The sequence below is a fragment of the Andrographis paniculata genome, unplaced genomic scaffold, assembly GCF_009805555.1.
Source record: "Andrographis paniculata isolate CXL003 unplaced genomic scaffold, ASM980555v1 Contig11END, whole genome shotgun sequence".
In the NCBI taxonomy this organism is placed as follows: domain Eukaryota; kingdom Viridiplantae; phylum Streptophyta; class Magnoliopsida; order Lamiales; family Acanthaceae; genus Andrographis; species Andrographis paniculata.
This window is the reverse complement of record NW_026137391.1, coordinates 3304708-3376796: the sequence shown is the minus strand read 5'-3', so window position 1 is coordinate 3376796 and position 72089 is coordinate 3304708. Positions and strand designations below refer to the sequence as shown.

Sequence of the window (72089 nt, the reverse complement as noted above, 5' to 3'; positions counted from 1 at the left end):
TATCTTTATATGTATATTAATTAATGAAATAATGATAAAAATCAAGATGTAGCTTGATGGTACTTGTCTTGTTTATATATGGTTCCATTTAATAAAAATTTTGTTAAATTAATTTAAAACAAAAAAAATAATTCAAAGTAAACCAAAAAATCCTGGCATAGCTCGGTTTCAAACCAAGTTGTGCTCAGGCCGGGCGTGCCGGTTCGGACTATTTTAAAATCAATTGACTCAAGAAAATAATATATTTCACGGCTAACTTTATTTTAAATAAAAATAAATACAATAATATAAAATAATTTAATTCAACATAAATTAGACAACAATAAATTTAAAAAAATAATTTACACAAAATAAATTAAGTAACATAATAAATAAATAAATAAGAATAAATTAGGCCAAAATAATTTAATCTCATATAAATTAATTAGCACACATTATTTATATGGCTTAATGAATAATAAATTAACTATGCCAAATTGAAATTGAACACTTCCCCACTGCATATTTGAGATTAAATCACCGTGAGGCTAGCCTTCGGGTTCGCTTGCGGACCCGCTCACTCCTTCCGTTTGTTTTCGCCACTTGGCTGATGAAGTAATTGGGAGAATCGTGCAAGTGGAGCCTCCATGGCTTCAGCGGTGGCTTCCAACGGCTTAGGAGAAGACAACGGCCCTGTCATCTTTAGCAGCGGTGTAAAGAGGACTTCGAATCACCGCCCTGTCATCTTTAGCAGCGGTGTAAAGAGGACTTCGAATCACCGCTTGCGAGCGGAGTTTACAAGAACAGACTCGTTTCAATTTTATTATTCTAAAGGGACGAGCGGATCATCGCGTAAGTCCTGAATGTACAGAAAATTATGATTAATATTATTTATTATTACAGTTATTATTATTATTAGTAATATTATTTATTTATTTATTTATTTATTATTACTATTATTATTATTATTTATATAAAAGAAAGAGGCAGCGCCTGCGCATCAATTTATTTAATTATTTATTATTATATATATGTTTAGAAGTTGTTGTTATATTATTTATATTTATTGTTATTATTATTATTATTATTATTATGCTATGAATTTATATATAGAAGAAGAAAAACAGAGAAATGGAAGACAACATAGGCAGAACTGAGGCAATGCTGCAAGCGGTTGAAATTTTTTTGAAAAGGATAGATACTATCCAGCTTTGATCATTGAAGGATATCATATTCTCGAAATCTACAAAACATGCTGCTAATGGATTAGATGTTCAAAATAAAAATAAATTTCAGAATTAAAAATAAATTAACATTAAACTCAATATTTTCCAATTATAACAAAGATACTTACACTTATTCCCCGGCAACGGCGCCAAAATTTGATCGAAGAGTTTTGGGAGATTCTAAAAAAAAAAAAAAAAAAAAAAAAAAAAAAATATCTTTCAAGATACGAAAAATGATATATGTATAAAATGAAAATAGTATCGTGCGTGTTCGTGTAGTAACTCCAAAAATTTCGTCAAAAAATAAAAAATTCTCTTTAATCGGTGAGTGTCCGGGTCGAGCTCAGGGAATATGGGAATATCCTATATTTAATTAGAAAAAGTGCAATGAGTTAATGCAATCGAAAAAACTGAAAAGATAAATTGCAGAAATTAAATTTAACTAAAAATGATAAAATATACTTATCTCGAAAAGGATGGAACGAGGTGCTTGTGTCTGACTTTTGCGTTTCTCAATGGCTAGAATTCCATGGATGAAATGAGCGAGATGACAATGGTGTGATAGCGAAAAATATATGTAAAATTGCGGGGCGGCTCGGAGGAAGGAGTGTGATCGCATGTGCTCGCTTAAGCCCAATTCTCGACTCGGTTGGTACTTGACCTTAGGGGATTTACAACAAGGCTTCAGCGACACCCGACGAAGAACATTATAAGCAAGAAAGTCTACTGTCACTAGAAATTCTTTGGCCCAATAGATCCACGCCTATGCGTAATTAATTATTCTTCCAACCTTCCGATAGTGGCTTTACCACTGTGTTACTTCTTTTAATCAGAATCGAATTCAAAACAACAACTAAGCAAGTCGACAAGGCTCCCGCATACTTAGCTAAGTTGAACTACCTAGAATATGTTAATGAATACAACGCGAAACTAGGCTAAAATAGTCAATTCTTCTATATTCTTCCACAGCCTTGTCGAAATCTAGCTTGAACAATTCAAATCAAACATGGAATTTTTTGGGTGAAGGTGAGGTAGAGAAATATGACAGGAATTTTATTAGCTAAAATAGTATGTTGGAATTAAAAGAAAATGAAGGAATCAACTTGCTCACGACACAAAGCCGAAAAAACTCATATTATTAAACTAGATAAAAGTATGGAGGAAAAAAAATGGAGAAAATAGAGTGTACGGAATGATGGGTAGTGTGTATGGTTATTTATATAATATACAAAGAGAAGAGATATAGGAGAAGGAAGCTTCTAGAAGCTTGGCGGTTACATCCGCTCATAAATAACTACCTCGAAAAATAGCTATTAATACTTATTAACTTACTAATAACTAGCTATTTTGTAGAAGATTTTAGAATAAAAAAATACACAAAACAACCCAAAAATTGGCTAAGTAATGATGCATGAATTAAATTAAGAGTGCGGGGAGAATGTTGTGCAGTAAATGCAGCAGCTGGGGGTGCATGAGACATAAATGCAGTGAAATTCTATGCAAAATTAATGTTGGTTGGCGCAATAAATGCGTCTGCTTCACTGGTTTCTGGCCTCGCCAGCTTTCCGTGATAATAAATGTGGCGGTTGGCTGTTAATGCTCGCTGGTGTCCGTGAAACCGCATCTAGAATTCTGCGCTTGCTCAAATTTCTGCACAGCCGTGGCTTGTTTTCCGCGCAACCGCCGTTGCTTCCCGTGTAGCCGTCGCTTTGCTCACCTCCATTCATGGCCTTCCACGTTGAGTAAATGCAGCTGCCGCTTGGTTTCCGCACCCGCTGACTTCTATGCAGCCGTCATTGGAATTCTGCACCAGCGTTAACCTTTGATCATTGACTTTGCCTTTCGTGCATTGACTTTTGTTGACTTTTGCGTTGCGACTGTTTTTCGCTTCTGAAACCATTATTCATTTTTTATAGCCAATTTTGGGCTTCCAAATTAGTTTTCAAGAATTATTTTACCTGCATTAATAATAAACATCTTATAAATATTTATTTAAATAAATAATCCTTTTATTTGCCTAACCATATTCTTTAAATCATTTCCAAATTGACTTACGGCTTCTTTCAACGATTGTAGTTGCTCATATCCGAGTCCCTCTAGACTTGGGCTTCCAAAGGGTATCAAATTCTCCCTCCTCAACTTACTAGATCTTTGCCCCGTGCTTTCTCAGCAGCTATACTCTCCTCAACTCGAGCCAGATCATCTAGCTCACTTTGTTGCATCTGGGCCACGTCTCGACCCTCCATCAACTGATTGCCTACATTGATGTTCTCCGGGGTGAGGAACTTGGCAGCGATTGAGTTGATATTGGGATGCCGAAATGAATGAGCTTTGTCTCATAGGGAGAACACTACGACGCCGGCCTTTGCACCTGTTAGAGTGCAAAGCTCGCTTGCTTTTTTAAAAAGCCCGGGTCGGCGCTTTTAGAAAGTTGCTTGAAGGTCACTCTTCTTCTCTATCTTTTCTATTGGGGTTCTTGCGACGGCTGGCCTTTTGTGTTGAAGATTCGGATTGATGAAGTACTAATGATGTCAATAATGGATAAGAAGTTAGGCTTGCAAGATTTTAATGATATTGTTGTGTTTTTTCATGCATGAATGTGCTAATATTTATACTAGTCTAGACATTGTTGATTTTTTATTTTTTTTTTAGGAAAATGAAATTGATGGCCTAATTCCACTTTTAGTTTATGTAAATTTTATCATATAAATAAAATTTCTATTATTATTATCAATGGTAAATTAATTTTGGATATCAAAAAATTCTCCAAGTTTTTGACTCAAAATCTTAAAATAGAGTAGTAAGTGACATTGTGATATTGCTATTTTTTCTTGAAAATCAAACCACATCATACTTATTTTCCATTCAAAATATACATAATACTATTTAATTCTATTTTAAAAATCTTAACACATAAGACCTTCAATGAAAATATTAAGGTAGTCACTAGTTCGAATCCCGCTTACACCTTCTTGGTTGGCCTGATTTCCAGGATAAAAATTTAATGCATAAACAGAAATAGGACACAACTGAACGTACTTTATCTTTCTCTCACTACCTCTTTTTTTCAAGGAAAAAATTCTAGAGTAGGCTTAATTGCGCTTGGGCTTTGAACTTATTTTGAATTTAATTTTTGGCAAAATTGTCCATAACTCCCTTGTGGTTTCGAAACTCAGCGTAAATTTCCCTTCTATTTTAAAAATTACATGACATCCCCTTATACTTTAAAAAATGTTGCATGAAACCACTTTGTGGTTCCCAAACTCAGCATAAATCCCCATTTTACTTTAAAAAATTGCATGACGCTCACTTATACTTTAAAAAATATTGCATAAAACCCCATGCCATGCAAAACATATAGATAGGAAATCATCATCTTAGCACACAAGGAAAGTTTCATGGTGGTGGGGTTTCATGCAACGTTTTTTAAAGTATAAGGGAGTACCATGTAATTTTTAAAGTACAGGGAGATTTTACGCTGAATTTTGAAACCACATGGGAGTTATAAGCAATTTTACCTTAATTTTTTAATGAAAAATAGCTTTGCATTCTTTTTTATGGATAATTGAAATGTCAGAACATATTGAATAGCGCAAAATAAAAAACAAAGATACCAACAACTTTTGAATCATAAATTGAAATTAGTGATTTCAGATAGACAAGTACAAACTATAAACTATTTGTAGTGGAAAAAAGTTTATAACTATTTGTTATTAAGCTCGGATTCTCCCCTTATTATTTTCCTATTTATAACAATAAACGTTATTACATATACGAGAATATCGACATAGATATTGAAAATAAAAAACTGCAAACAAACATATGAAAATGGACAATATCAATTAATTTATGTACACATACATTTATTCAAAATCTAAAGGGTGTTTAATGAACGTGACAAGGAATATCAATCGTAGGTGTAAAATTTAAATATTTTCTTAATTTAATTAAGTAAAACAAAACTCCAACAATAACCAAGTAATATTTTTTAAAACAACATGATCATGTTTTCTCTTTTATTATAAAAATTATTTTATAAAAGTATTTTTTTCCCAAATATATGATACCCATAACTCATTTTTCAACCAAAGTATCACATCACACATCTATATTTATTTATCTATAAAACCAGCCATCTCTCACCCTCTCTACGGAGTTGGACTTTTTTATGTTGTTGAGAATTTAAGCCGTTCGATGTCTAACTAATTAGACACTCGATAAATATAATTAGTTCGCCACTCCTTAGCCCAACTCACAGGACTCGGTCTAAGCCCTTTAACCCAAACCAAATCATTTATGCTAAATCCAAACCCAACCCAATTCCTCAGCCCATTAATTGGTTTGTTAGGTTCTTAATTAGGAATTATAACCGCGTGTGTTGTTTGGGGTAAAATAGAAAGTGGGGGTTTTGGGTGTATGAGATATAGAGTTAGAGGGGTTTGGTGCAGTGGCGGAAGTAGTAGGGTGCTCGGGGAGGCTGAAGCCCCCTCGAGCCAACAAGAAAATTCCAATGAGTAGTAAAGCATACCCTAGATTCTAATCATTCAGCTCCCTCGATTTCGTCGGATCGCCGCTGTGGGCAATGTTTTCCAAGATATAAGAGTTGCAATCGCGCTGATTGAATAGAAAAATTGAGAAAGATGATAAAATTGGGCTCTTACAGAAGATATGGATACTAAAGTGGGCTTTGGATTGATATTTTTTCTATTGTATTAAGATAGCCCACTTATATATTTAGTAAATTTATAAATTAAATTTTATTATATAAATTTTAGGGTTAGGTTTAAAAGGATAAAATTAAATTAAATTCCATCAAATTTGTCTCTGCTCTTACTCGTCTTCTCGCTTGAATCGCCCAGTCCACTGTTGTCTGCCGCTGCCCTATCCCGAGCTCGCCGGCCGGCCGCCGCCGGTCCACCGATCATTGGAGTCCTCCTCTCTCTTTATCTGAGTGTTTTACTGTCTCTATTTTTGTTATGAAAATTCCAGGAAATTAAGATGAAACAACAAAGACAAAAGAACACAAGAATTTGGTAACCCAGTTCGATCACGATGATCTACGTCTGGGGGCGCTACCAAGCCAGGAATTTTACTACGCAGGCACTTGTTAAAGTGAGAATACATGGATATTTATAGCCTAAGCCTTTGACAATAATATTCAAATCATATCTCTAAAATCTAAAATATAATATCCAAATTATATCCCTAGATTTTAGGATATAATCAGGCTTCATATACCAACAATCTCCCACTTGAAGACTGATTTCATCTTCCACTTCAACATACCTCATCCAATCACCACTCCCCACCATTCGGTGTTCTGAATCGAACCATTCTTTTACCTACAATTTTCAGTGTCTCATCATTTGCAAGATAGACAACACCAAAATTACCTGTGATATAGGATTCCATGATTCCCGAATCACTGCATTAGTGGAATGACGCTCCTGAGACCAAAATCCATGACTCCATTGTACTGCTGACGCTCAGAATTAGCGCATCAGATATCTCTTCCGTTGCGTTTGCTGAACCCTGATCCTTCTCCGGCGCCCTACACTGTCGTTTGAAGTGCTCATTTCAGTTCCAATATACCACCTACCACCTGACTTGCATCTTCCTTGTCCGTGCTCCGGCTTCAACTTTGACCATTTTTTATCTTCACCATTTCCCTTTGCCTCAAATCTAAATTCAGTTGAGACATTCTCCCAAAGGGTTAGTCGAACTGCACTCATCGTCTTCCTGTCGATCTTCTTGTATTCGACTTCATCCATATCTTCGGATTTCTCCTTCAATACCGCATCTAGATCTTTACCATACATGTAATCTTCGCTCTGCATATTTCAGAAACCGATGTTCATACCATCGAATACCTTGACAACATGACGATCACCCATCTTGACTCCCACAAACAAACCCCAAGGCTCACTTGATATGAGAGCACATCTCTGTTATCTTCTGCCCGGCGTTTTCCGAAACCCTTATCCTTCCCTGCCTACCTTGCACCGCTTATCACAAAGGGACCCGCTACCTGACCTACCAGTCGGGACCGACCCAACACCGCCAGGAGACTTTCGACACAAGGTACTTCCGCAAGTCACAAGGGATTCCCACAGCCACAATCAATATCCGATGCCTCCCAATCCAACTTACCAACGAACCAGACTCTGATACCACTTGTTAAGGAAGTTTCCAGGAAATCAAGATGAGACGATCAAGAATTTGGTAACCCAGTTCGATCACGATGATTTACGTCTGGGAGCGCTGCCAAGCCAGGAATTTTACTACGCAGACACTTGTTAAAGTGAGAATACATGGATATTTATAGCCTAAGCCTTTGACAATAATACTCAAATCATATCTCTAAAATCTAAAATATAATATCCAAATCAAATCCCTAAATTTTAGGATATAATCATGCTTCATATCCCAACAATTTTATATAAACTGTTATGTTATATGATTCAGTATATATAAATATTATTAATTTAATTTTTTGCTAATGATTTATGTTCATTTTCTACTTTATTTATCTGTTTGGCTAATTTAGGATTTGTAAATAGATTTTAATTTAATTTAAGTACGATTTGAGATTTATATATTTAGTTCATCTCTAATTTATTTTTGCTATATATATTTGTTTAGAATTGTGCTTGATTGAGTTATAGTATTTAATTTGGTATATACAACATAAGGTTATAACTATGTTACGTGTATGTATGTGACTATTCAATTTTGTGTTCTATGAATCGGTTGACTTCTTTGTTTTTTTTTTTTTTTTTAGTCAAAGTAGTTTGTTTTTTATTTTTATAGTAAAATTTCCTCTTGTTTTTTATTTGTAGAAAAATATTTTAGTTTTTTATTTTCATTGTAAAATTATACATTTTTTTAAATATATATTCAAGTTTTAGAAAAAATCTTATAGGCAATTGAAGATAAATCTCTCTGCCTCATTTCTTATTGAGATTTAATCCCTAATAGAAATTTGTTGATCTACAACTCCCTTATTTTCAAATATTTTTGCATCTAACTCCCTAACCCTCTATAATCCCTTATCTAGCCTCAACCTCCACCCTCTATAATCCCTTATCTAGCCTCAATCTCTATTGATTATTTTTTTGGCGATTTTTCGTATCTCTTGTGGCCATCTTCATCGTCTTCTTCACACAAACGGACACAAGTTTTGTAAATATCCTCCCAAATTTTTTTCTTTCAACGGCATTTCGTTTTGCATCTTTTGCTGAAAAATTGGTGTGTTTTCTTTCTCTCAATCTTTAACCTCTTGATGAGAATACGATGCCACCACGATGCTTATAGTTTCTGGAATAAAGAACTATGGATTTGAAAAGCAAAAATTGTCTATTATTTTATATTCGGATAGAATTTTTTGTTGTGAATTCACAATTCTTTTTTTTTTTTTGTTCTATCCCCCTTTTGGAAGTCATTATGTGAATATTATTAAGGTGAATCGGTGAATAATGCACTTCATATGTTCGATAAAATGTCTCAAAGAAATCACTAAATAATTTAATATATTTTCATCCAAAATATTATGTTTTTATTCTCTTTCAAATATGTGCACTATTTGGATATCTCAATCAACGATTATATCCTCAATATTTCTCTCAATACTTAATTGTAAATTTTCTATTCTATGAGGGTTCTTTATGATAGGTTGTGTTCCTTATGTGAGAAATACATGGTTTTATATGCGTTTGTAGTAGATGGATTTTGCAGAACTGAAAACACTATTGAAGATCTTGAACTAATAAAGGTAATAAAAAAATAGTGTGCCACTAAATATTCATATTCTAAGGGTAGTTATTTGGAGTTTGTGTAGTGATAAAATTATTGATTTGATTCTTAAGATATTCTATGAAATGTCAATGAAATGTGTCTTTCCAAATATTTTCCACCTATAATGTTTTGATTTTTGGATTATGTAAGTTGATTTAAAGTTTTTATATGCATTGGAATATAATGATTTATCTCTTCTAATAATTACTATAATATTGTGATGATAAGATCATGTAGATGGAAGAATTTTGATGTTTTGTGTTATGTTTAATTTTTTTTATAGGTGTTTGGTATCAAATGTTATAATTTATAATATATTGATACTAGGACGTGACAATTTTGGATTTTTCAAAAAAAGTTGAAAATCTTTTTCAGAAACAAAGCAAGACCATTTATTTTAAGGACTACTATTTCCAGGGCGCGTGTGGTAGAGAAACACTTCAAATGAGTGTTCGATTGAGGACTTTGATGTTATTTTGGTGGTTGTTTATTGCATTGTTGCCGGGGCTCGCAGAGATTCTAAGAGAGAAGGATAGCTTAAGATCGAGCCAGGCTTGCGACATTATTTCCGCTCGAATTTATAAACAAGCTGAGCAGAGCCTGTATGGATAACATATTCGAGTCGAGCTCGAACACCATATACGCAAGCTCACTCGGCTCGTGTAACAGCTCTACCCACTTATAAAAAGTTAATGATTCAAAATAAAATATAATTTTTTATATTATCAATATAATTTTTTGTACCTAACATAAAAAAAAAGGCATTCATCCAAAAATGTAAAATGAACAAACCATGATGCAAATATGTTTGAATTTGTTATATGTTTTCTTTTTCTTTTTATCATTATGTTTTATAATTTAATGTCTTAAGAATTAAAGGTTGTTATTTTTCGAATGTGCACTAGTAAACTCTTTCTCTTAAGACGAGCATGTTTTGATTTCTTAAGTAAATATCTCTTCCACACTGTAATTTTAGAAAGGGTAGTCAAGTGGATGTGTGGATGGATACTTGTTTGAACGAAAAAGGTTTAGAATACTTGGGGTGGGATTATGATCATTATATTTAAAAACTTTTTAAAACCATCTGTAATGTATTGATAATTTTGCTATTAAAATATTATTATAGTATAGAGTGTATGTTTGTTTGGTATTTAATTTTGAACTTTTATTGAGAATTTGATTAAAATGAAATATAATGTTATTTTATTGTATTCTAAATTATTTTTTATTATTGAATATGTATGATTTTCAATAAAAAAATATTATTTTTTATACAATATCATCGAAATAATATTTAAAATAAGTTTAAATATATAAATAAATAAAACTCAAACTCAAACAAACAAAATGTCGATTTGAGTATTTAAATACTATATCTCAATTAAGTGTATTAATATAAATATTAGTATTTTATAAATAAGATATAATACATACAAATAAAAAATATATCTTTTTACATAATTAACATAAATAAGTTTTTATAAAAACAATATGGTTAATAGATTTAAGTGATTTCAAAGCACCCAGTGGAATTAATCAGATCGAACATAAGATCTTGCTACCAAGCGAAAGATGTCTCACCACTTGATATACAAGAACTTGACATTTAATTAGCTTTTACTGATTTATGTGGAGTTTTCGATTTAGTACTAGGATTGTGCACAGGGCTTTGATAAGTATCTTCTATTTATCACTGGAAGTTGTTAATAAAAAGTTTATTTTATTATCCAATGTGTTTAAAATGTATTTGATAGTTTTGGTCCTTTTTTCATCAAACAAAGGGAAAATAAAAGTAATACTTATGTGAAAACTCCACAAGGTATAACAAGATTTGAGTGCAAGTATGATGAAAAATTGTTTGAAGGACAGTGTGAAGTTTTAAGTATATGGGTTTATATATGAATATACTCGTCATTTCACATGTCATCATAAGAGTCATTTATTTAAGTCCTGAGAATAAAACAAAAAATAAATCTTGCAAAAAATAGTTCCATCGCCTATTTGCTTCAATGTGCAATCTTATGACAAAATCAACTATAGGATCCTTAGCTAGTCTTAGAGAAAACTAAAATAAATAATTAATTAAATAAATAAAATTAAAACCTATTCAAAAAATAAACAATATACCAAAAGTTGGCCGGGACAAAGAGAACCAATTTTTACTAGGATTTTGGAAAAAAAAATCGATAAAATAAAAAAATAAAATAAAAGCACAACAAAGAAGAGTACTTGAGAAGTACCGGTGGAGACGATGAAGCACGATGTGGCAAATCGTTATTTGAACTATAGAATGAATAAGTGCAAATTTGGAGGAATGTCAATTGAGATTGACAAAGACTTAATTGCAAATCATGAAAAATGTGTTTTATACATTGAATGTTAGCATCGCGGATCTCCAACAACATTTACCAAATCAACAAACCTCGATGTCTGGTGCTGTGGGGATGTACTTGTGACAGTGAGGTCATGGGTTCAAACCCTGACGCCTCCAGGTCTTATATGTCTCATACGGTTCGCCTAGTGTGACTTGTCTTATCGGACCTAGTTCATTAGGTTCGACCGAGGGTTTACCTAATGCCCACTTTCGAATAGCGACCGCAAATTCTCATATTATTAAAAAAAAAAAAGACACTACTATGATCACTCATATTGAGAAATGATCACTCATATTGAGAATCAACAATACCTTTATTATCAATACATTGTTGTTGCGATATGTTGGAATATAAAGTCGAATTCTTTATTATATTATATATATATATAATTTTGATGTAAGGGTGTGTTTCTTTATGTTGGGTTTGGGATTGGTTTGGATTTAAATTTTTTAGGAGTTTCGGGAATTTGCGTTCCTCTAATGTAGTAGGTTTTGTTAGGTTCTGAAGGATTTTATTGGATAATGATTTGATAGATAATGATTGGAGTGTTTAGATTATTTATATTATTAAAATAATTTATATTAAATATAAAAAAATGTAATAAGTATGAAGTGTGATGTTTTTCTTTTATTAATTTTTTTTCTTCGTTAACAAAAAAAGAGAAAAAGAAAAGAAAAAAATATAAATTAATTATGGCAGTAGCCTAGAGTTATGTGCGGAAGAACAAGTGGAAGAAATATTTCTTTAATGCAAGTTACGTTTGATATATAATAAAAAAGATGTAACATACGTGAAAGAGTATGCCGAATACCAAAAGTTAACAAACGTCAATGATAAAAATATGTCATGCACGTAGGCCGTCCGGTGGCGTGCAGTACATTACAAATCGTCCGAGAATTACATAAGACCGAAACAGAAATAAGCAGATAAGTATGCACGGCCGTGCCCGTGTGTTGGCAATTGACTGCGGCCCATAACCATAGAACTAGCAGAATACTGGTAAATGTACACAGCCATGCACGTATGGTGTAAATAGACTGCTTCTCGTATATATGAAAGGCAAGGAGTATGAGAAGACTCACCATGGTCAAACCCTACACATTAGCCTGCAGTTTTGTCACTTAGGATGTGGTTTCGCACACATTCACAAGCCTACGGTAACACTATAATTGATTTCCTAAACTTAACCTCAAAGGAACACACCCTAAAATACCACATTACATGTTTATATCATATCAAACGTAACATTCACAATTATTGAAATATTTGTTACTCCCAAATCACAATCCAAAATACAAACTAGGTTTTTGTTTGGTTTTGACCTAAAACAAAAATCAACATTATTCAAAACATATGTTTCAATTAAAAATATACTTTCTCAATTTGAGTTATATGTAATTATTTCGTCATTTTCGTCTGTCATACTCAATTATCTATTTTATTATATAGTAAAAATACCTTTTATTTTAATAAAAAATACTTTTATATTTTATACAATATTGCAAACAATACTATTACAAAGTAAATAAATTTAAAGAAAAATTATTTTTTATCTTTCTATTATACTATTACCTATATAATACTAATATACTAAAATTAACGTGTAAAAAAGTGAATGAATAAATATAACAGAAAAAAATATTATTTTTTTATCCTAAAATATTAACAAAATATTATTTAAATAAAAATTTAAATTCAAGCAAAAAACCATAGAAACCCTAAAGTAGCATCTTCTATGATGTATTTGTATTTTTTTTTAAATAAAAATATATATTTTTTGTCAGATATAGAGTCTGTATTACTAATATAAAAATAATATTTTGTATATAATTGATGATTTTCATAAATAAATATAGTATGTATATATATTATTTTGCAATAACATTTATGAAAAGTAATTGTAATTAAAAAAAAAATTATTCAGTAAACAAACTTTATTTAAATACACAAATGGGTAATTATGGTATAAATTTGGGCCTAACCCAATTTCCAGCCCAAATTTTATATGGCCCAATTTGCCCCAATATTCATTTAAGTGCCTTAAAAATTGGTTTGTACAGGTTCAAATGACAAGTTTGTCGAAAATATTAAATCGAAACTGAATCTTTCAAATGACGGTTTTAGTTACAGTTTGACGGTTTCGATTACAGTTTATTAATCACCGATTTCAAATTAAAAACGGTCGGTTTCAGCTACAGTTTATTTAGATGTATTTATTATATAAAATTATATATATTACTAATTAATTAGTTTGTTACAATATAAAAATAATTAAAATAATAAGTTTAATAAAAAATTAAATTAATTTAAAAAAATAAATAAAAATAAATTATAAAAATATTGATGTAATAGATAATAAGATAAGTTACGGTATTTTAGGAAAGGTGTAATTTGTAGATAATTAAGAATGTATTAATATTAAATTAAGAATAAAATAACTAATTAGTTTAATTAAATTTTTTTTTTTTAAAAAAATTAAAAGTTTAAAATGTTATTTTTCATAAAAAGAAAGTGACATGTACTTAGGACGGACAGAAACGACAATGTCAACGTGGTGGTATGTGAGACGGAGAGAATATTATAAAATATACATAATTTTCATAATCAATAGATTTACATATACGCACTCACGGCCGTAGCAGCCGGACCAGTTTTCCCCTTTCCATTATTCGGGTCTTCTCCTTCTCTTTCTTTCCATCTTTTTATTCTTTTTTCTTCTTTCCTCCTCCTCATTCTTCTTGTCACACAGTGCCCGTGGTGAGAGATTATAAGAACAAACAGAAAAATTCGATTTCGATTTGAATTGTAAGTGTTGATTGAAAAACCGTTGAACCGGAGGCTTGAATCATCGAACTGAATGAAAAGTCTACCTAAGAACTTTCAGCATAAATTTACAAAAGTAATGTTCTTTATTATTCAAATTTATTCTATTTTTTTTTACCTTTAAATTTATTTAATTATTGAATTTAAAAAAAATAAAAATAAACTACTGTTTAATTATTATTTTTTATTCAACAATTATTTAATATTACTAATTATATTATATTCACTTTTATTCTTTTTAATTAGTAATTAAATTTTTCAAAAATAACTCCAATTATATTTTAATAAAATATTATTTTTGTTAATCCAGCTGCAGCTGCCGAACTCAAATGGCTAATTTCTCGGACGGAGGAAGTAATAAAGAGTAAAAAATCCGATACTGTAGAAAAAAACCTTTGGAACATTGTACCTCCCTCTCCAAGAAACCTCTTTCGAATTCCGATTTCGATCTCTGAAACTTTTCGAGTGGAGCGTAAGGAAGGAAGCGAGGAATCATCAATGGAAGGTGAAGAAGGAACGCAGCAGCCGCAGCTGGTGTTGGCGCACAAGCTATTCCTTCTCGCGCAACCTGATGTGGACGACATCGAAAAAGTTCGCATTCGGGATGAGGTCTTCAGCTTTATCACTACCCACGGTATCTAATTTGCTATCTCTCTGAGTTGTGCAGACATTTCTGTGTGTTTTATCGCATGAATGGTGGCTGAATGTTCTAGTTCTCTCAATTGGGGTTTTTTTCTAGATATGGCTCCACTGTACGAAAACCTAGTTGCCGACAAAGTTCTGAATTTAGATCAAAATGCCCTCGATTCGATGCGTGCCAAAATCGAGGATGAATTGAAGAAACTGGACGAGAAGTAAGTTTTGTCACTTGGTAAATTATGAGATTTGAGGCTCAACTTCAGTGGTTAATTGTTAATTTTGTAGTTTAATTAATTTCTTTGTGGAAATCTTAGGTATTAAATCGTATGGTAATATTTTCTGTTCTCTGCCTTCTTATTGGATCTAGGTTTAGTGAAGCCCTTCTTTATTTCTGGTGTGCAGACTGTAAGCACTGTTGATTCATGTCTGTTTGGTTGAATTAATATATATTTCTCTCTCTTAGGGTTTTAAAATTTGATTATTAAGTTAATGCCTAATTTATCAGGTGATTAGGCAGTATGCAGCTAGTGTACCTTTTATTCTGCCGTTTGCTTTCCTAGTGTTTTTGTTTGGATTTTGAATAGGAAAATTTTGAATTGGAATAGTTGTTTGGTACCATATAAATAAGTTTGTTGACGTGATGCTTTGAATGTAAAATTGATTTTTAATATATTATAAAAAATAAAAAATAGATTTGATGTTTTTGGAGTGAAAATTTTGTAGGAAGTAGAAATGCCCAAAAAAACACACACTAGTGATCTGTGGGTTTGGTTTCAATGGACAATTTATCTTGCAAAAACATGTGAATGCACTAAAAAGGCTATATAAATATGCGATACAAACTTGTAACTAATGTTAAAAAGTCTTTGAAAGTAGTGTATATCATCATCTCTGTATTTGTCAACTTGAAACTTAGATTGTTAACATTGTGCATTTGAATGGGAGATTGTAATGGAATTGCATGGTCCGTGAATTTCAATTTAAGAGCATATATGGTAGTGCTTACTGAGAGACTATTTCCTTATCGAAGGGTGTTTAATTTTAATCACTGTTGATATGGTGTCCTTGAATCTGAGATCTCCTAGAGTCGGGAAAATTTCAACAGCTGACACAAATATGTAATGCTGGAATGGATTGGAACCTCATTTTAATAATAATTAAATTGAATGCGACTGGACTCTAGAGAACTTTGCTAGTCTCGTAAAAGTTGTGCCTGAAAGGCAAACTTGTTTAATGAGATATTTGCAACCCTTTTAGTAGCAATGTGAAATTCAAGAGTGGCTTGTTGGTTGTCAAGCAAATTAGGTAGTGTAAGGAGGTTTGCAAGGTTTGATGTGGGTTTGCCCTAAAGGGCAAGATAATCGAGCAGAGATGGTAGTGTTGTCTGGGGATTTGTGGAAAAGCCACAGTATGTGCCAACCGTAAATTCTAGATTGTGAAGGTGATTTGATATTACTTCTATCTGTCATGGAGATGCCATTGATCTCATATAAGCCTTTCAGGTGGGGGGGAATGTCTTCAATTCATTATACTCTATATTCAATATGCATATATACTTGCATGAAAGCGTGGTTGAGTGATGAACTACTTAGTCTTAGGATGTGTTTGTTTGTGTCTTCGATCTTGTCTTCTCACTAGAAATTTACATTAATATGTTTTTTTCGCCTAAAACATCACATCCAACACTTACTTTTCCTTTAAAACATCACATTAAAAAATTATTTCCATTTTAAAATATAATTTAAAACGTCACATGCAAATTTTTTTCTTCATTCAAAAAAATATCTTAATCCAAAACACTCTAGAACACAAACACACCCTTCATCTGTTTGGATTTTTTTCTCTGGCATTTAACTTGGCTAGTTCCCAACTGTTTTAGGACATTTCTTGTTTCTTCAATGTTTCTTACAGTTGTAGCAAGTGTAAAAATTTATGTAATTAATGAATATTAGTTTATTACATCTGCCAAAGTGAGTTAAGATCGGAAAAGTCAAGATGCCCTTTTTATTTTTGTGCTTGCCTGTTGAGGTTTCACTGACTCATGTCACTTCTGCAGCCTGTTGTGTAATCTAAACATCTTGTCAGTTATTTATTTTTTCATTTGTTCTAGCAATAGTTTGTCAAGCATTTCTCTTTGTTAGGCTTCATGGAAGTAGTACTATATTGTAGTTTGCACTTAAGAAAGAAAAAAAACTTCTAATATCCTCAATAATAACATTTCAAAAATATCAGTAACATCCTCAATACACTAAAAGTACAATAGATGGATAAGCATTCAAGACCTTTTACCATGCATCCTAATCGAGTGTTTGCTTTCTTCTTACTTCCTTCTGGAAATTCGTTCAGGATTGCTGATGCTGAAGAAAATCTGGGTGAAAGTGAAGTTAGGGAGGCTCACTTGGCTAAATCCCTATTTTATATTCGAATTGGTGACAAGGTACAGATATAACAAGGGCTTTTTTTTTGTTTTTTTCTATTATTTTCCTATATCCATTCAATAATTTTCCTTTCTTGGATACAGGAGAAGGCACTCGAACAACTCAAGCTAACAGAAAGCAAGACTGTGGCAGTTGGACAAAAGATGGATCTGCTATTCCACACATTACAAATTGGTTTCTTTCACATGGACTTTGATCTTATCTCTAAAAGCATCGACAAAGCCAAGAAGTAAGCCCCACCTATTTAACACACGGGGATAAATTGTGCTCCGGCTTTGTTCTATTTTACTGACTTTGATTGGAACACTACAGCTTGTTTGAAGAGGGTGGCGATTGGGAGAGGAAGAACCGGTTGAAGGTGTATGAAGGTTTATATTGCATGTCCACTCGCAACTTCAAGAAAGCAGCCAGTCTTTTCCTTGATTCCATTTCTACATTCACCACTTACGAGCTTTTCCCGTACGACACCTTCATATTTTACACTGTCCTTACAAGCATCATATCCTTGGATAGAGTTTCCCTGAAACAAAAGGTATACTTACTTTCTTTCATGAAGTGACATTGTTCCAACTACACCTGTTTCTGCTTGTATCGTCTCCGTGGTTTTCCCTGTCTAAGCAGCAACGATGCTTAACCAATTATACCTGGCAGGTTGTGGACGCCCCGGAGATATTGACGGTCATTGGAAAAATTGCATATTTGTCAGACTTCTTGAACTCACTATACGACTGCCAATATAAATCATTTTTTACAGCATTCGGTAAGCATCTTCTTTGATGTTACTTGGTCTTATTCCTACTGATCCCGGATTGATTCAATATTCTAGTTCAAAGTTATAATAAACTTTATTTATTTATTTATTTATTTCTAGCTGGGTTGACCAAGCGTATCAAGTTGGATCGCTACTTGCATCCACACTTCCGGTACTACATGAGGGAGATCAGAACTGTCGTTTACTCACAGTTCTTGGAATCTTACAAGAGCGTGACAATAGAAGCTATGGCCAAGGCATTTGGAGTCTCCGTGGATTTTATTGACCTGTAAGTTGTTATTTCGAGACCTATAACACTTCCTATGTATCTGTGATATTCTCGATTACCACCATGTTCCTGTTGCACATAGGGAGCTGTCTCGTTTCATAGCAGCGGGGAAGTTACATTGCAAGATAGACAAAGTTGCCGGCATTTTAGAAACCAACCGTCCCGATGCCAAGAACGCCCTCTACCAATCAACCATCAAGCAAGGGGATTTCTTGTTGAACCGGATTCAGAAGCTGTCTCGTGTTATTGATCTTTGAAACAGACAGGTATGTCGACTCCCATGTTCTTTTAGGGTTACTTTGCTCGGATAAGGTGTTCTTGTATCGACCACTTGAGAAAATTCATAAACCTTTTTATGTGAAAATTCATCGGTTTCTCGTAAACCTTTTTATGTCTGATTTCTAATTTTATTGGTGAAAATGTTCTTTTTGCTTTGCTGCCTTTTATCATTTAGATTTGAGCTCTTTTTTCTCTCTTGTGTTTCTTTTGGTCATTTGATTACTATTACTATTTCTAATGTGTTTGTTTGGTGGATTAGTTAGGATTTCTACTATTCACTATAAATTTTCCCTCTCAAACCAAATCAAATATATATTTTTTATATTATATTAAAAATTAATTTTATATTTAAAATATCTAATTAACACCTATTTATATCATAGGCTATTACAATTTAAAATTTTTAATATTCAAATTTCAACTCAAAATTCAAACTCCTAAACAATACTCCATCCCAAATGCTCTAACATTTTATTTTTTGTGTTTATTTGTAGAATTTTGGTTTTGAATAGTAAAATTTTAAATTGAAAAAAATTAGTGTAATGTGAAATAAATATATGTTAGTGTGTAAAATTAAATTATACTATAATTTTTATCCATCAAAATTAAAATGAAGATCCTGTAAAATTAAATTATACTATAATTTTTTATCCATCAAAATATGGAATATAAATATGGGAATAAGAATGAAGAGAGGAGGTCCTGCATAGGGTTGGCAAACAGATCGGGTTCGGAAACAGAGTTACAAAACCTTTGACTAAACCTGATCCATTTAATTAAATTGGTTGATATTTGCAACATTAACCTGATCTTTTATTAATCGGGTTGATATTTGCAACATTAACCTGATCTTTTATTAATCGGGTCAACCTGAATCTAACTCGTATAACCCGTTTAATTTAAAAATTTTAAATTTTAATTTAAAAATAAAATTTATACTAACAAAATTTTTAAATGAATAATATATACGTATTAAAGCAAAAAATTATTTATTCATATCATGAAACCGATATTCAAGAATTGAATTAACAAATACTGCATAATAGTACACAACACAATTCTTTATTTTTTTTATTGTTTATTTTTATAAAATTGGCCATAAATATTGAATTGTATTGATAAAATTTTAAAAATATATTTAAATTTAAAATAATATTATTAAACAGGTTAGACAGGTTATTTTCAGGTCGAAAATGTAGACCTTAACCTGACCCATTTAATTAAATGGGTTAAACGGGTTTGACCCAATTATTAATTGGGTCGAAAATCTCAACCCAAATCCAACTATTTCAGGTCAAGTTCGGGTCGGGTTATCAGGTCGGGTTAATTTTTCCAGCCCTAGTCCTGCATCATATTTCTAAACTAAGTGGAGTGCCGCGCTATGCACATCTTGATTATAAATTTTATTAAATTTTTAAATTAACTATTGTTATTAAAATCTTTCTCGTTTTCATATAAATTGTACATCATTTTATTTTGGTCTCTTCTATCTAATTTGTATTATTTTAAAAAATATATATATAATTATATATTTTAAGCATATTTTAAAATAATAATTTATAATTTATAATTTAATTATTTAATTATTTTAATTTTAATTTATAATTATTTTTACTAGTACACTTCTTAATTACTCAATATTTAAAATTCAGTAAAAGTGAACAAATTATCTGAGATGAAGGGAGTAAAAGTTAATAAATTTTATCACAAAATATAAATTTTAATAATAATAATAATAGATGTTGATATATATGATAGCATTAACATATATAAAATTATGTTTATTTTTCTTTATTTTACGAGTATATATAAAAAAAAATTTTAAATAGACAAATATATTAAGATGGATAAAAAAATAATAACCTGTGAATTAATTGATGTTAAAAATAATATTCAAAATTCAAATAAATAATTTGTATATGTATTATTCATTTGCAATTAAATTATAAAAATAAAAATAAATTATTTATATTTGTAAGTTAATAGTATATAGTAGCAATCTATCTAAATTTGATTGCATATAAAATTTTAATTTTTATTTTACAATTTATAATTGCAATAAAAAAAAGTTTGACAATAATATTTTTATTTTTTATATTTTTCTAAATTTTTATTTAAATGATAGAAATAAGTAACAATGTATCAAAATTATGGAGTATTTGTTTATTTTATTTTCAACAATCTATTTTTATTGTTGGTTAAGAATAACACATGCTCATCTTATTGGTTCGAAAGCTAACAATTTTATAATTAATTCAACATTCAAATATAAAATATAAAATTCTTTTACTAAGTGTAACTTTATTACATATTGCAAATATTAGAAAATTTGTCTTTATTTACATCAATACATTAAAATATTATAGCAATTTCGATAAAAAGAAATATGGTGACAAAATAATGTATATATATAAGTATAAAAAATTACTATTTCTTTCGTCTCACATATAAATATCACACATTTCATTTATTTATGTCTCACATCTCATATATTCTCATATTTACACTTATTATAACATTATAACGGACAGAGATAATATTAAAATATAAAAGAAATTTTTTCTAAAAAATATAAATATATTTTTATATAATATATATATTTTTCATTTCAAAATATCACTTGTAGTTTATTTATATCAAATTTAATAATTATTTTATTTTAAAATTTGATACACAAAAGAATATCAAACAAATAATATATAACATAATACTCTATTTGTTCGTCAAAATCATATGACCATTCATTTTTTTTTTGTCTGCTAAACTTATATGCAATCCATTTATAATAAATAATTTTATGTATTTTTATAATTTTATTATCCTTATTTTAACAAATAATAACTAAATTGTCATTGTTTAAAAAATTATTCAACTATTTTTTTATCAATCATTTTAATAAATTTATTATAATACTATCACTTTATTTTTTTACATACATCACTTTAATATTAAAATTTCATAATTCCTTAGTCTCAATGCCTAAACAAACTATCATTTATAGGACGAAATGAATATAATACATACTATCGCGACCCACATTTTAAAAAATAATATGATTATTTTTTTCTTTGATGTGATTTTCACTACTTCATTTTCATCTCGAGTATCACATAGTATTAAAAGTGAAATATCATTAAATAATTAGAATGAAAAAGGATATAAGATCCACATCATTTTTTTTTTAAATAGACAAATAAAATAATTAAAATAAAAAATTAGCCCCACAAAAAAAAAAAAAAAAAAAAAAAAAAATGAAAAGTGGATCCAATACCAACAAAATTAATTTGTATTCTATCCGTTATATACAAATAATATCATTTCTATTTTATCTATTTTATAACAAATGAAATTTTTCTATATTTAATAATATTTACTAATTTAAAATATATTTAACAAATATAAATCAATTCAATTGACTTTATAATATATAACATCTTGTATCATAGAATCTACTTAAAATTCTTTTAATTTTTATTCCACATATAAATAAATAAATATTTTACAATTAAAATTCTTTATCTTTAATAAAAATTAGGTTTTATTAATTATTTATATTTATTCATTTGTACTATACGAATTTTATTATAAAATGATATACATATTGTATAGTATATTTATATTGAGTTATAATCTTTAAAATATTCAAATACATATTATATATTTCTAATTATATTTAATTTCTATTTTAAATTACTAATAATATTTCTTATATAAAAAATATAATAAAATAATACTCTTTTTGTCTCATTTACCTTGTGCACTTTTCGATTGTACTACTTATTCTGTCATTTTATTTTTTCGAAAAAGAATTATATATTTTAATCTCATTTTAAAATTTATAATTTATAATTTTTCTTAAATTTTAATTAGACTAAATACTTATTTTAATTTTAATATAAAATTCTTTTTATTATACTATAATTATTTTCACGAATACATTTTTATTTATTTACTAATTATACATGTGTCTACATAATCAATAGAAATATAATAAATTATTTTTATTATAGAATAATTATACCCGTGTCTACGTAAATTTTCGGGCTTACATAAAAAGAAAACACCGTAACAGGACCGTATTATTATTAACTAATTAAACATAATTATATTAAAAAATTAAATTAAATTATAAATATTATTATTAAATGGTGGGACCCACTATATAAAAAATTATTAAAATAAAACGATGAAGGTAAAAAAAAATCAAATCAAATAAAATAAAATTTAATTATATATTATTGCATATGGTCCCACATCCAAATATTAAAAAAAAAGAAAGAAAATCCAAAAAGTGCGACACGTGGCGACACACTTTCGTCGCTAAATATTATATATATATATATATATGATTCTACTTTTGATTTTTTCTTTATTTTTCCTTGATTTATTTCTTTTCTTCAATTGCATTTGTTGGTTTTAAATTCTTTTTGCTATATTTTAGTTTGCTTAAAACTCTAGTACACAAGTATGTTTTCTATCATTCCATCCAGTTAAGAGTAGCAATTCAATTCATTTATTTTTCTTACATGCACAATCTCATTGCTTCTTCTTTTTTTTTTTTTTTTTTTTTTTTTTTTTTTTTTACTTGAGTTATTGTTACCAAATTTATGCCAATTTTCTTTTATCCAACCAATTCAGTCTTATTCGTACGTCTATTTTTTTTTTTTTCCTTCGTAATCCAATAAATTAATTTTCACGCATTTAGATCTATGGTGAGACTAGTCCGGATACTTTCTTGAATAGTCCGAAAAATCTAAATTCTTGTTGATTTCGATTGGTCTAAATTTTTTGAACCGTCATCGACGAATTTTCAGTAACAATAATAATATAACAAATAGAAAATAAACGTTTGATTTGATATTGTCTGGAGGGAATTTCTTTTGAAATAGTAAAACTAAAACCTATACGAAAATTTCATAAGTAAATACAGAAATATATTCAAAATAAAAAATAATTAATATTACTTTATTTTATTACATAAACTAAATAAAAAAATAAATATATAGATCATTTAATTATTAAATTATCCTAATACCATCCATCTAAGTTTTACAATATATATGTGAGGAGTGGTATTTGGTAGTTTCAGTGTTTGTTTGTGTTTGTTCAGAAGAAATAAGAAGAGAAATGGCTGGTAGAGGGGTGAGTATTCAGAAATTTTCTGATTCGGATTTTGTTTAATCGATCAATTAAAAGATTCATTTTCTTTAAGCTAGTTCGAACTGAATTAATCGAAATCCAAATTTCAAATTAGAAAATTTGAATCAAACCAAACAATCCATTTGTTTTTAAAGAAAAAAAAAACTTGAATATCGAATGAGAAAATCCTAATCAAATCAAAAAGATCATTTTTATTTTTTTTTTGAAATAACATTCAAATAAAAAAACACGAAATTATATTACTTCATTCTAACTAACTAAGTATTCATTTACTTTTTGTGTGTTGATTTTTAAATATTAATTATTATATAAAATATATTACAGATCAAGGAAAATTGACAAAATTATTTCTATTAATGTCTAATATAATGACATTTATACAAAAAAAAAAAAAAAATTTATACAAATAAGATATTTTGAATGTTAAGAACTATGACAGTAAATGAATACCCTTCTATGAGCCACGGAGAATATATAAAATATGACACAAATAAATCAGGTAAAATATATTTTTGCTTCCTTCTATTTATAGTTGTATCAATTTGAATCCTTGTATTATTAAAGTGACGTTAATCCATTTTATTTTTATTTGTGTCAATTTAGTCCCTTTATTTTGAACTCCTATCAATTAATATAATTCGAATTTTGTTCATAATTATTATTTCCTTAAAAAATTAATAGATATACTAGTATATGCATCGACACTCAAATATGCTATTTTATTCGTTTTATAATAATTTAATATATATCACCAAATTTAATATTCTTCTTTTAGGAAATACTTTTTCGCTTTCATACGCCAATATTTAATTAAGATAAATAATTTGGGACCTGTTTGGAAGAAATTATTTGCATGGAAATGTTTGAAAAAAATAATATAAATTAATTTGAATAATAATAAAAATAAAATTTTTGGATGAAAACATACATCATAAAAAATAGTCTCAAACTTTTTGCTACAAATTTTAATGTGGTGTATATTATTTTTACTTTTGATCTTTATAGTAAAAATAAAAAAATAATAGTATATTTTTAATTAAAAATAAAAATAATTATATTTTCAGATGACAGACAAAAAGAAAAACTATCATAATTTTAGGTCACAAAGGAAGTAATAATTATGTTTATTATGTTTTAAAATAAAAAAATGATTAAGGACTAAAATTAAACTATTTAAATGAAAAAAAAAAGACCAAAATTATCATTTTAAAATAAAAAGATTTAAAATTGATATATTAGTCAATAAAATAAACTAAAATTGTCGTTTTAAAAATAAAAGAATTGAAATTAACACATTAGAGAATAAAAGTGGTAAAAAAAATATATTTTAACCTGAATCTAATAATGTCACAAACAACATAAATTCATTCATTTATAATCATACATAAAAATTTAAAACCGGAAACTTTTATAAAAATAAAGATGAAAAAATAAACTTAAATATGATAAAACAAAATTCATACAAATTTACAATTCTGACAAGCTGAACCTTAAACTCACTTGGCAATTTTTTACTATTTAAATTCTATGTTCCCCGATAAAAATATACTATTTTCGTCCGGCTCTAAGAGTCTCATTTATTTTTTACATGTTAATTTTTGAATATTAATTATTATATCAAGACATAGTACAAATTAAGAAAAAATTCCAAAAATATTTTCATTAGTGTCTTATAAAACTAATAAAAGGACATGCACACAAAAAATTATACAAATATAAGGATATTTTTAATGTTAAATACAAAGATAAAGATATTTTTAATATTAAATACAATAACGCAAAAGATAAATATAACCCTTAGAGGCAGACGGAGAAAATATTTTTTTCTTATAAAAAATCTCATCAAATATTATTTATATACAACGGTGCCACAAGGTCTAACACTAACCGATCAGGTCTTATATATGTATATCAATAATTACAATGCATATATATAAGATTAAATTAATGAATTGACACGATATTGAGCAGTGCCACAAGGTCTAACAATCATCATTATCATCTACTTCTAATTCTAATATTAAATAGTTAGAAAAGGAATACAAATTAATTAAGTTAAAGCCGGCATATATATAAAGTGATATATATTGAATTGAGGGAAATGTTAAGATATTGAATTTGAAAAATCAGCACTACGATGATTTGGTAAAATATAGAAACAACACACGTAAAATATAGAAATAACACACGTCTTTATTATATACATCATGTGTTGTTTGTAATAGAAGCATGCGCTGTTAGTTCATAATTATAGCGTGTGTTATATGAAAGTTTGCCATGTGTTGAAATCAAGTATTGTATGTGTTGTGTGAGATTATATCATGTGCTGTATTTGTATTATATTAAAGTATATTTTGTGTTGTTTATGGTAACACCGTATATTGTCTTGTAGCATATGGTATGCTATTCAACACTGTAGCTGCCGCCTTGAATTGAGCTTATAGGAGCACAAAAGGTAAATAGATTGTCACCTTTGTAATACTATTGCGCCGTTATTGAAAATAGAAGTAATAAATCTATCACATCTACATAAAAATAAATATATTTATATACACAAAGTAAATTAATTAATCAAGAATAATAAAATTAAACAATGCACGACATTTTGAATATTCAAGTACATTTTTCCATTTTTCTGTCATCTTCAAGAATTTTCTCACTATCTAGCATAAAGTACTAGTCAATCTTAGCATAAACAAGGTACTCCACAACTTTAGAACTTAAGTAACTCTTAAATTGATCAAGTACTAGTCATCAGTACTAAATGCTGACTCCAATGCTACAGTTTATGCAATACTAGAATATTACGGGGTTTTTTGGAAAATATGAGATATTAATATTTATTATATTTTCATCAATCTAAAATATCAAATTTCAATCTTATATTCTCAGCAATTTCTTTAAAAAAGTTAAAGAGATCATTACCATCCTCTTTGTGGTGAAAAATTTTATATATAGATTTACATTTCTTAATGCATCCTTTAGTGTATCATTATCATCAACTCCAAAATTTGACAATTTTCTCTTTTCTCACTCATTATTTTTTTTTTCACATAATAATTGCTTGTTTGTTATCACCACAAATGACACACAATTCATTTTAATAGCCCTATGTCTCTTATCCCTAAGAGGTCTTCTTCCACTAGCAGGTTTTTACGGAAAGCCTGTTAGAATCAATGTCTTCAAATTATTTATTTTAAAAAATACAAATCCTTCTTATTGGATGACCATGATACTTCACGAAAATCGAAATTATTGATCAATGGGGGAATCTATTTTGCAATTAAGTTAGTCAACCCAATATTATACACACTTGACAATGCAAGTTTCACCTATTTCAACATGTATTGAAGATCAACAACAATTATGAATATTATATTCACTTTATTTGGATCTCCCCAATATTTGTCAAATTTTTATTTAATATTTTTTGTCATTTTATGTAATTCATCATCGCTATCTTTTATAAAAATCTTCAATAAAAGCTATACTTTGAAAATCTCATAAATAACCAAATCACATGTAACCTATGAAGATTTACAAATATTATAAGTTACCTCATAGATGAAGCCATATGCGAATCTTGGGTGATTAAAGAAATGGTCTTCCAAGATCAGAGCGTCAGCTTCTTTCTATTCTTGACGGATGAACAGTAGAAACTACATGGATAATCAGATCTCTATATGGCACTTTTTCCCGGGGACCTAATCCTAGTGTTATACCCCCAGAGTTGGGCCGGCGTTAGGCCAACTCCCGTCGATAACCCGGTGCCAGACCACCCGATGTTGAATATAGGTTAAAATGAATTGAATAGACTACTCATATCAACAATGTACACATTCCTTTTCGGGTGCCCTACTGAAAGAACTCAAGAGTTAAGCGTGCTTGCTCTAGAGTAATTTAAAGATGTCTCCCAAGGTGCGCGTGAGTGAGGACATAAGCGCGCTGGAAGGACTTGTGTCGACTTGTGGGGCAAGTCTGCGATCCCAACATGTTTGGCTTCACGTAGCTTGCGGGCCGGAGTGTCAGTTGGTAGGGTGTGCATGAGTGAGGAGAGAAGCGCATTGAAAGGACTCGTGTTGACTTGTGGGGCCAGTTTGCGATCCCGACATGCTCGGATCCTTGGGTGCAACATGGACGTTGCATTCTTAGGTAGGGGAGGATGTAATACCCTCGGAGTTGAGCCGGTGTTAGGCGAACTCCCGTGGATGAGCCGGTGCCACGCCATTACTTTTCGGGAGCCTACTGAAAGAACTCATGAGTTAAATGTGCTTGCTCTAGAGTAATTTGAGGATGAGTGACTCATGTGAAGTCTCCCAGGGTGCGTGTGAGTGAGGACAGAAGCGCACTGGAAAGACTCATGTTGACTTGTGGGGCTAATCTGCAATCTCGACATGCTCGGTTTCGCGTGGCTTGCAGGTTGGAATGTCATAGTTGGTATAAGAGCCGACCTACGACATTCCGCAGTCGTTGACCGAACTGGTGACGGGCCTAGCAGTTGAAGATCCTTGGGGGTGCAACATGGATTTTGCATTTTTAAGTGGGGGAAGATATACTACCTCGGAGTTGGGCCGGTGTTAGGCCAAATCCCATGAATGAGCCGGTGCCAGACCATCCGAGGTTGAATATAGATTAAAATTGATTGAATAAACTACTTATGTCAACAATATGCACATTTCTTTTCGGGAGCCCTACTGAAAGAACTCGGGAGTTAAGCGTGCTTGTTCTAAAGTAATTTGATGATGCGTGACCCCTAGGAAGTCTCTCAGGGTGCACGTGAGTGAGGACAACTTAATTAATTATATTAGTTAAACCACTTAAATAATATGACTGAATAAAATAATGACTTTAACAATATATTCGTTACACATATTTGATTCCAAATCCAACTATCTCCCACTGGATCTAGTATGTGTCCGAATGAACACATTGTTCCTTATAAGCTCAATTTACAGTCACTATAAGACAAGACAAGGCTTGCAATAATCTAGTCCATCAATCACAACAATATAGGACTAAAGAACCATTCGCCGTATCAAAATCTATAATCACGGATATCACTGTAATCAAATGACATAAATCAATCATGGAACGTGCATAGAGAAAATTACATAAGTGTGATCTGAGCATGTAAATTTTCTACTGGTCCAAACTGATGAGATCGTAAATTACTTAAACATAATGTCCAAACCATCATAAAATGAAATAATGATCAAAAGAGATGAGACAAATACCGAGTAAACGACAAAATAACATAAATGCATCCTCCCACTAAAGTGAAGCTTCTCCGATTTGTAACACACCCATATGAGTGGTATGCTCGTGGAACGACAAATACCGAGTAAACGGAAAAATAACATAAATGCATCCTCCCACTAGAGTGAAGCTTCTCCGATTTGTAACACACCCATATGAGCGGTATGCTCGTGGAAGACCTTAGGTGTTACTTATGTGTTACACCTTTAGTTAGGGGGTCTGTTAGCATAAATTTTGTCCCTAAGTGCTCGATCAAAATCTAATGATCTTTCACCATCTCATTCACAACTGGGAACTTAATGTCAATGTGCTTTGACCTGGACGAGCTCCTATTGTTATTGGAGTTCTCAACGGCTGAATTGTTGTCACATAAAATCTTGATGGGTTTTTTCTACCATCTGAATGATTCGCAGCCTAGTGACAAGGTTCTTTAGCCAAATCGCTTGTTGTGATGCCTCAAAACACGCCACAAACTCAGCTTCCATAGTGGAACTGGTAATGAGTGTCTGTTTGGCACTGTGCTAAGCAATGGCTCCACCAACCAACATATAAACATAGCTAGATGTAGATTTCCTACTATCTTGGCATCACGCAAAATTGGAGTCACAGTATCCAACGATCTCCAATTGGTCTGACCTTCTATATGTGAGCATGTGATTACTTGTTCTCTTTAGGTATCTCATCACTCTTTTGGCTGCCTTCCAGCACCGACTGTGTACGCAATATCTGGACGCGTACATACTTGTGCATATATGAGGCTCCCAACTGCCGAGGCATAAAAGACATTTTTTATTTTCTCAATTTCCAAATTTACTTTAGGGCACTAGTTGCGACTTAATTTCTCTTATTTAGCTATAGGAGTATCTCTTGGCTTGCATTTCTGCATGCTGAATCGCTCGAGTACTTTATCAATATAGCTCTTTTGAGATAATCCAAGATACACCGAGATCTATCATGACATATTTGGAACTCTAATACAAAAGATGCTTCACCGAGATCTTTCATCTCAAAGTTACTCGAGAGAAATTTCTTAGTTTTGCAACATGCCCAACATTATTTGTGGCAAGCAGAATGGCATCCACATACAAAACTAAGAAAATAAACTTGCTCTCACTAAATTTGTGATAAACACAATCATCAACAACATTCATCTCAAAATCATATGAGAGAATTACTTGATGAAATTTGTGATACCACTGTTGAGATGCTTGTTTGAGCTCATAGATGGATTTTCTTAAGGGTGTGTTTGTTTGGGGGTTTGAATTTTGAGTTGAGATTTGAATAGTAAAAAATTTGAATTTGAATAGTTGTATGATGTGATATAAATAGGTGTTGATGTGATATTTTGAATGTAAAATTGTTTTTTAGTATAATATAAAAAATAAAAAATAGGTGTTTGATTTGATGTTTTTGGAGGAAAAAAATTAAGATGAATAGTATATTTAAAATCCAATCCCCCAAACAAACACACCATAATTTACAAACCATTTGCTTTAGGTCACCGACCTCAAAAGTTTCGAGTTGTACCATATAGATTGTTTCATTAATATCACCATTTACAAACGCTGTCTTTATCTGATGGAGCTCTAAATCAAAGTGTGACATAAGAGCCATGATTGTTCTAAAAGAGTCTTTCGAGGAAAGCGGAGAGAATGTCTCTTTCTAGTCAATCCCCTTTTTTTGAGTATAGCCTTTAGCTACAAGACGTGCCTTATACCTCTCCACATTACCATTTGCATGCCGTTTGGTTTTAAAGATCCATTTGCAATCTACGGTTTCGCGCATTTTGGCAATGGGACAAGTTTCCAAACTTTATTGTCTTGCATTGACTTGTACTCATCACACATTGCATCGACCCATTTATCTGAACAAAGACCTTTATGGCATGATAAATATTAATTGGATCATCCTCAAGTCATGCCATCATTGTCCTCACTTTCTTAAAAAAATGTCACATAATCATCCGGGATGGCATTTCTTCGCTCTCTAGCAGATCTACGCAATTGCGTTGGCTTTTGAACTATATGTTCTTGAGTTTGTTGAGTTTATTCCACAAGCATAGGTTCTTGTTCTATACGAACGGGTTCCTTAGTCGCACTTTGAAACTCTATGGGAGCTGGAATGACTGCTAACTTATGAGGTGTTTGATCAATCACATTAGTGATTTCTTGATCCTCAAAAGTGAAGTTTAAAACTGTATTCCCCCCCCTAAAATCAACAACCTCAAAGAACTTGGCAGTAGCCGTCTCAAAAATAGTTTTTGATGTGGGATCATAAAATTTATACGGCATTGACCGTTCCGAATAGCCAATAAAATAATTGCTCATTGTACGAGGTGCTAGCTTTGGTTCATTTGGCGTATAGGCCTTTGCCTAAGCTGGACAACCCCACACCCTAAGATGATTTAATTTAGGCTTGCGCCCAATCCAGAGTTCATAGGGTGTTTTGGCAGTCGTCTTAGTTGGCACTCGATTAAGGATGTAGACTATTATCTTTAGTGATTCTCCCCATAATGATGGTGACATAGTAGATTGACTAATCATACTTCGAATCATATCCTTCAATGTGCGATTTCATCTCTCAGCAACACCGTTCATACTAGGTGAACCGGGCATAGTGTATTGAGGGAAGATTCCACACTCCTTAAGGAACTCAGCAAAAGGACCTGGACGTTGCTCACCCGAGTCATCATTTCTGCCGTAATATTTTCCTCAATGGTCAGATCTGACAGTCTTAATGCGTTTTCTGAGTTGATTTTTTAATTTCAATCTTAAATGCTTTGAACATGTCCAGTGCCTCAGATTTTTTTCCTTAATAAGGTACAAATGACCATATCGAGATTAATCGTCTATGAATGACACAAAATATTATTGACCGTTCCACGAAGAAGTGGAAAAGACCAAAAAATGTCTGTATGTATCAATTCCAAGACATCTGTAGCTCGATAAACATATGTCCTTTTAACCTTGGTTTGTTTACCATTAATGCAATCGACACAAACGCCAAAGTAATGAGTTTTTCAACTGTGTTTCTTGAAATATGACCAAAACGTTTGTGCCACAATAAACTAGATTCATACAATTTTTGTTTAGTACATTTTAATTCCACATTTAGGGCCTCATTAAAGGAAGCTAAAATGTAGAGCATATATAAGTTTTCATTCATAAAAAAAACACCAAAACCAACCAAACATGAATTCAAAGACAACTTAACTTTATTGTTTCCAAAAGAACAATGATAACCGAATTTGTCCAAATAAGAAACATAAACCAAATTCTGTCTAAATGACGGTACAGTAAAAGTGTCTTGCAATTCAAGAAAATGTCCAGTATTCAATAACAAATTGAAAATGCCCATGACTTCCACCTCTACTGAATCCCCATTTCCAAAGTAAATGCGTCTTTCAACATCAGTTGAGTTTCGGTAGCTCAAGCAACCCTGCATTGAAACATTGGTGTTAGTAGTTGATCCAGAGACTAACCACAAAGTGTTTCGAGGTACTGAAGCTAAGTTAACCTCAAAATAAACAAAGTAAGAAACGTACCTATCTTCCGACGCCAATCGTGAAACTTAGTACAATTCTTCTTCTCATGTCCAGTTTTTTTGCAAAAGAAACAAGTCTTTTCAGGACGAGCCCGAGGAGTTGGAGCTGGAACATGAGCCTTAGCAGTCTCAACCTTAACGGCCTTATATTTTCTCTTATTACTGCCTGCATCCTTTGAGGTACCAACCATATGTACCTCCCCAATCTTATTACTCTTCATCATTTCTTCATCCTCAACACAGTGAGAGATGAACACATTAAGAGTCCACTTCTTCTTTTGACAGTTATAACTGACTTTGAACTGATCGTATTGAGTAGGAAGATATAGCAAAACCAATAGTACTAACATGTCCTCCGAAAGGTCTAACTTAAGTGCCCTCAACTTACAAGAAGTATTAGGCATGTTTAGGATGTATTCCCTTATGTCTTCTTTGCCGTTATACTTCATGGTAATGAGACTCTTGAGAAGAGTGCTCATTTCCGCCTTATCGCTTTTAGTCAAACATTTCTCAATTTCGACAAGAAAATCATTAGCAGTAAAAGTATCACCAGATATCGTGCCTCAAAAGATTTCTGGAATGCTTTTCTTTATGATCATTAGACTAAGACGATTAGACCTATCCTATTTCTCAAACAACTGCTTTTTATCTGCAATGCTTTCTGCCGTAGGATAAGAGGGTTGGTCAATCCTTAATGCTAAGACAAGATCCATACAACCTAAATGAATCAATACTGATTCTTTCCAGTGCTGAAAGTTGTCTCCAGACAGTATTGGGACCGGATAGTTAGTAGATACTATAAGATTTGATCATGAAGATAACATTGAATAAATAAACACATAAGTACCCACGTAGCATAATGAAACTGAAAATATAATAATGCAATCACATCTCAAGATACTAAATACAACATTAATGATTAACCTTTGGATCAATTACATTAACTGAAATTAGTCATCTTGTTGCAATGATCATGCACGGATAATAAGTAATGCCAAATAATAAATCACTATTTGGACTAATTCACTATTCACATAAGTTAAAATCCATATAATCGTCCCATACATATTATCACAGATGTTATTTTATTCAGTCAATTACCGACTGCCTTTGAGCCGAAGAATGCTCACATGAATTAAAAATGCACATATAAACACTTACGGTATCAAGTAAAAATTTTATATAAGAGAGATTACTTTGGCAACTTCAAATACTAGACTTTCACCATCAAAACGCAGCAAACATTATTAATAAGTTTCCAATTTATTAAAAGAAAAATTGCAATATCAAGTTGCAATATTGATTCCAAGAAAAAAAAAAACAAATTAGAAAGCCAAAAGTTGCAAAATTTGGTTTATGTAAAGTATAACCAAAATTTGTTAGATCATTATGAATAACAATGATGTGATTTGTCCTATTGTTTTGAATCATTTCAATCAGTGGTTAATTAAAGAAGTTGATAATTGCGGAGGATAAGTTAGTCTTTGACAATGATAATTTGACTAGGGGAGTTGTTGATGCTAATAGGTCTGCTATCTACACTAAGATACAAACATCAATACATCAATGAGAAAGAAAGATATAGGTATTCCTAGCTCTTAAAAGGGAAATGATATTATAAAAGGTGAAGAACATACAATTGAATAAATGGATGAGAATGAAGAAGACGAGAAAAAATATATAGACAAAAGTAATTAAGCAGTGAAGATGATGAAAATGAGGAAGAAATTTTTTTATCAGATTTTGAATCTGATTAGCTTTGATATATATCTACAACACAATAGTGATCTAATTATTTTTGCTTATAATTATCTAATAGTTATGATCATATATATATATATATTGATATTTTATTGGTTTGGGTGATAATTATGAGATTAATTTATAAGTTTTTCTTATGTATTTTTGTTATAATTTTGTATGCATAATAATATATATATTCTTAAATATTTAAATAGTGGTCATACTGCTATCATGCTATAGTATTTTAGATGTTGACTGCTACGCACCGCTATCCGTGATTGACAACTATGCTTCCCACCATTCAGTCTCAAGTACACTTTTTCAAGCCCATCACTTCCCATCCTGATTGTCTTCTCCATGTTCTTTTCTTAATTAATTTCTTAACTTTCCCAATTGGGTGATGTTTGTTAATGACTAGAAATAATTAAGTTCTGTTAAAATATGTGCCATATTTACTTTTTGCATTTTATTTTCTACTTAGTTGAAGTAATGCTTTCTGGGCTTACCATTTTTTTTCTTTAATTTTTCTTTTCTATCCCTTGTATCTTATTCATTTTTTTTTCCCTGTTTCTTTTGTGGTTTCCATGGCAATGTTGATTGACATTTTCTTTGTTTTTCCTTTAAATCCGATATGAGTTTGATTTTCTAAGAGAGGCTGCTGTAATGGAGAAAATTCACTGTTTCCTATCTAAAAATAACAAGAAATCCCCAGTTTTTAGTACCAAAAGTGATGCGAAATATGTTTCACAAGGTAAAATAGTTTCCATCTCCTTTCATTAATGTCTACATTTTAAGATAAATCTTGATTTTTATATAGTTCAGAATGCTAACTCTGGATATTTTGCAAAATGATAGGCCGGTTTTAGGAATGGAGTATATAGATGGAATCCCAATTCTGAAACTTGGATATGAGATAGTTGTTAGATATATTATATATAGGGATATTTTTGTATTTATATATAATATAAGGGCAGTTTAGGTATTTTTTATAGTTTTAATATATTAGGATTTTGTATATTGTAAAAATTAATTTTACGTCAATGAGATAGCAATATTCTTCATGGTATCAGAGCCACCGTAATCCCTCATCCACCATATCCTCTCCAGCTGCCGCGCCAACCGCCGACCACCGCCGCGTTGTCCTCTCTTCTTTCCTTCGGTCCGGCTATCCAATTAATATTGTTCAGTATTTTTCCTCCTTGGTTGGATTGTTATTTGGTTGTGGCTTAGATTTCCGTTGCTTTTGTGATTCTAAATTTATAGAGCTCTCTTCAATTCAAATATTGCCCCAAACATGTTTGCTTCTACTTCTTTTACGGTAGTTCTTTCTCCAACCCCGACTATTGCCACCGAACGATTGGTTGGGGGTTCTAACTATGGCTCTTGATCTAAAGTTGTCCAAATGTGGCGTATGGGTAAAGGTTTGGCAAATCACTTTGTTATTCAGTCTGCTCAGATTGTTGACACTGAGAAAGCTGCATGGCTTAAGGCTGATGCTTTATTATGCAGTTTTTGTTGTGGCAATCTATTGATCCAAGCCTTCATCCAATTTTTACCAAATTTACAAGTTGTTATGATCTCTGGAGACATGCGAAGACTTTATATACCAATGATATTCAGCGCCACCATAATGTGGTATCTAATTTGGTCAATCTTCATCAGCCCGGATTGACAATTCTAGAGTATCTCGGTAAACTTTCATCCATCAAAGCTGAACTCAATTCAGTTTTATCTCCAGGGAAAGCAACGAAGGAGGAGCTTGCTCACCGCGATACATTCTATATAGTGTGTGCATTAGTTGGTCTTGGTCCAAATTTGAGTCTGTTTCGTGATCAACTCTTTTCCAACTCAACAGTTCCGACTCTTGATGATGTTTATTCTCGCTTATTACGTGTCTCCTCTATGGCACATCCGATTATTGATTCTGGAGACAAGTGTGCTCTACTAGCTTCACCTTCTTTACATATGTGAGGTGATTCTAGTCCTCATGAGAGCTCTTGTAGGAACTCTTGTCCACACTGCACTTATTGCAACATGTGGGGCCATACTCGTGATAAATGTTTTAAATTGCATGTCCGGCCACCTCGGGTTGTTGTTGCGCAGGCTGAAACTCCTCAGTTATCGTGTAATTCTGTCACTTTGACTGGTTCAGACTATGAGGAGTATCTTGTATACCAAGCTTCAAAGCAGTCATCTCATTCACCCGTTGCCTCTGTCGCTCACACTGGTACCTCTCTTGGAACATGGGTCCTTGATTCTGGCGCCTCTCATCACCTATCTGGTAATCCAAAATTGTTTTCTGAATTCTATAAGTCTACCTCATTAAATGATGTTACTTTAGCTGATGGGTTACGAGTTTCTGTTAAGGCTGTCAGTGATGCTCAACCATTGCCATGTGTTCCCTTATCCTCCGTTCTTTTTGTTCCTCATTGTCCATTTAATCTTGTTTCTGTTAGTCAATTAACCAAAACTTTGAACTGCTCAATAACATTTGACTCTGATTGCTTCTCTATTCTGGACCGTAGAACGGGGAGGACGATTGGCAAAGGACTTGAGCTCCATGGACTTGTACCACCTTGACCACCCTCCACCACCTTCACTCCCAATTGCATGTTCCACGGCTAGTTCTCCTTAACTACTACACCAACGGCTAGGTCATCCGAGTCTCTCTAAGTTGCGTTGACTTATTCCAAGTTTTTCTAGTTTATCTTCATTGTCCTGTGAGTCGTGTCAGCTAGGAAAACAAACTCGCGTTTTGTTTCCCCGGCAGGTTAATAATAGGGTTGATATGTCTTATGGTTTAGTCCACTCTGATATATAGGGTCCGTGTCGAACTACTTTTGTATTTGGGTTTCAGTAGTCTGCTACCTTTGTTGATGACTTTTCAAGATGTACTTGGCTTTATTTGATGAAAGCTCGTTCCGAACTATTTTCTGTCTTTGAAGTGCTGAAATTCAAAATCAGTTTCGTGGGTATCTTAAAATACTTCGGACGGATAATGCCACTGAATACTTCTCTACTTCTATGACTCAATTTATGTCATCTCATGGTATTTTACATCAGTCCTCTTGTGCCTATACTCCTCAGCAAAATAAGCTGGCTGAACGCAAAAATCGCCACCTTATTGCGAGTACTCGTACTTCGCTTGTGCATCATCATGTTCCTTTCCGGTTTTGGGCTGATGTTGTTCTTACTACTTGCTATCTTATCAACCGCATGCCGTCCTCGGTTCTCCAGAATAAAATTCCCCACCATATGTTGTTCCCTCAAGATCTTTTATATCATTTACCTCTTCGTGTCTTTGGGTGTACTGCACTTCTTCATGTTCACTCCTTGGGTCGGGATAAGTTAGCACCACATGTGCTGAAGTGTGTTTTCCTTGGCTATTCTAGGGTTCAAAAAGGTTATAAATGTTTCTCTCCTGATACTCGTAGGTATTACTTTTCAGCCGATGTTACCTTTTTTGAGTCCACACCTTATTTTTCTCCGCCATCTTTGATCCCGTCTGTCAGCCGCATGTTACCTATTCCTTTCTCTTCTTCTCTTCTTTCGCGTCCATCTCTTCAGGTTTATAGTCGTTGTCCTCGCTCGCAAGTATCCTATTCTTATGGTTCTACCGCTCATGTTCCTCCAGCGTCTATCGACTGTCCTGGTTCTCAAGACTTGCCATTGTCTTCTTCTCCTACGGCTCCTATCCTGCCGGATCCTTCACCGTTAGAACGAGGTACTCGTTCTTCTCGTAATCCTCATTCCATTTACAATTTTCTTAGTTTTCATCATTTGTCTCCCACATACTATACGTTTGTGTCAAACTTATCCTCCATCTCCCTTCCTAAATCCCTCCGTGAAGCTCTTTCTCACCCAGGTTGGCGACAGAAAATGGTAGATGAAATGGTTGCTTTGCATGCTAATGGTACTTGGGACTTGGTGCCTTTGCCTTTAGGTAAGTCTCATGTGGCTTGCCGTTGGGTTTATGCAGTTAAGGTTGATTTGGATGGTCAAGTTGCTCGTCTCAAGGCCCGTTTGGTGGCTAAGGGCTTCACACAGGTCTTTGGTGAGGATTATACTAAAACCTTCTCACCTATTGCCAAAATGTCTTCGATCCGTCTTTTTATTGCTTTGGCTGCTATGCATTCCTGGCCTCTTCATCAACCTGATATTAAGAATGCATTCTACATGGCGAACTCCACGAGGAAATTTATATGGAGTAACCACCTGGATTTGTTGCTAAGTGGGAGTCTGGTCTTGTTTGCAAACTACATTGTTCGCTTTATGGATTGAAACAATCTCTGCATGCTTGGTTTGGTCGATTTAGCAATGTTATATAGGAGTTTGGCATGATCCGAAGTGCATTAGACCATTCTGTCTTTTATAAGCACACGTCAAGTGGTAAATGTTTATACCTTTGTGTATGTTGATGATATTGTTACCACCAGAAATGATCAAGAAGAGGCCATATCCAAGAAAGTACTTCAATGGTCCCCTCTCTGACTGCAAGCCAGTAGACTCTCTCACGGATCCAAATTTGAAGCTTTTTCCGGACAGGGGAGCCATTAGCTGATGCAGAAAGATATCGTAGAATAGTTGGTAAGCTTAACTATCTCACACTTACTCAACCTGATGTCTTTTGTTGTAAATGTTGTGAGTCAATTTCTTCAGTCTCTATGCGATAGTCACTTAGATGCTGCCATTCGAATCTTGACGTACATCAAAGGGTCTCCTAGTAGAGGATTATTGTACACTAATCAAGGTCACACTGAAGTAATTGGCTACTCAGATGCTGATTGGGCAGGATCCTCAGTTGATAGGCGCTCTATTTTGGGACATTGCATATTTATGGGAGGTAAACCTTATCTTATGGAAAAGTAAGAAACAAAATGTTGTTGCTCGCTCAAGTGCAAAGGCAGAATATCGAGTCATGACATTAGCGACATGTAAACTTATTTGGTAAAACAACTTCTTCATGAACTCAAGATAGTGGAAGTTTCAAAAATGAAACTCTTTTGTGAGAATCAAGCTACCTTGCATATTGCGTCTAATCCGGTGTTTCTTGAGAGGACTAAACATACAAAGATTGATTGTCATTTTATTTAGGAGAAGGTGTTATCTGGATGCATCGCCACTCACCATGTTGGTTCGAATGAGCAACTTGCGAACATTCTTACTAAATCTCTTAGAGGCCCTCCAATTAAATTTCTATGTGACAAACTTGGATCATACAATTTGTATTCTCCAATTTGATGGGGAAGTGTTAGATATATTATGTATAGGGGTATTTTTGTATTTATAATAGTATAAGGGCAATTTAGGTATTTTGTATAGTTTTAATATATTAGGATTTTGTATATTGTAAAAATTAATTTTACGTCAATGAGATAGCGATATTCTTCAATAGCGAAAAAAAGCATAAATCCCGTTGGTAAGGTTGCAGTAGCTGCAAAGCATTAAACCCTTACAATCAACCCATAGTGTATGATATCTTCTTTATTTGCTCTCTTTGTGCTTTATAAACTTGATTTTCCATTAGCAAGAATGTCTTATAGCAATTCGTTGCCAATAAATTCTTATCTAGTCACTTTCTTCTCCTTTGTACATTTTCCAGTTCACTCATTGTGATTGAATATGCTATTGATTTAATTTCTGAGTTTACTTGAACATCCAATTCCTTTCATCAATAATCTTAATGAACTAAAAGAATTTTTATTAATTGATTGTGGCATGCTACTTTATCAATCTAAATTTGCTCCCATTCTCTCGTACGAAAAATAAAGTGCAACTCAAAGCCTATTTATATGTTTCAGATATCTACTTATTTGTCATCGAGAAATGACTTATCTAAGGACCATAAATCCCCACTGTACAACTATCAAGGAAGTAAAACAGAACAGCGTTTGTAAGGTCACCTAATTAACTTTAAACACTTGTGTGCACTTTTGTCATCTCTTCCGCAATATTCATCTTTTGGTTCAAATATTAACGAGACTTCTTTCATGTGTTTCATCTTTCAATTTTTTTATTATTTTATTATTTTTTATTTTCTATTTACTTTTGTCGAGGACAGTTGTGCTCGCACCTGTCAAGGATTTATTACCTAATTTTGTATTTTTAATCACAGGAATATCCTTAAAAGTTTGACACTTGCATATAAACAGATAATATTGGGAAGTTGTTTCTTTCATGCAGATCCTCATCTTGGGAACATTTTGATATGTAAAGATTTTGAGGTAATTCCTTTTCCAATAAATGCAGCCTCAAATCTTGTGTCATTTCCTTCCGAAGTCGTTGGCATGGTTGTTACAGCTAGTTCCTCAATACGATACTATTTCTTTGCACTAAATTAGGTGGCATTGCTTGATTACGGACAAGTGAAGGATCTTCCTAAGAACCTAAGGCTACGATATGCTAATCTAGTGCTTGCTATGGCAGATGATGACCCTATAAAGGCATCTGAGAGCTACAGGTTTATATTACTCATCTGTTCTCTTGTAATGTCTTACATTGAGCTACTAAAACACCAACATAATAGAGCACTTAGTTATGGAACTGCATTTGATGTGGGGTGTATTGCAAATTAATGTAGTCAATATTCCTTCGTCCCAAAGGGTATAGTTGGAACAAAAAACTTGCACAGTTATCTCATTTTATGATGGTATAATAGAAAATGACCAAAAGTTCATACTAAGATTCAATTGACGTCAGCGTTTTCTATACATTAATGACATCCTCAATGGCAAACAAATATTAATAGAGCACTTCCACTTTGTAGTATGTAACGCTTGACATTTGGGTATTTGGTTCTGTAGCTTTTTCCTTTGCCAAATACATAAGTATGGACTATGGGCTAATCATATTTTGTAATACCCCGTAAAATAATCTTCGGAAGTTCTCCAGAACTCTCCAGGGTCCGACGCCGGAGTCGGACAATATTATTTTGGGCCTAATTTATTTTGTGTTTTTGGTGTAAGAAATTAAGAATTGAGTTTAAATTAGGAGTAAAAATTGAGTGTGGGCCCATCTAGGGTAAATTAAATAATAAAGGCCCAAGTCTTTTATGTTTAATAATGTATATATACATATATAAAAAAAAAACAAAGAAATAGAGGCAGCACAACAACCAGATGCCGCCAGTTTGAAACTGGGTTTAAAGTAGAAAGTTGATTATAATGTCTCATAAGGCTTATGTGAAGATTATTATAGTATTTTAAATTGAAAATCGTAGAATTTGTGGAATGAGTTTGAAACCCTAACCTAGTTATGGTTTTTTTTAGAAAAGATTTATGCCTATTGGGATGAACATATTTTTGAATGTTTATCTGGCGAAATAAAGTGAGATTATAACGAACTTGTTGGATTTTAATATTTCACTTTTTGCTTGGTTAAATGTTGACAATTGGAATCTTTTAAATTTAAAGCTTTCTTTTTGAAATTTGCCTAATAGCATGTTGAGTATTGTGTCAAATTGGTAATTGAAACTATTCGTTGAGTCCGATCAACTTGTCGATTGTTTGGATGATAAGGCATAGCCTTCCACCTCTGTGTCTTGCAAACATGTGAGGGTATACTGGTATTTTAGGATAACTAGCCAACCTCGAACTCGAACCCGAATGGGCTAGGTCGAGGGATCGAGATGGCGGGTTCCCTTTTTGGGTGTTTCCGAGGTGCCCGTCATTCACGATGAAAAAGGTATTTGGACTAGCATCCGTTATGGAGGGATGAATTGCGAACAATCCCCTCTTGGTATGTTATATTGGAGACTAGAGGGTTGTGGGCAGTTTGGCGCCCTTCGCAAACTAATAACAAATTGATTTACGTGTACTTTGGGTTTCGAACCCTTATGTACATATTGGAGTTTTCCTTGAGGGTTGTGACTCTATGCTTGTTATGTGTAACTATGTGACGTGTCATACGATTTAATAAGGTTAGAAATCTTGGTCAAGTCGGCCCTAATTAAGCAGTGTAGTTTTCTTCGTGATGTGTTCATCACCATTATTTGAGAATGAAAAGGAGATACAAGGGAGGCGCTAAAAGACTCGTGTGTGTGAGTTATTCTTATGTGATATGTGTCATCTTACTCAAATTACTTTCTTCAAATGATTTTGTGGCATTCTACCGTATTAATTTTTCTTCGATTAATTCCGGTTACTCAACCGTTGTGTTGACCCTCTTTCTATAAACCTTTTTGTACGTAATGGTGCTTCTGTTATACCTAAATGATCATCGGGGGAACTATAACTACCTTATCTTCTAAAATTCTTTTGAAGTTCATTAATTATATTTAAAGACTAATGTCTTTTGAACTATTCGCAATTTATGTTTTTTTACTCAAACTTTACTTATTTCGTCATTGGTATTCATTATTTTAGCCTTAGCGCCACAACGTAGGGCTCGTTGGCTGATTAATGAGCTTTCTGGTGTGGTGTGGCATGGCGGTGACACTCCGATTTGAGCCGGCCGGGGTGTTACATATTTTTGTTATATTATAAATATTTCATGTGCATTTCTATTTTCATTGCATTTATTCCAAACTAACAGTATGCATGATTTTTGTTCAAAATTTTCTTTGATCTTTCATAAGAAAGAGATAGAAGCTAGGTCTCTACTTTTGGTCCACTTAAAAGCTTCAAAATAATGGATGAATGCTTAAAAACATAATTCGGTTGTTTAAGACACATTAGTATTACTATTCTCCAACAAAATCTAATCACAATCACCACTGATCAACAAAGCATGAATATTAGAGTTGTTTGCTTGTGTATCCATGATTTATAGATGTTTGGTACATCTGTCATGCCTTATTTTGATTTAGGGAGCTCGGTATAGACACATTAAGCAGCTGCAAGGACGAACAACAAGAGATGCTTAGATTAGCTTAAACAATGTTCGACACAAAGCTACCTCCTAGTGTGAAAATGTTGCAACCTTTCTCTGAGGAATATTCACTTACAAAAATTGCAATCCAGGTACACACACACCTAAAATATATATGAACACACAAACAAATTTTTACAGCATCTGGTTTGATACTGAATGATTTGGGTTGTGCTTTTTATGCATTATTGTCTGAATATTATATTAATGCTCTGGCTAATATTTATAGGCATTCCCACAAGAACTGTTCTCTGTTCTTCGAACAGTTCATTTACTGCGTGGACTTCGCGTTGGACTTGGGATTAACTACTCGTGCACTGAGCAATGGAGATCCATTGCAGAAGAAGCTTTGTATCGAGCAGACAGACTCATAGGTCAACTTTCATAATCACATTACACATATATACATACAAACCTAATCTATAATGGGTTATGGGCCCACAATGTAAATAGCTACTAATAGCATATCTATATATCTAACAATAAATAACACTACTCCTCAAGTTGAAGCATATATATTCATCATGCCCAACTTGTTGCACAGATAAGACAAAGGCTAGGTAAGGGTTTGGTTAGTAGATCTTCAAGTTGATCTCCTAGGTTCACATGACCTGCGACCATCACTCCTTGTTGGATCTTATCCCTAACAAAGTGACAGTAAACTTAAATATGTTTGGTCCGTTCATGGAATATAGGATTTGATGCAATGTGAAGAGCTGTCTGATTGTCACACCATAATTGTGTTGGTGCTGAGATTTGGAAACCCAACCCTATCAGGAACCGACGAATCCAAATAATCTCACAAATGGAATGCGCTATCGCTTGATATTCTGACTCGACACTTGATCTTGATACCACATTCTATTTGTTGCTTTTCCACAAAACCAAATTGCCACCCATGAAAACGCAATATCAAGAGGTTGACCTACGATCAACCTTTGAACCCGCTCAATCAGCATCAAAGAAACATTCAATCTGATCATGCCCATAGTTTTTGTATAGCAACCATGTCCTAGGAGTACCCTTCCAATATCTTAGAATTTGTTCCAAAGCCTCCCAATGTTGAACTGTAGGTGCACTCAAAAACTGACTTACCACACTTATCAGATAAGTTATATCTGGCCGGGTCACAATAAGATAATTCAGTTTACCTACTAATTGTTGATATCTTTCGGGCTCTTCAATGGCTTTTCCTTCCTTCATAAATGTTTGATTTGGTGTCATGGGTGCACCAGATGGTTTAACTCCAATATTTCTTGTTTCAGACGAAAAAATTAAGAACATATTTTCGCTGAGAGAGGAATATGCCATTCTTCTTCCAGAACACTTCGATTCTTAGGAAATATCGTAGCTCACTTAGTTTGGAATTGCGAGTGGATAAATTCTTTTAACGCTAAGATTCCATGCCTATCGCTACCGGTAACAATAATGTCATCCACATACACCACGAGAAGTGTAACACCAAAATTTGTATGACGATAGAACATTGAATGATCCGATCTGCACTTTGTCATCCCAAAATTCTCAATTGCATTGCTAAACTTGTCAAACTACGCTCGAGGACTCTTGCTTCATGCCATATAATGATTTTCTTAACCGAAACAAGGATGTTTAGTAAGTGACCAAGTTTTGAAAGACATGTTAGTTTAATTAATTAATTAATTAATTAATCAAATTTTATTTTAATATTTAATGTAGATATATCAATTTGATTATTTTTAAATTCTCTTAATTAATTAAACTACTCCTAAATTATGGCTCACTTTTTCTTCCATTAAGTCCATTATGGTTTTGTTTTTTTATTATAAATATTCTCACATACGAGTTACTAAATTTGAAAACTCTCGGAAGTCAAAATACGTCATCACTATTTGGGAGCAAGGGTATGACAACGGTTTCCTAGGGTTCTAACATGTTTTCTTGAAGAGGGAGATCCGAGATTCAAAATCCTTTTGAAGCAATGGCTGGAGGTTAATTTAATTCCCTCCCGCTTAATTTATTCGATTTAGGAATTATTTCTTATATTTGGTATCAGAACAATTTTGTCTTTGTCTTCCTTTAAATTTTCTTCTTATTCGATCCTGCGTTTAATATAATTCCATTCAAGCTTTTTTTTTTTCTTAAAAAATTTCAATTTCGAAATTATTTGGGGAAATTAATTTTTGAAAACATATATTTTCTAAAAAGTATTTTGATCTCGGCTGCAAATTCTGCATCTGATAACACGATTTGGATTCAAATTTAATTTATTTATATAAGGATGATTGATTTGATGCACTGGCACTGCATAATTAAATTTTATATAAAAGGTATGCATCATCATAATTGCTGCGACTTGTTTTCTAAACAAAATTTTTATTTATTAAAATTGATGACTAATTGCTATAGGCCTTATGACTGTAGTTAAAACATGTGCACCTTTGATTTGATCGAAACGTGTTACTGCAATTATGATTATGGATTAGTCTGACTCTTATGCAGGCATTATGCTCACTTTGTCTAGTGCACCTCTCTGTTCATTATTTATTTGTCTGTCCCTTTTGGATTATATTGTGTAAAAATTGTATTAATTACTGGAGTATGCAACATTAGTCACGAAGTGTGCAGAATTTTAAAGCATGCTGCTGCATTAGTATTTTTTATTTTTTTTTAAGCATGCTGCTGTAAAATTGTGTTCATTATATATATATATTAAGCATGTTGTTGCATTAGTATGATTCAATTATGCATATATTTATTTATGTGTATTTTAGATTACACGTGTTTATAATGTTTGTGATTTATTTTTAATTTTAATTAATTAGGGAATAGTCACAATATTCTCAATTAATTAAAATTTATTTGTGAATTGATTTGAAATCACATTAATAAACATCGATTGTAATTATTATGTACAATGTGATGATATCTACCCACAAGAGTTTTATTATATTTATATGATTAATTAGGATAAAATATCGAATTACATTTCTTAATCTACTCACAGGAATCAAATTGTGTTGTTTCTGTAAAAAAAAAAAAGACACATGAAGAAAGACTGCATTAAGTTTAAAACCTGGCTCGAAAAGAAAAGCATGTTAAGTGTAGGCTTCTTTAGGTAATTAATCCTAATAGCCTTAGGAGTTTGAACCCAATTGTTATTAACCCTAACCTAATCTATAAATACCTATCTCTTGTACTTGTAAATTGAGCTGTCTCACAATAAAGTAATAAGAAAAGCTTATTGGTTGCCCCCGTGGACGTAGGTCGATAACCCTTATCGACCGAACCACGTAAGCCTTTGTGTTCTACTTTCTTGTTTGTGTGCGTGTGAGAGTTAATCCTAACAAGTGGTATCAGAGCCAGTTCGATGGTGAAGTGGACTGGGTGGCTTTGGACATTGGTTGTGATGGTGAATTCGCCCTCGTGACCTGCGGATGTGCCTTGTGTCGAAAGTCTCCTGGCGACGTTGGGTCAGTCCCGACAGTTGTTGTTGGTCAGGTAGAGGGTCCCTTTGTGATAGACGGTATAAGGTGGGCAGGGAAGGCCTATTGATTGGTCCTTGGTTTGAGGGGAAGATTGTTGGGGTGCAAACACAAGTCCCACATGGGACAATGTGATGGAAATTCCGCACCTTACAAGTCCAAATGAACTCCACTAGTGTGAGGCCTTTTGGACTAAGTCCAAAAATAAATTCGTGCAGGCTCAGTCCAAAGTGGACAATATTATATTAGCGTTGAGTTGGCCCACTCTCAGCAGTGGTATCAAAGCAGGGGCAGAACTATGTCAAAACAGAACAGCAGCGTCAGACACTTCAGACCTGTCAGACGCGTTAGATCCGTCAGCCGTCAAACCCGTCAGCGCGTCAGATCCCGCAGCAGCGTCGCCAGTCTACTCGGCAGCCCTGATCGCTGACAACAGCTGCAAATCCGATCAAACGCATTCCCCAAATTGCAGAATTCGTATTTGCATGATTAAATCATGTCTGAGGACGGAAATACCAAGATTGATAAGTTCAACGGAAAAGATTTCGGTTAGTGGAAGGTGCAAGTCAAGGATTTGCTTTTCCAGAAGGATCTGGATTCGCCTTTGACCGGAAGACAACCTGAGAAGATAAACGAAGATGAATGGACAATCCTTAAAAGGAAAGCCCTGTCAGTTATCAGATCTACGCTAGCCAAAAACGTTGTACTCAACATTCTGAAAAAGACTACCGTATATGGGTTGATAAAGACATTGACAAACATGTACGAGAAGCCATCTGCTTCCAACAAGGTATTTCTAACAAGACCATTGGTGAATACTATAATATTTATGAAAGAAGGTGCGTCTGTTACATCGCATATAAACGAATTCAATACTATAATATCCCGGTTGTTGCCGATGAATATTAAGTTTGACGATGAAGTTCAGGCTTTGCTCTTGTTATCCTCATTACTTGAAAGTTGGTCAGGAACAATCACAGCCGTTAGTAGTTCAGCAGGAAATTCTAAACTCATTTTTGAAGGCATTCGTGACTTGATCATCGGAGAGGATATACGAAAGCGACACTTTGGTGAAACTTCAAGCGCCCTGTTGAGCACATAAAGAAGAGACAGAAAAAAAAAAAAAAAAAAAAAAAAAAAAAAAAAAGGGAATGGCAAAGGACGATCAAATTCCAGAAGGAGGGGTCAGTCAAAGCCAAGAATGGATATTCAATGCTGGAATTGCAAAGAGTATGGGCACTTTAGAAATCAGTGCTCAAAACCGCCATAGCAAAATGAGGTGAATGCCACTACAGACAGCTCAGTTGATGCACTCATTTGCTGTGTTGAGAATTCAACTAAGTCGTGGATTATGGATTTTGGTGCATCATTCCATGCTATTTTTAGCATGAAGAAGATGAAGAATCTATGGACAGGTAACTTTGGTAAAGTTCGTTTGGCTAATAACGACTCTCTTGACATCACAAGGATGGGTGACATAGATCCAAAGACTCATTCGGACACTATCTGGACATTGAAGGATGTTAGGGTAATCCCTAATCTTAACAAAATGCTTATCTCTATTGGGCAGCTGGATGATCAGGGATATAACGTCACGTTTGGAGGAGGGCAATGGAGAGTCGTCAAAGGAAATCTCGTAATTTCTAGAGGCAAGAAGAGGGGTGCTCTATACATGGTAGATGTCTCTGAAAACGAAGCGAATGCAGTAACCAGCAAGCAAAGTCCGTCTGTTTTGTGGCACCAACGACTTGGCCAAATGAGCATAAAAGGAATTAAGATGCTTGTCGCGAGAGGAAAGCTTCCAGATCTAAAGAGGGTGGATTCCGAGTTTTATGAGCCCTGTGTGCTTGGCAAGAAAAAAAACGTTTATTTTGCAAAGACGGGGCAAACACTGAAAGCTTAGAAGTTGAAATTGGTTCACTCTGATGTCTATAGACCAACATTAGTCTCTTCCTTTGGCAGATCAAACTACTATGTAATGTTCATCGATGATTCAACACGAAAGGTATTGGTCTATTTTTTAAAAAACAGGTCTGAGTTTTCAATACTTTTAAGAAATGGAAGACTGTTGTTGAATTAGAAACTAACCTGAAGGTGAAGTGCTTAAAATCGGATAATGGAGGTGAATACATCAGCACAGAGTTCACCGAATATTGTGCCGAACATGGGATCCGGATGATAAAGACTATTCGGGGCACTCCTCAGCAGAACGGAGTAGCAGAAAGGATGAACAGAACACTGAATGAGAGGGCCAGAAGCATGAGACTGAATGCTGGACTTCCAAAGACGTTTTGGGCCGACGCAGTTAACACTGCTGCATATCTTATCAACCGAGGACCATCAGTACCATTGGGTTTCAAGATACCGAAGAAGAGTGGAAAGGGGAAACAGTAAAGTATGAACACTTGAGAGTGTTCGGATGCAGTGCTTATGATCTGACAAGAGATGGTGACAACATAGATGCCAAAGCCAGAAAATACACTTTCATTTTATAACGAGGAGACAAGATGGACTATTGGTTATGGGACTTTGAAAGTAAAAATATTGTTAGAAGCAAGCATGCCACATTCAATGAGGCACAACTTTTCAAAGACAAAAGCACATAAAGTACGAAGGTTGCGAAAGAACAGGTTGAGTTTGACAATGATGTTATCGGGACCACAGAGTCAGTGGGTCCTCAAGACAGTGGGAGTCAGAAGTATGAATCCAGTACTGACGAGTTTGAAGGCAATCAAGGGGACTTTGTTGACAGTGAAACTTCGGAGGAGGAAGGACCTCTCCATTCACCGGTGCAGCCCCAGCCAGCCGAGTCCCAATGGGTCAGGAGATCCACTTGAGTTACCAAACCTCCATCGAGATTGGTCCTAGTGTAAACTATCTCCTTCTAACTGAAAATAGTGAACCAGAAAGTTATTAGGAAGCAGTCAAGCAGAATGATTCAATTCAGTGGGAGGAGGCCATGAAAGAAAAGATGAGTTCCTTGACTAAACTTCCTTCTGACAATGGGGCGCTTAAAAATAAATGGCTAAATTGCACAAAATTCACCTGTGGTTTCATGAAATTGCACCAAATCCCCCAAACTTCTAAAACTACGTCAAACTCCCTCGTAGTTTCATAAACTTTGCGTCTAACCCCCTCAGCGGTCCTTATTTAACGGTATTTGACCTAAATGCGCTCAAACTGCAAATAAATTTTAGAATCTCAATTTCTAAACCCCTAAAATTACAAATATATTTATTTTTTATATATTTAGCCTAAAAAAATAGTAAAAATAAACTCTTAAAACCTGAGAAAATTAACTATTTTTTTGAGTATATTTACTTTTTTTTAGGGTAAATATAAAAAAATAAATATATTTGTAATTTTAGGGGTTTATAATTTGATATTCTAAAATTTATTCGCAGTTTGAGCACATTTAGGTCAAATACCGTTAAATAAGGACCACTGAGGGGGTTAGATGCAAAGTTTATGAAACCACGAGGGAGTTTGACACAGTTTTAGAAGTATGGGGGATTTTGTGCAATTTCATGAAACCACGGGTGGATTATGTGCAATTTAGACAAAATAAATGGGTATTCAGAATTACGGATGAACCAGATGGGTCAAAAAGATACAAAGCTCGCTTAGTGGTTAAAGGATTTCAACAAAAAATGGAGTAGACTACACTAAAATCTTCTCTCCAGTAGTAAGGATGATCACTATCAGATTGGTTCTCAATATTGTAGCTGCAGAGGGCTTACATCTAGAGCAGCTAGATGTTAAGACAACATTTCTACATGGTGATCTCGGTGAAAATATCTACATGGTACAACCTGAGGGGTTTCAGGTTGTTGGCAATGAGAATTGGGTCTGCAAGCTGAAAAAGAGCTTATATGGTCTAAAACAAGCCCTCAGGAAATGGAACTTGAAGTTCGACAACTTCATGATGAGAATGGGGTACAAGAGATGCGAAACAGACCATTGCTGCTATGTGAAGAAGCTTAAGGGTTCCTACATCATTCTACTTCTCTACGTGGATGATATATTGATAGTCGGTGCAAACATGAAAGAATTCAATAAGTTAAAACAACAGATGTCTGAGGCATTCGAGATGAAAGACTTAGGTCCAGCTAAACAGATACTTGGAATGAGTATAATAAAAAACAAGGATGGCACTTTGACACTATCTCAGGAGATCGGGAAAGTGTTAGAGAAATTCAACATGAATAGTGAGAAGACTAAGCCGAGAAACACACCTTTGGGAAGCCACTTGAAGTTTATAAAAGATCAGTCCCAGAGAACACAGACAAAGAAAAGGCAGATATGACTAAAGTCCCTTATGGATCTACAATTGGTAGCCTCATATATGGGATGGTGTGCACGAGACCATACATTGTTCATGAAGTCGGGGTTGTTAGTCGCTACATGTCAAATCCGGGGATAGCACATTGGGAAGCCGTCAAGTGGATACTAAGGTATTTGAAGGGTACTTCCAAGATGAAGTTATGTTTTAGAGGCAAAAATGCGATTCTCAAAGGGTATTCTGATGTTGATCTGGCTAGATGCAAAGAGACATTTAAGAGCACTACAGGGTACATCTTCACAGTGGGAGGAACTGCAATTAGCTGGATGTCTAAACTTCAGAAAAGTGTGGCGCTTTCGACGACAGAAGTTGAGTATATGGCAATTACTGAGGCTAGCAAAGAGTTAGTTTGGTTAAAGAATTTCTTCCTGGAGTTCAATAAAAGGCAGACAGATTATTCATTACACTGTGACAATGAGAGTGCAGTCAAACTTGTCAAGAACCCGGTCTATCATGGAAAAACGAAGCATATTGGGATGCGATATCACTTTATCAAAGGATAGATAAGTGAAGGGACGATGAAGTTGAAAAACATCTCAAGTGCTATGAATACAGCAGATATGTTCACAAAGACTGTAAGGCTGAACAAGCTGAAGTTATGCATGACTTCAGTAGGTCTTCATAAGAAATGATGAGAAAACCGGGGCAATCAAGTGAAGCTGAGGAGTTTACGGAAGTACAATGGAGCGCAAATGTTTCGAACCCTCAAAGTGGGAGATTGTTAAGTGTAGGCTTCTTTAGATAATTAATCCTAATGGGCTTAGGAGTTTGGGCCCAATTGTTATTAACCCTAACCTAGTCTATAAATACCTATGTCTTGTACTTGTAAATTGAGCCGCCTCACACCAAAGTAATAAGAAAAGCTTCTTGGTTGTCCTCGTGGACGTAGGTCGATAACCCTTATCGACCGAACCACGTAATCCTTTGCGTTCTACTTGTTTGTGTGTGTGTGATAGTTAATCCTAACAAGGTATCCCTTCTGCATTTGTCTGTTATGAATCTACTATGGTTAATATCAATTATAACACATGGTGGATTGATTCTGGTTCTACAATCCATGTTTCCAACACTTTGCAGGGTATGGAAAGCCTAAGGAAATCAATGGGAAGTGAATAGTTTATCTATTATGACAGTTGGATTCGTTCACCTGTCGAAGCCATTGGGACATGCAATTTAGCGGTTTTGTTTTGACATTGGAAAAAACTTTTTATGTTCCTAATTTTTCCAAAAATCTAATTTATGTATCAAGACTATCATGTTTGGGTTTTTCGTTTCACTTCATGGATTCTAGTTTTTTTTGGATTTTTAATTTAGAACTGTTGGTTGTGGTGAAATAAATGATGGTCTTTATTCAATCGAATTGCAAAAGGACACTACTTTTGACTCATTGCATGTCACGGCTGGTTTAAAGCGATATGTTATGAATGAGAACTCGTATATGTTTTGACATCGTCGATTGGGATATATCTCAATTGACATAATTAAAAGATTAGTGAATGAAAGGATACTTAGTACCCTGGATTACACTGATTTCGAGACTTGTATGAATTGCATTAAAGGCAAGCAAACTAACAAGTCCATAAAGGGTGCACAAAAGAGTTCGAATCTTTTGGAAATTATTCATACAGATATTTGTTGTCCAGACATGGATGCAAGTGGTCTGAGATACTTTATCACTTTTACTGACGATTATTCACGGTACATATATCTCTACTTACTTCATTCTAAGGATGAAGCTTTAAAAGCCTTTAAGGTTTTCAAGGCTGAGGTAGAGAAACAATTTGGAAAACAAATTAAAATCGTTAGATCTGATAGAGGTAGTGAGTATTACGGAAGATACACGGAAAATAAACAAGAAAATGGGATTGTTGCCCAATATACTATGCCTGGTTCTCCGGACCAAAATGGTGTTTCAGAAAGAAGAAACCGAACATTAATGGACATGGTAAGGAGTATGAGGAGTAATGCAAAATTTCCTTATTCTTGTGGATTGAAGCACTGAAGACGACTGCATATATATTGAACCGGGTACCAACCAAGGTTGTCTCAAAGACACCTTTTGAATTATTCAAGGGTTGGAAACCGAGTTGGCGACATATACGTGTTTGGGGATGCCCGTCTGAGGTGAGAATTTATAATCCACAAGAAAAGAAGCTAGATCCGGGACTATTAATGGGAATTTCATTGGATATGCCGAAAAGTCCAAAGGATGTAGATTCTATTGTCCATCTCATAGCACTAAAATTGTGAAAAATGCTAAATTTCTCGAGAATGACTTGATTAGTGGGAGTGATCATTTTCAAAATACTCACTCGCAAAGAGATTACTATAGAGCTCAACCTATTGAATTGAGTGATAGATTAATTTGTCTTTCACACTCCTCAAGTTCCAACAGGTGTTAGTCGATTAACTAAAGAAGTTGCACAAGCTGCTGAAAATGATCGTTTAGATTGAGTTGTTATTGAAGAACATCAACAAGAAAATGTTGAACAACCTGATGATGAATCAATTGGTCAGTAAGTTCTTCATGATAATGATGAAACAACATTGAGAAGATCTACACGAGTCAGAAAACCAGCAATTTCTAGTGACTTTATGGTGTATCTGCAAGAATCGGACTACAATGTAGAAACCGTAAATTATCCTGAAACATTTTCACAAGCCATGAATTCTAAAGAATCTAATTTGATGGCATAATGCTATGAAAGACGAGATGGAATCTATGGCATTAAACAAAGTCTGGGATCTTGTCGAGTTGTCTGACAGTGTAAACGCCATCGAATGCAGACGTGTCTTCAAAATCAAAAGAAACTCTAATGGAAACATAGAAAGACATAAAGCGAGACTTGTCGCCAAAGGATTCACTCAAAGGGAAGGAATTGATTACACCGAGATATTTTCTCCGGTATCTAAGAAAGATTCCCTCCGTGTAATCAAGGCATTAGTAGCTCAGTTTGATTTTGAGTTACATCAAATGGACGTGAGAACAACATTCATGAATGGTGATCTAGAAATAAAAAGGTTTACATGAAACAACCTGAAGGATTTACTTCTAGTGGTGGAGAAAATTTAGTTTGTAAGCTCAATAAATTCATATATAAATTGAAGCAAGACTCCCTGCAATGGTATTTGAAATTTCATGATGTTATCTCTTCGTTCGGCTTTAAAGAAAACATCATGGATCACTGCATATACCAGAAGGTTAGTATAAGTCATATTTGCTTCCTTGTGTTGTACGTGGATGATATTTTGCTTGCAACTAATGATAAAGGGATGTTATATGAGGTGAAACAATTTCTCTGAAGGAACTTTGATATGAAAGATATGAGGGAAACATCTTATGTCATTGGCATTAAGATCCAGATAGATAGAAATTGAGGCATTTTGGGTTTGTCTCAAGAAGCATATATCAAGAAAGTTGTAATATCCCGTAAAATAATCGCCGGAAGTTTGCCGGAGTCGAACAAATTTGGGCTTAATTTATTTTGGTCTTTTAGTGTAAGAAATTAAAGATTTGAGTTTAAATTATGAGTAAAAATTGAGTTTGGACCAATTTGGGCCCAAGTAGGGTAAAATAAATAATAAAGGCTAAAGTCCCCCTTCTTCTTCCTTGAAGTTCTTTTTCTTCAAAACTCTTCATTTTGGTCTCTTCTCTTAAGGTAAGTGGGATTAATCTTAGATAGAATATATGTTCTAATCCCTAGCCCCTTCTATTGATATTTTTCAAAATTATTTTCAAATGAGTTTTCCCTAAAAGTGTTAGATTTTGGCAATTTCTTCTAGAAAGTTGATTATAATGTTCTCTAGGGTTTATGTGACGATTATCATAGTATTTTCAATTAAAAATCGTAGAATTTGTGGAATAGTTTTGAAACCCTAGTTTTTCCCTAACCGAGTTATGGTTTTCGGAAAAAAAAAATACGATTATATTTAAATATTCTGATTTTTTAAGTTAGATCATGCCTATTGTGATTGACATATTATTCAAATGTTTATTTGGCGAAATAAAGTGAGCTTATAGCGAACTTTTTGGGTTTAATATCCTACTTTTGCTTGGTGAAATGTTGAAAATTTGAATGTTTTGAATTTAAAACACTCTTTTTGAAATTTGCCTAAGAACATGTTGAGTATTGTGTCAAATTGGTAATTAAAACAACCGTCGAGTCCGATCAACTCATTGATTGTTTGGATGATAAGTTATAGCCTTCCATCTCAGTGCCTTGCAACACGTGAGGGTATACCGGTATTTTAGGATAATTAGCCAACCTTGAACTATAACCCGAATGGGCTAGGTCGAGTGGTCGAGATGGCGGGTTCCCTTTTTGGGTGATTCAGAGGTGCCCGTCATTCACGATGAAAAGGTCTTTAGACCGTCATCTGTGATGGAGGGATGAATTGCGTACAATCCCCTCTTGGTATCTTATATTGGAGACTAAAGGGTTGTGGGGTGATCGAAGATTTTTGGAGATTTAAAAATATCTTTTAAGATACAAAAAAAAGATATATGTATAAAATAAAAATAGTGTCGTGTGTGTTCGTGTAGTAAGTCCAAAAACTTCGCCAAAAATAAAAAATCTCTTTAACCGGTGCGTGTCCGGGTCGAACTCAGGGAATATGCAAATATCCAACATTTAATTAGAAAAGAAGTGCAATGAGTTAATGCAATCGAAGAAACTGAAAAGATAAATTGCAGAAATCAAATATAACTAAAAGCGATAAAATGTACGTATCTCGAAAAGGATGAAGCGAGGCGTTTGTGTCTGACTTTTGCGTTCCTTAATGGCTAGATTTCCATGGATGAAATGAGCGGGATGACGATGACATGATAGCGAAAAATATATGTATAATTGCGGGGCGGCTCGGAGGAATGAACGTGATTGCATTTGCTCATTTAAGCCGATTCTCGACTACGTTGGTACTCGACCTTAGGGGATTTACAACAAGGCTTTAACGACACCCGGTGAAGAATATTATAAGCAAGAAACTCTACTATAAGACTTTGGAACAATTCGAAAATTACAAAAATGAAACGATTCGGTTTGTCACTAGAAATTTCTGTGACCCAATAGACCACCGCCTATGTCCCATGAATTATTCTTTCAACCGTTCCGGTAATGGCTCTACCCCTCTGATACCTCTCTTTAATCGTAATCGAATTCAAAACAGCAACTAAGCAGGTCGACAAGGCTCCCGCGTACTTAGCTACGTTAAACTACCCGGAATCTGTTTGTGACACGAAACAGGGCTGAAATAGTCGATTCTTCTGTCGCTCTTCCGCAACCTTGTCGAAATCCAACTTGAACAATCCAAATCGAACATAGAATTTTGGGTGAAGGTGAGGTGGAGAAATATGATAGAAAGTTTACTAGCTAAAATAATATGTAGGAATTAAAAGAAAATGAGGAGAAAATCAGTTTGCTCGCGATACAAAACCAAAAATCTCGTATTATTAAACTAGATAAAAATATGAGAGAAAAGAAATGGAGAAAAAATAGGGTGTATGGAATGTATATTATTGTGTATATATGGTGTGTATATGTTACAATTAGAGAGAATATTTATAGGGGGAAAAGCTTCGAGAAGCTTGGCGGTTACAACCGCCAATAAATAACTACTTTTAAAAATAACTACTAACTACCTCTAAAAATAATCATAAATAACTAACTCTAAAAATAACTATTAATATAACTACTAATAACTACCTATTTTCTAGAAGATTATATAATAAAAATTACACAAAAAATAGCCAAAACTTGGCTAAAAAGTAGTCCAGAAATTAAATATGGAAGCTGAGAGAGTGCAGAATAAATGCAGAGCTGAGGGAGCCTGGGCACTAAATGCAGCGAAATTCTGTGCAGGAATTATTGTGGCAGCACAGTAAATGCACCACTGACCAGCGGCAATTAATACAGCCGCCGTTGACCAGCGACAGTAATTACAACCGTCGCTTGCTTTCTGCGTTCATAAATGCAGTCGCCACTCGCCTTCCGCGCTCGCTTGCCTTCCGCGCTCGCGCACTCCTATGCAGCCGCCGCTCACGGAGTCCGCACCAGCCGCCATCGCTCACTTCCATGTATGGCCTTCCACGCTCATAAATGCAGCCGCCGCTCACGGATTAATGGACATAGAATTCCGCTTCGCTCAAATTTTCGTGCAGCTGCCATCGCTTTCCGCGCTCGCTCCCTTTGTGCAGCCGCCGCTTGCCTTCCGCGCAGCGGTTGACTTTGGCTTTCCAGCGTTGACCGTTGACTTTCGTGCCGGTGACTTTTTTTTCGTTTCTGAAGCCATTTTTTCGCTTTTTAAGCCCAGTTTTGGACTCTCATATCAATTTTCAGGTATTATTTCACCTATATAAATAATAAACACCTTATAAATATATATTTAAATAAATAATACTTATTAAATAAAATATTAAATACTTAAATAGCACATAAATAATGCCTAAAAATATAATTCAAGAAACACATCAATTAATTTAATTTATACACCAAAATAATTATAAATTACACTTAAAAACTAATAAATTAATATTATACAAACAAGATGAAATGAATTCAATTATTAGAATAAATTAACATAAATAATACCAAAATTCGACATAATTAAATAAATATAAGCTATAAAATATGACAAAATCAAGAGTTATCATGGGCATTAGGCGCCCCTCGCAAACTAATAAATAAATTAACTTACGTGTACTTTAGGCTTCGAATCCTTAGATAAACATTGTGGAGCTTTCATTGAGGGTTCTGACCCTATGCTAGTTACGTGTAACTATGTGACGTGTCATACGAAGTAATAAGGTTGGAAAACTGGGTCGAGCCAGCCCTAATTAAGGCCTAGTGGAGTTTTCTTCGTGGTGTGCTCATCACTATTATTTGAGAATGAAAATAAGATATAAGGGAGGCGCTAAAAGACTCGTGTGTGTGAGTTATCCTTATGTGATATGTGTCATCTTATTCAAATTATCTTATTCAAATGATTTTGTGGCATTATACCGTATTAATTTATATTCGATTAATTGTACTTACTCAACCGTTGTGTTGATCCTCTTTCTACAAATTTTTTTTGTAGGTAATAGTGCTTCCGTTATACCTAAATGATGCATTCACGTCATATGATCCATCGGGGGAACTAGAACTACTTTATCTTCTAAAATGTTTTTGAAATCCGTTATTAATGTTTAAAAACTAATGCCTTTTGAACTATTTCCAACTTATGCTTTTGACTCGAACCTTATTTATTTAAACGATAAGCCGGTGCACTTTAATTTTAAATTCCTATTTAGTTGTTTGTATTAATTGATTTTAGCCTTAGCGCCACAATGTAGGGCTCGTTGGTTAATGAACGAGCCTTCTTGTGTGGCATGGCGGTGACACGCCGGTTTAAGCCGGCTGAGGTGTTACAATTGGTATTACCTAGATTAAAGGCTCATGCTTCTTGGTTAATAAGACTTGAAAGCTTTCAGAATTTCTAAAATCAATTAGATCATGGGTTTAGTCGGGTTTGGGTGCATTCATGGCATGCATTGCATTTTATGTTTATTCTGTGTGTTTATGTGCATTGGTTATGCTGTTTGATTAGTTAGAGCTTATTAGGTCTAGTCTCGAGTAGCAAGATGCCCCCTAGGCGTGCTCGTCAGCCCCCTGTGGCACCTTTCTTTCATATCAAGTAGATATGCTAAGAAGTTAGAATTAGATTCTCGAGTAGAGGTTTCGGTAGAGATTACTACCTTCAGGAGAGCTAGTGCCTTGTAGTTGTCTTTTTGTAGGAGTGTCTTCATGATTGGAGACATAGAATTTCCTATTAATCTTTTGAAGCTTAAATTAAAATAGTTGTTTGAGGTAGCTCCAGTCGTGCAGATCGATTTCGAGAACGAAATTTCCTAAAGGGGGAATGATGTAATATCCCGTAAAATAATCGCCGAAATTTTACCGAGATCGGACAAATTTGGACCTAATTTATTTTGGGCTTTTAGTGTAAGAAATAAAGAAATTGAGTTTAAATTATGAGAAAAATTGAGTTTGGACCAATTTGGGCCCAAGTAGGGTAAAATAAATAATAAAGGCTAATAAAGGCTAAATAATAGAGGGCAATCTTAGATGTATCTTCTAAACCATTAAAGCTTTTTCTGATGGTCTAATTCTATAAGATCATCATTACTTCATCGGGATGATGCAATTTTTGGCCTCGGCTGATTGTTTGATTCTATGTAATTTTTCCAAGCGATACACCTCTTTTAAGTTTCAGTGTTTTGATGATTTGATTCTATTATTTGACGGAGTAATTACATCACATATATTATCTATGCAAATAAACCTTCTATGTACATAGTAATAGTACATACAATACCATTTGGAATTAAAACAATATGTATTGTGTGAATTATTATAATATTGTCAATTCATAACATGCATTGTACCTATCAACTATGTTAACACGTGGCACGTGATTTGATCAAAGGTGATATGGATTTTGTAAATTATTACCATGTGTTTTCAATATCTGTTTTATGTTCGTATGCAATCTTGTGTAAAATTAATCATGACGTGTGCATCGTCATCATATATTGATTAAGATTAATCAACACGGTCTGATTAACCGCTGCCATCGGATCATTTAAACCATTAGCATGATAATAAGCTATTGAATCTTGATGTAAATTTGTTGAATTGTAGTAGAGATATTGAAGTGTAGTGTAGATTTATTAATTACGTACATATTGAACAAGAAATCCGATTAACAATTGTCTAAATTTACTGAATGACAAACACGTGTTGTTACTTGACACTATAAGAAAGTCATTTGAACGACAAACAAAATATATTGCTATATCCAATTATTCAACAGAGAATCTGGATTCTTACATATTCATTGTATTCTCTAGTGCTTATCTAAGTTCTTGTTGGATTAATATCTCATTGTTTTGAATCCCATTGCTTTTGCACAATCAGATCAATTACAAACTGTATGGGCAGTACACAACACCCCAGCACAGCAATCGTGAAAAAAATATCGAAAACTACCAAATATAGAATAATACATCGTACAAGACTAGTGGTTTACAACATATCCCAGCAATCTGAAGTGTGGGCTGTCAAAGTGAAACACTTTTAGCCTCCTTCAAATAGATTTCTTGACCCTAGAAGTAATGCAGGATTCAACCGCTGGATGCAGTTGAAGTGCTGCATGAAGAAGGGTAATAATCTAGAACCTCGACAGCCATTGCCTCATTTCCACTTGAGATCTTCGGCACTTCCTTTGAGTTGTTGTATTTTGTAAAAAAATACAAGATAGACTTGTTCTGACTCTGCGACTCTTTAGAAGATTCCGTAGATTGAAAACTAGGACTAGGAGTTGTGCATGAATCAGCTGAGCTGCAGCTGGCATTACTCAGCATAACAGTCTCAGGAGAGCCGGTGATGGCGCATGTGTCCATCGCGGCGGGGTCTTCTTGGTTACAACGAGAACCTTGTTTAAGTTTGAGAAGGGTGGATTCTACAAAAATGAAACCAATAAGAAGATCAAAGATTGTTTTAAAATCTAAAGTATGGCTTTATTTATTTATTTATTTATTTCATTGCGAATTTATTCTTTTCCAAAACTATCACATACAACACTCATTTTTCAATACAAAACATTACATTCAACTGTTATCATAAAAATTTCTGAAACTAGAACCCATATAAAAATACGGACAAACCCATGGGTTTGTCATTTGTTGTTTTTATATTCTCTATCATTTCCAAATAGTTTATATATATAGAGATTGTTCAATAAAAATAAATTATTTTTTTCTCACAAAATACTAAAAAAATAATACTTCATCCGTCCGCCTCTAAGGGTCACATTTACATTTTATGTCGTTTTATTTAATATTAAAACTATTCTTATATTTGTATAATTTTTTTGTACAAATGTCCTTCTATTAGTATTATAAGACACCACTGAAAATATTTTTGCAAATTTTTTTTTAATTTGTATACGTTTTGATATAATAATTAATATTCAAATATCAATAAGACCCTTAGAACCGAATGGAGGTAGTAATAGATACTTTTCTAAACAATATTACAAATTCCCAAAACATTTTCACAATCTCAATTACTAATAATAAGAAACTCATTATTCCGGGAAACAATAGTGTTTGCTTTCAATTTTTATCATTCATAATAAACATAATTTTAAATAAAAATATATTACTTTCCGCACAAAATATTAAAAAAACAACAAAAATAAATATTTTAATAGCAATTTTCACAATTCACAATAACTAAGGGAAACTCCAATAATTCTTAAACACTTTTTATTTGTTTGGTTTTTATTTGAAATTGGAGAGTTGATTTTAGTGATTCAAAAAAATATTTTGATATAATATTTTTTTAAGAGAAAATAGTTCATTTATGTGCAAGTTGAATAGATTTGAAATCATAATCAAACACAATTTAAATGAACATAACCTACTGAAAACATCAAATCCATTCACTATCTTCCACTTCTTCAACTATAAAAATTGAAATCCAAAACAATATAAAGCTATTTGTTACCTTTGCACACAAGTTTTCTATACTAGAAATAAAACAGAAAATAGAAAATATAATGCTTGTCATAAAAAAATATAACATGACTTGTATGTTCGTGTCCACCAATTCATGGGATTTTTAAGAGTTAGTTTTTTTATTTGTATTTTTTTCTAAAAATATCAAATCCAACAACTATTTCATTTTAAAAAAAAAAAAAAAACATTGAAATATAAAGAGCATGCAGACACACAAGCAAATCAACAACAAATGATAGTAAACGTTAATAATCTAAAATGTTAAATCAGTAACTAGTTTAAACTTCTTTGTTTAGAGATGCCTATTTGCTTTGTGAATACCTATATATACATACACAAAAAGGCCGTATTTACTTTGTAGGATTAGATTCTGTTATAAATAAACATAATTGTGGCATTAATAATTCTAAAATTAACCTAATCTAGGAAGATAATCTAAAGGGACTATTATTATACTAAACTCCTTATTGTGAGTTGTTTAAATTTGACAATGACATTTGTATTCAATTCTTTTCCTTTTTCACCATAAACATGTGCAATAAAATTAAAATAACTAATGAACATTGAGATGTAGTTCATAACACTCTATCATTTTTTAACATCCTATAAATACACTTGCTTCTGAAATATCAAAGATGACACAGCTCAATGATTCTCAATAAATCTGCAATCTAATGAAGACTCAAATATGGAACATGCTAACTTTCCAATTCCCAGTTCTTAGTTCAGATGTCTTCTTTGGAAATTCTAATTCAGAACATTAACCAGTGCAATGTACCTCTGCTATCCTTCAATAAAGCCACAACTGGTTTTTAGAATGGATGGCTTTGAAATACATCTGAATTCAAATCCATGATTTGGATTATGTAAATTTGTAGGAAGTATTTGAATAGTATTTCCAATAGAACCAAGATGAACTTTGCAAAAGCGCCCATACCAATCAAAATAGCAAAATAAACTCTGCAGACACTTGTGAAAATGGTTCACATAGAGAGATTTAGAATAATGCGCATATGTAGAAGATTTAAAGATTGAAATATTATGAAATGGACTTCAAATCGAAAAGGATTCAAAATCCATTCACCTCAAATTCTAAAAGACTTTCCAGGATAACATTGTTTATGTACACATTTCCATCAGATGGTCGCACCTAATAGAGAATTCTTTTGCAATCTAACTGTGCTTTGTAGTGCAGAGATTTTCTTATCTGGATGCTAATCAACAACTAACTTAGCTCAATTGGAGCATGAGGAAAGGATAAACAAGGAAATGGACATGATATACAATAGAAGGACAATAGTGTTCGATTACTTGATTGATTCAGTATATAATAATTCATAAACGTGTAAAAACCTATTTCTATGACCCCTATTCATCTTAGGAAGAAGGATGATGAATCCAAATCAAACAAAACACTGATGAAGTAGAAATCTAACCTAACATATGAGTGTGTGTATCTCAGGATATCTTCTCAAGGTTAGGAATTTCTGAGATTATCCATAATTAGACTTGACAGCAGCTTAAGACACAGCTTCGGATCAATAACAGTTCAAATCTAAAAGAAGCAAGACTATGTATTTTCCATGAGAAGGAAGACCATTTCCTCGAATTTTGTCATCCTGACCTTTTCTAAGGAGCAGAATAATCCTTCACTTCCATAATTCCATAGAAAGGCTTCTGATCTGCTCATAAATTTTCCCAAATCGTATAAACCCTAAAATGGCATCCTACTAACAATTCGCAAGACACGAACTATATAAGACATCAAATTAGTAACAACAGAAGGAACTAAAATTCACCAAATCCTATACCAAATCAGCTCAAAAACGACAACGATAGTCGCAATTAACTACGCGACGCCGGCTAATTTTACAGAAAATGACCAAAAGAAAGTAGCAGAAGCGAATTGGAAGAGTACCGTAGATGGAGAGGGTATCGTGCTTGACGGCCTTGGAGGGCGGCCTTTCCATCTCCAGCTGTTCCAGCGAGCTCATCGACGATGCCCTCACTTTCCCCAGCATTATTCCCCCGCCCGCCGCCCGCCGTTCCCTTGGGATTGATGAGAGTCGGAGCACGAACTGGGGGAAAGAGAAGCTTTTTGAAGGCTTCCATTGACGCGGCAAAGGCGAGGGCGTTGAATGGTGTGGCGCGGCGATTTTGTGCAGAGCCCATCTCAGTTGAAAATTTTGGACTATGGGCTTATTTGCTTAATCTGTTTCAGCTAACATCATGGGCTGTGTTGTTTTGGATTTTTCTACCTGTATTAGGTTAAGTTTTAGTTTTGGATTTTAAATTTTTTAAACAATAAAATATTAATTTTTAATAATTATTTGAGATGATATTTTAAGGATGTGTTTGTTTGGAGGTTTGGAATTTGAGTTAAAATTTGAATCGTAAAAATTTTGAATTGAAATAGTTGTTGATGCGATGTTTTAAGTGTAAAATTAATTATTAAAATAATATAAAAATAAAAAATAGGTATTTGATTTAATATTTTTGAGAAAAAAAAATTTAATAAATAGTGAAATTCTTACAAAATTCCTCAAACACACCCTAAATATAAAATTAATTTTGAATATAATGTAAAAATAAATACATAAATATTTAATGCCATATTTTTTTATAGAAATAGTAAACATTTTACAAAAATTTTCAAACAAACACAGCGTTATCATTTTTTTATATAAAATATCAAATCAAATATTTAATATTTATTGTTTATATTATATTAAAAATTAATATTACATTTATATATTATGAGTGTGTTTGTTTGGCAGGATTTTTCCCCAAATACACTATTCATGCAATTTTTTATTTCTCAAAAATATCAAATTAAGCACCTTTTTTTCATTATTTATATTATACTAAAAATCAATTTTACATTAAAAATATTACATCAACGCTTATTTATATCACATCATACAACTATTTAAATTCAAAATTTTTACTATTCAAATCCCAATTCAAAATTCAAACCCCCAAACAAACACACCATCAATTAGTACTCATATCACAATAAATAATAATTTAAATTCAAATTTTTATCATTGAAAACATAAATTTAAAACTAATGACCAAACACACACTATAATTAAAGGCGGTGTTTAGACTTCCTTTGGATTGGTGTTTTACAAGAATTTTAGATGATGAAAATGCTCCTCCAGCAAAGGCAACACAGGGGGCACGTCCAGACATCTCCTAACGATGCTCTAGTTTGGTAACGTAACCATACTGAGCAAAAGAAATGAAAATAATAACCGTCTGGATGAGATAGTGGCTGCAGGACCTTGGCGGTCCTCAGGGCAGGCCATCGTAAGGCCGCCACCACATTAGGGACCTCTGGGAAGCAGCGGGTACGCACCACCAGCGTCTCAATGGCAAAATAATATTTTGTTTAGTGGCATTAGCGCGCCCACATCACCCGTGGGGGCGAACGTTCCAAGAAATATCCCCGCTGGAGAAGAAACGGCTGACCCTTGGGGGGCACGGCTGACCACAGCCTCAACACCTCCGACTTAAGAGATGACTTGAGGGGCATCCACCCCACCTCTGAACCTTCCTTAGAGGGCAGCTTCTACTCTTTCGGGTCCATGGGGTCAGCTCCGTCGGCTGTAGCAGTGGCTTGGGACTCAGGTATACCAGCTCTGGCCGTGCCGCCTCCACCTGGGGGGCATGCAGGATGCCAGAATATTTTTTCAGCCGGACCAACCATACAACATGGGTACAGACCTCAACAACCATTGTCTTATCCGAGAGGAAGTGGGTACGCGCCACTAGCATTCCAATGACACAATAATCATTTATTTGGTGACGTAAGCGTGCCGACTTCACCCACAGAGGTGAATTGTCAAGGAAACATTCCTGTAGGAGGATAAGCTATTGATCATTGGGGGTCATGGCCGACCACAACTTCAACACCTCCAGTCGCCCCATTAATTCCAAAGATCACTTGGGGAGCATCAGCGTCACCTCCGAAGATACCCTGGGGGGCAGCTCCACCTCCTCCGGGACCCTACAGATCAGCCTCTTTGGCCGTTGCAGTGGCATAAGAATCAAATGTACCAACTCCATCGGCACCACCTCCGTATAGGGGACAAACATCATACCATGGGATGAATTTTTCTGAGGCATCCGAGCAGCTATAGGAATATGAATCTCCAAATCAGGGGGGGTTACAATAGCATTCCCGACTTCAGCGGCACCTTAGATGACTTGGGGGGCAGGTTCGATTCCTTCAAGAGCACCACCAGCCCTAAGGATGATTTGGGAGGCAGCTCCGACTCCTCCAGGAGCACCACCAGCTCTGCGAATGACTCAGGAGACACCTCTGGCAGCACATCCAACACCAACGACGCCACAAACAATCTGGGAGGTACATGCGGTGGTACTTCCAGCTCTAGACACTGCCTGGATAATAGTCCTGCCACCTCCGGCAGCACTTCCACAGCTTCAGAGGTTGTCCGGAGGACAGCCCTGCCACCTCCGGAAGCACTTCCAGCTTTGGACATTACTCGGAGGACAGTTTTGCCACCTTCGGAAGTGCATCCAGCTCCGGAAATTACTAGAAAAGTAGATCTGACAATGACGAAGCCTCCAAGAGCAATAAGAGATATAGATCCGCCACCTCCGCTACCTTTGGAAGAATCATTAGCACCGAAAAAGGGCCTGGAAAGACCTGCCGGCTCCGAGAAGGTCAACTCTGTCAAATCCGGACATAATGGCCCCAGATCCGGGCAGAACAGCCCCAGGTCCAGGAAGACCAACAACAGCCCCCTTGCAGCCCGGAGGATGTGCAAAAATATCCTTACCGCCGCGGCTGATTATCGATCTTCAAGAGATCGAAGAGGTAGTCCGAAAATATACGGCGACCCCATTCGGTTGCTCACAATGTCATACTATCAACGGTCATTCCCTGATCAGATCATCATCAACCGTCCTCTCTCCCGGAATGCTCGGACCCCGGAGTTTATGCTTTTTTAGATGGAGGACTCGCGCTCAACGATTGAGCATGTCGATCAATTCACGGCAAAGTGCAAAGGGGACTTCGAAGAAAACAAGCTATAGAAACTTCAACTATTTCCGTTATCCCTCACCAGACCAGCCTTCACATGGTATGCATCTTTCCCTCCTAATTCATTTCATACATAAAAAGATCTAGAAAGGGCATCCCATGAACGGTTTTATTGCCCGCTGCCGGAGGTGACGATATCTGACCTAACTAACCTACGGAAAAAGCATGATGAGCCGGTATAAAGTTTTTTGAAAAGGTTTCGTATGGTAGAAGGTCAACGTCAAGTGCGGATACCCAAAAACCAAGTTGTCGACATGGCAGTCGACAATATGATGTGTCAACTTCGTGAAAAATTGGCCTTTCAAGAGTATAATAATTTTCGACAGCTTTTTGTAAAGGCGGCCAAGGCGGAACAACTCCTCTGGGACTTCAGTGCCAAAGATCATTCACCGCATACGGAGGAAGGGAATTTCAATGTCGATGAAGGATCTGATCGGACTCCCGTGACCATCTAACCGTTGTATGCACCGATCAATACCGTCGGAGTACACCCAATGAAATCTCGCGCATCAGTAGCAAGTGACGACGGAAACTAGAGAAACCATTGTGACACATTTTTGGAAATCCATTTTGAAAAATATGGAGATATATGGAGGGTGGCCTTGGTGGACCGAGTGGTAATAACCTCTCATCCGACGCGGCGTTACAAGCAGCCCCCGAAAGATGAGCGCCGGACATGTGATCAGAGGAAAAAGAAGACGAAAGCACAAAGTCGGAGGAAGCGATGTAAGTGCCTGACAACTAGTTCCGATCAAAACAAGATAGGGTAACAACAAAATGAGCTCCGAGCAGGCCATATACACTGATGGATGTGTCGGACAAGAATGGTTTGCGACGTCCGCGCCGACTCCGACAAGAGTGGAGGCCAAAACAAGTGAGTTGGACAACAAAGTTGTCCCGGATGAACAACCTCTTCCGGAGGATCCAAAAGCTCCAAATACGGAGGACGAACCTATTATTAGAGTTCTCAAAGATGATGAAATTTCAGAGGCTAGTCTCGACATCATAGCCAACGATAAAGACTTGGAGCGAGCCCTACAGTACGAAGACGACTTCAAAGTCGAGGTGGTTGGATTTTTACCAAAAAATTCAGAAAGTTTTAATCACAACCGATGCACTCCCCAACAAATGTAACCCTAAGACGAACCTGACCAGCACCTTGCCGCTGCCGGATGAGGCCATATGAAGTTTAAGTTGTACCGTTGAAGTTTCATACAAAAATATTGGGCTCCAAAGTTTGGCAATGTTTTGCTCAAATATTTTTGTGAGGGGCATTTGTTATCTCTGAAATAATTTTAAGCCCAACAGACAAGGCGGCCCAACCCAGCCCGGAGGCCTACCATGGATGAGAGTTGCAGCAGCCCAAGAGCCCATTTCAGATGAAGATGACCCAACTCAGATAAAGGAAAAATGAAGAATGTGGGGGAGTTTGTTCCTTAAATGAGGGTCAAAGACTTGACCTAAAAAATAGGAAAGTAGAGATTATGTTGTGAATGTGGAAGAATGAGAAAAAGAGTGGCATTCATCGTCGGAGCTGGAAGTTGTACAATAATGAAAAAATTATAAAAGGGACATTAAGGGATCACAAGGGTTACGTCCAAAATCATTCCCAAGATTCCACAATCTATATTTTTTTCCTTCTTTTTTTCTTTTTTTTTTCTTTACTTTTATTGTTAGTAATTTATATTCTTTCTTGTTGTTAAATTTGTACATTACAACTTATTTCAATTGTCTTTCAAATTTATTTTGTTTTTCTTTCTATTTTTGTTCAAATTAATTCAATTCTGTAGAATCTATTTTCCTTTTTACTTATTTTTTTATTTTTATTTTCCTTCTTAGATGTTCGTGTCGTTGTTCTACCTTATAGTCTATCGTATTAATTTTTAGCGCAATTAGACACACATCAATTTCATCGTGAGACTTAGCCCGAATAGTTTCTAGAGTAGGCTGGAGAACCCGATTCTTTGCCGATTCCGACAAGCTTAATTTTTTTAGACCGTCATCGACGAATTTCAGCGTTAACCTATATAAAAAAGATGCTTCAAAGAATTCAACATAAGATCCAAGAGAAAAAAAAAAAAAAATGTTTAAAGAATTCAACATAAGATCCAAAAGAAAGAATGAATCGAGAACATTGACAAAAAATGATGTGGTTCATTGCACCAAAATCATGAGGGAACCAAAAGATAAGCATCAAAGGGGCCATGTGTATGTGTATGCGAATGTCACCAAAAATTATTAATTTAATTGTTTCACCTACATTATTTATGTGTTTCTTCATTTTTTTTTTCTTCCAATTAATAATACCATACGAGACCCTACATTCAAACTGCTTTTCAAATCAAATGCCAAAAAAAAAAAAATAATAAATTTCAAAAGAATAAATCTATATTTTTATTTATTTATAGAATAATTTTTTTTTTTTTAATCTTGTACCTAAATTTTTTATCATTTTAGTATTTTAAATGAATTCTATTTAAAATAATAATTTATTTTTTTTGCCAAAATGATCTTATGATGCTGACATATATAGCATATAAGGGTTTGTTTGTCTACAATTATTTTTTCTTACATAATTTTCAATATATATTTTGTCAATTCACAAAAATCAATATTTAAACTAAAATATTATTATTTTTTATATTAACGATAAAGTTTACTTACATCTCATATCAAATTTGAAATCAAAACAAAAAGCAATAATAGTAGTCTTTATTTTATGAAATTATTATCTATATATTGTCATAATTTGTGATTTATTAACATACAACTTTATATTGAGATCAATAATAATATACTATATTGTAGATAGTATTATACTGTGCGGATTAGGACGGCGAACATGCTAACAAATTTATTTTTTAACATGGGACCTTACATTTGGGACGACTTTCATTGCCGATTAAATGTATTCCATGTGGTTTTTTAAATATATTATTTATTATATTGGCTTATACTCTCTCCGTTCAATTTTTAATGTCCTAAAATATATTTACACGATTTTTTAGGTGATTGTCTTTTTGTTATGAATTGACAAATTTGCCCTTAATTGTATGGTAGAGATTAAAAGTAATAAATGAATTAATGGTAAAAATGTAAAATTTGTGTTCAAAAAAAAAAATATGACAATATTTGTTAGACGTCCCAAATAGGAAAGTAGGACATTAGTTTGTGCACGGATGGAGTATTTGTTTCAAAAATTATCATCTAATGTGATATTTAATTAATAACATAATTTGCAATCTTAATTTAATTTTTGTCCATAATGGCTTACAACAAAAATATTGCTCCTTCAATAAAATCTATGATTTTATTTTTTCATTTATCCATAAAAAAGTATGAAATTTTCATTTATAGCAATTGATTTTTACATAATTTTTATTCTATATCCTTAATATTACACATTAATTTACAAATATGTCATTATTACTTGCACACTTAATTTATGAAAAGTTCATATAATTAATTAGCTTATATACTTTTCATCGTTATTTTATATCACAATTAACCAATATAATAATATATTCATTAAAATTCATTATCAACACAAATGAACTCTGATATTATGGACAGATGAAATATAAGATAATATATCAATAAAATATCTTCACAGGAAAAAAAAAATACACAAAATATTCATTCATTCATTCATTTACTTTAATTAATCAAGCACACGGAAGACAACTAAAAAAAATTATACTATAAATTTAGAAAAGTTAATATCGAAACCAATCGCTAGTTAATTTGATCCATCATTGGCAACGGTAAGTACTAATTAGGGGTAGCGCAAGCGACACACGCGATCAAGAAGATAGCGGCGGAGACACCATCTTCTTCGAGATTAGAAGTACTCCTCTTGAATTTGCTCGCTTTCCCTTTGTTGCATTGCACATAGTCATTGTAATTGTTGCGACGGCCATTCTCGCCTTTCACCATGCCATGTGACGACTCCTTCATCGACGCCGATTCTTCGACCCTTCTCGATACCATTCTTGAAAGAGAGAGAGAGAGAGAGATGTGTTTGTGTATGAAGAAATGAGGTTTGACGAGTATTTATAGGGTAATTTGATTTATAAAAGGAGGGAGAGGACAAAAGGAGACATGGACCACACCTATCATTATTATGTATGTATATGTGTATCTATTATATGTGAATGGTGAGTATTGAGGAAGGAGGGAATCCACTTAAATTTCAAATCTTCTTTAATATATATATATATATATATATATATATTTGGTCACAAACATTTCCATCTTTTACTAACTTGAATGGATAAAGAAGTTATACATTGCTTCATCAATCTTTTGCTAACTTGACTGTTTATTTGTTTGTTTGTTATAACATGTTTTCTATTCCTTCCCTTTTTTTTTTCACTTTTTTTTTTTTTTTTTATATATCTAAAGTGAAAATAAATATATTGAATATTATTGTATTCTTTGTACTAAATTCCAGTTTTTGTCTTTTTTTTTTTTTTTTTACTATGCAATTCTTATAAATTCATAATAAAATATATTACATTTTACTAAAAATATATATATCAAAATATTATTTAAACTCTAACTCAAAATCAAAATTCAAACATAAGTGTTGAAAAATGAATATTGAATATCATATTTGTAAGAAAAAGAATAATATATTGTACAGTGAAAAATTAGAATAATTAAAAAGTTATAAATAATTTCTAATTGTTTTAGGCTAAAACTGACTGATTTGAATGAGATTAAAAATATATATATATTTATTATTTGAGTTTGTATTCGCGTTCGACTCGATTAGATTCGATTAAAATCGTTCGAGTTCGTTCGAGCTTGTTTGTCTCACTTTTTTTAATTTATATATAAATTAAAATATAAAATTAAAATTATTTTATTTATTTATTTGAAATTAATATTATAGTTATTTATAAATTATAATTTTATAAGTATATATAATATTTATAGTAAATATATTAGAACAAAATTTAACTGAGATGAATCCAGTCAAACCGAGCCGAGTTCATGAACGGCTCGATTACTAGGGATGGCTACAGAAGACACACGTCTAAAAAAGCCTCTACAAGGTGACATGTCGAAGATCGAATCGACTCCCATCCGGCAACCTCCCCAAATTTTCCGCAATGGCCTTGTCTCGCCGTATCTCCCCCAACTTAGCCGGATTTGGCGAGTCTCACCGGATTTCTCCCAGCCTCGTTGGATTTCGCCCGAAGACTCATCGGATTTTGTGCAGCGTCGCCAGATTTCACCTAGTCTTGTCTCCGTCGCCCCTCTCCTCCTCCCAAAGCAATCGCCCCAACTTTCTTCTTGCTGCCTGCGATCAATTCAACCGACGTCTTATTTATCTACTGGTAGAAAAGAAGTTGAGAGAGAGCAATAGAGAGAGAAGAAAGTAAAGGGTGGAGAGAGAGAAGACCATCAACATTACCTCTTCTACACTAGGCAACTCAACACTTCGTCGATTTGCTGCCGTCGATCCGTAGGCCACTGTGTTGGT

The 72089-nt window shown here is 33.6% G+C and overlaps 2 protein-coding genes, 1 long non-coding RNA gene and 1 pseudogene across 4 annotated transcripts; 3 read left to right on the top strand and 1 right to left on the bottom strand.

Annotated features, from left to right (window-relative positions):
• Nucleotides 1–8242: 8242 nt before the first annotated feature.
• Nucleotides 8243–9840, top strand: LOC127250415 (uncharacterized). 2 transcript variants are annotated; one of them, XR_007838688.1, is made up of 2 exons: nt 8243–8453; nt 9417–9840. It is a non-coding gene; the product is annotated as an uncharacterized LOC127250415 (long non-coding RNA). The 2 variants fall into 2 exon arrangements; XR_007838689.1 differs by having other exon boundaries at nt 8243–8976.
• Nucleotides 9841–14559: 4719 nt separating this feature from the next.
• Nucleotides 14560–18751, top strand: LOC127250920 (26S proteasome non-ATPase regulatory subunit 6 homolog). The gene is made up of 8 exons (XM_051274399.1): nt 14560–14831; nt 14937–15051; nt 17183–17273; nt 17358–17503; nt 17587–17806; nt 17926–18034; nt 18146–18314; nt 18397–18751. Exons 1-8 carry the CDS (start codon nt 14696–14698, stop codon nt 18569–18571), a joined length of 1161 nt encoding a protein of 386 aa, XP_051130356.1. The 5' UTR covers nt 14560–14695; the 3' UTR covers nt 18572–18751.
• Nucleotides 18752–34582: 15831 nt separating this feature from the next.
• On the top strand, nt 34583–47729 carry LOC127248372 (uncharacterized; annotated as a pseudogene).
• Nucleotides 47730–59859: 12130 nt separating this feature from the next.
• LOC127247625 (uncharacterized) lies at nt 59860–63658 on the bottom strand. Its single transcript, XM_051269567.1, has 2 exons — nt 63446–63658; nt 59860–60467 (listed from the first exon to the last, which is right to left on the bottom strand). Exons 1-2 carry the CDS (start codon nt 63546–63548, stop codon nt 60130–60132), a joined length of 441 nt encoding a protein of 146 aa, XP_051125524.1. The 5' UTR covers nt 63549–63658; the 3' UTR covers nt 59860–60129.
• Between the last annotated feature and the right edge of the window lie 8431 nt (nt 63659–72089).

Bases quoted from the DNA above. Each gene is read 5' to 3' on its own strand.
- LOC127250920 (XM_051274399.1), top strand. From the start codon at position 14,696: ATGGAAGGTGAAGAAGGAACGCAGCAGCCGCAGCTGGTGTTGGCGCAC. The intron at 14,832-14,936 runs GTATCTAATTTG...GTTTTTTTCTAG, and splicing joins CAGCTTTATCACTACCCACG to ATATGGCTCCACTGTACGAA. The intron at 17,274-17,357 runs GTACAGATATAA...TCTTGGATACAG, and splicing joins ATATTCGAATTGGTGACAAG to GAGAAGGCACTCGAACAACT.
- LOC127247625 (XM_051269567.1), bottom strand. From the start codon at position 63,548: ATGCTGGGGAAAGTGAGGGCATCGTCGATGAGCTCGCTGGAACAGCTG. The intron at 60,468-63,445 runs GTACTCTTCCAA...TCATTTTTGTAG, and splicing joins CGATACCCTCTCCATCTACG to AATCCACCCTTCTCAAACTT.